Source organism: Vombatus ursinus, unplaced genomic scaffold (assembly GCF_900497805.2).
Source record: "Vombatus ursinus unplaced genomic scaffold, bare-nosed wombat genome assembly UNPS02014863.1, whole genome shotgun sequence".
NCBI classification, from domain to species: domain Eukaryota; kingdom Metazoa; phylum Chordata; class Mammalia; order Diprotodontia; family Vombatidae; genus Vombatus; species Vombatus ursinus.
The window spans coordinates 1240607-1312695 of NW_020954641.1; the positions used below are offsets into that span (position 1 = coordinate 1240607).

General features: G+C 37.1%; 1 protein-coding gene across 1 annotated transcript; it reads left to right on the top strand.

The window, feature by feature from the left end:
* Positions 1-22154: 22154 nt before the first annotated feature.
* Positions 22155-57688, top strand: LOC114027574 (serine protease inhibitor Kazal-type 12-like). Its single transcript, XM_027841675.1, has 5 exons — positions 22155-22204; positions 35965-35990; positions 53741-53766; positions 56637-56764; positions 57584-57688. Exons 1-5 carry the CDS (start codon positions 22155-22157, stop codon positions 57627-57629), a joined length of 276 nt encoding a protein of 91 aa, XP_027697476.1. The 3' UTR covers positions 57630-57688.
* Positions 57689-72089: the final 14401 nt, after the last annotated feature.

Genomic DNA, 72089 nt, shown 5'->3' on the forward strand with positions numbered 1-72089 from the left:
AAGTAATTTAAATTTCCTAAGCCTTGGCTTCTTCATTTCATTTTATGGGAATAATAAGACCTACAGTACCCAGATCAAAGGATTGTTGTGAGGGAAGTACTTTATAGTACTACATGGTACTATATAATGCACTATTATAATTAACAACAATAATAAATTCCATAAATACCTTAATATTATGGGCTGTGCAAAGCTTTACATTCCTAAAGAAATTAGGATGGGTAAATATTAATCTTTCCAAGAAAAAAAAACTACATATTTTAATTTTAGGTGCTTTAAATAAGTCCCTTCTTCCCTCTTTATCTCCCTCCCTCCTTTTATTTTTTCTTTCCTTCTTTCCTTGCTTCCTTCCTTTTTCCTTCCTTCCTTTTTCTTTCTTTCTTTCTCTTTCTTTCTTTCTTTCTTTCTTTCTTTCTTTCTTTCTTTCTTTCTTTCTTTCTTTCTTCCTTCCTTTCTTTCTTTCTTTCTTTCTTTCTTTTTCTTTCTTTTGTCATTTATCTAGTCATTCATTTATTCATATATTAATTTATTTTTTTATTTTTGGATCTCTTTCCTAAGGTGATCAGTGGATTCTTTCAATGCCTATTTTGCCCTCTGGTTCCAGGGATGTCAGGGCAATTTTCCTTGATAATTTCTCAAAAGATGCTATCTAGGTCCTCCCTTGGTTATGACTTTCAGGTAGTCCATTGATTCTGATATTGTTTCTCCTGGATCTATTTTCCAGTTTAATTGTTTTTCCCATGAGGCATTTTACATTTTCTTCCATTTTTTTCATTCTTTTGAATTTGTTTGATTGAATCATGATGTCTTATAGAGTCATTAGCTTCCACTTGCCCAATTATGACTTTTAAGGTGTTGTTTTGCTCAATTAGCTTTTGAACTTTCTTTTTCATTTGGCCAATTGTACACTTTAAGGAGTTGTTTTCTTCAGTGGATTTTGTATCTTTTTCCATTTCTTTCCATGGTCAATTCTACTTTTTAAGCAGTTTTCCAAGCTGTTAAGTCTTTTTTTTTTCATAATTCTCTTGTATCACTCTTATTTATTCACCTCATTTTTCTTCTACCTCTCTCATATGATTTTAAGCTCCTTTTTGAACTCTTCCATGAGTTCTTTCTGAGCTTGAGACAACTTCCCATTTTTCTTTGGGGTTTTGCCCATAGGTATTTTGACATTGTTGTCCTTTTCTGAGTTTCTATCTTGTTCTTCCCTATCATCTTAATAACTTTCTGTGGTCAGATTCTTTTTTTGTTGTTTTCCGCTCATCCCTTCCCCCTTTTTTGGCCTTCTTCCTTTCTTTTAAGTTTGAACTCTGCTCCCAGGTAGGAAAGGACACTGTCTCGGGCTTCTTGTGCTAGTGGCTGCAAGCCCTGGCTATTTACCCAGTGTTGTACTGATGTTGCCCTGAGACCCATGAGGGACCCTTGTATCAGGTGCTGTGCTGAGGGGATGGGGTGGGGGTTGGCTGGTGCTACTGGAGGCCATAGGCATCTGGCAGCTCACTTGGTACTGAGCTGGGGTCCTAGTGGAGGTGTCTGACATGTGCTGAGGCCTGGTGGGTTTTTTCTCTGTTCCCCAGGGCTACACTGAAGCACATGGAGGTCTGGGCCCTGGAGAATGCTTACTGTGCCAGAGCATGTGGAGGTCTAGTTGCCATAGGATGCCCACCTGGGGCTGCACTGAAGCACAAGGTGGTTCTTAGATCTGGAGTCTGTTGGTTCCCCTGGCTATCCTAAGGCACATGGTGGTGAGGGGGTAAAGTCATGGTGTTGGCGTTTGCCTGCTCTACCACACTAGAGCTCAGGATCTTTCAGTGGTTTGCTGAGGTGGGACTTATTGCTGGCTTTCCAGGATGCTTCCTGTCCTGGAATTGCCACCCCTCCCCCATCTGAATGAGATGGACTCTTCTTGCCAATCCTCCAAGCCTCCTGGACTAAAAGACCACTCCATCCCATCTTTCTTTTGGCTCTGCTGTTGAAGGATTTGTTCTGGGACATTATTTTATGGTGTTTGGAGGTGAATATGGGAGAACAACAGTGATTTACTGCTTACTCTGCCTCCTGGAAGTGTCCCATATATTATTTTATTTTTGCAAATATCTATTATTTCTTCATCCCCCTTCCCCTGCCCCATTGAATAATTAAAAAAATAGAAAAATCTCACAAAAATATGCATAGATTTATAAATTGTCAATGTCCAAAAATATGTGTGTTATTCTGGATTTTAAGATCATGAATCCTCTCTCAGGAGGAAAGTAGCATGCTTCATGTTCAGCCTTCTACCCTCTTAACATTGCACTGATCAGAGTTCTAAAGTCAGTCAAAATTATTTTTTCTTTATAATGTTGTCATTTAAATTGTTCTAGTTCTACTCACTTCATGCTTCATCAGTTCATTAAGCCTTTTTCAGTTCCCTCTGAAAACATCCCTTTTGTCCTTTCATATGGTGCGATAATAATCCATTCTATTCATTTAACATAGTTTATCTATTCCCCAATAGATAGATACCCCCTTTTATGAAAAAGTTATTACAAAAATATCTGCCCTAAATGTTTGTTTTTTATAATTATGGGTGTTTTTTCTCTTTCTTTTATCCCTTTGAGTTATAGATTTAGTAGTGGTATAGCTGGTCAAGTAGTATGAACAGTTTGGTGACTTTTTTGGACAGTTCCAAATTGCTTTAACTTTAGGTTCTAGATAGATACATAGATAGAATATTTATTAAGCACTTACTAGATGTCAAGAATTGCTATAAGCAATAAGGGCATAAATACTAGCAAACAAGGCAGTCCTTGCACTCAAGGAGCTTCCATTGTAATGGAGGACAACAATACATAAAGGAAGTCTAAAAGGGGGTGGGGCAAGAGTGGTGAGTTATACATGTGGTGGCACACTGTGGTTGTTCTTGTTGTTTGTCCTTCATTCTCAAAGAGGACCATGGCATATAGTGGAGATCACCAAAAAAATGACATGGAAGCCTGGTTCCAGGAAAACACTCTTCTGTCAAAGCTCAGTGTTACAGGGGTTGGACTCCAAAGTTCCAGGAGGGATATTAGGATCATGGTCAGAGTGTAGGCAGCATGATGTAGTAATGACAATTATTAAAAAGGCAAGAATATATTGGGAGAGAGGATTCTGGCAAGGTGGCATAGTAGGTCAGAAAATTCCAAGCTCTCCAGATTTCCCCCACAAATGAGATAATAATAGCACCTCAGGGCAAACATAGACCACTAAAAATAAACAGGAGTAGGAGCAGAACAGTGGTCTTCCTGGGACAATTGGAGAAGATCTGAAGAAAAATCCCAGGATAAGGTTTGGTCCTGTGAAGAGTAAACACCTTCAGGCTAGGTCTGCTTAAATAAGTGACAAGCCCAGGGTTTAGCTGGGTTGGGAGGCTGCCTCAGCCCCAACTACAGGAACTTTTACCCCCAGGACAATGAGGGGAGTTGGACATCTGAGCTCAGGAAGATCAAGGGAACCTCTGCTGGCAAAAAAACACCAGACCCAGCTGTGCTGGAGGAGATGCAGGGGGGTGAGTAAAAACCAGCACACGGCTGGTGAGTGCAGAGGCATTGGAGTGGGGATGCTGCTAGCTGTGGGCACTTACAGGAAGCTGGAGGTCTTGGTTTTCATTCCAGGCCAGAGGGGAGAACTGAAGGAGGATCTGAGGCCAGAGGTACCATCCCCCATATCCCAGGTTTAGAGGTGATTACAAGAAGTAAGCTGCTACCAAAAAAATGAAGAGGTAAAAGAAAAAGATTCCAACCACAGAGAGGTGCAATGGGAATAGAGAAGACTGGAGTTCATCTTCAGAGGATGATGTTGAAGCAAGGGAACCCTCTTCTACCCCAAAGAGTAATATCAAATGGTCACCTGCCCAAAAATAATCCATAGAACTTAAAACAGACTTTGAAAAACAAAAGAGAGAGATTAAGGAAAAACTAAAAAAAATAAGAACAATCCAAGAAAAACAAGAAGATTATGAAAATAAAGTCAACCAATTAGGAAAGGACATCCAGAATCTTAAGGAAGAAAGTGACTCTTTGAAAATCAGAACTGGGCAAGGGAAAGCTAGTGAAGTTATCAGAGATAAAGAAATAATAAAACAAAATATAAAGAATGAAAAAATAGAAGAGATGTGAAATATCTCATAAGAAAAAAAAATGATCTAGAGAACAGATTAAGAAGAAAAAAAATAAGATAAAAACCTGAAAGTAATGATAAAAAAAAGAATCTTGATACAATAATAAAGAGATAATTAAAGAAAATTGTCCTGAAGCATTAGAACAAGAGGGGAAAGTAAAAATAGAAAAAAAATCCAATGATCACCACCTGAAAGAGATACAATAAGGAAAACCCATAGGAATATCATACTCAAATTCTGAAACCCCTAGCTCAAGGATAAAATATTATGAGCAACTAGTAAAAAAAAACAATTTAAATATGACAGAACCACAATTAGAATCACACAAGTCCTAGCAGCAGCAACACTAAAGGACCCCAAGTCTTGTAACACTATATATTGAAGACCAAAAAAACTGGGGTTCTAGGTGAAAAAGTCATACCCAGCAAGGCTAAGCATAATCCTGAATGAAAAACAAATGGACATTTAATGAATTGTCTGACTTTCAGGATTTTGTTTAAAAAAATCTGAACTTAATAGAAGATTTGACATACAAGATCCAAGAGATATATAAGGTGCATACTGAAAACTAATTACAAGGGACTCAGTAAGGACAGACTCTTTACCTTATGAGCAAATGTAAAATGTTTGTCTAAGATTGTTATTAGTAATTTGGTAGTTCATAAGGAAGATTGGGACAGACCTGAGTATTATATAATTTTAAAAAGTAAAACCATTTAGGAATAGCTAAAAAGAGCAATTATCTTATACAGAGCAGGTGTGAGAGGAAGAACCAATACAGAGGAATTAGATGGGGAAAGAGGACTGGTAGTTCTGTAAACCTACTTTCATTGAGAATGGGTTCAAAAGGGAACAATAGATATATATATCTAGAAGAATATAAATGTTGTTTAAATTCAGAAAGAAATAAAACGCTAAGGAGACAGAGAGAGGGGAGAAAATAAGGCAGGGATCTTTAGAGGAGAGGGTGAGGGAATAGGTTAAAGGGTGATATAGAAGGGTATTTAGATTAATGGGAATGGGACAATAAAGGAGGGGTCTTTGGAGGGGGTTAGGTTAAGTAACAGGAGGGCAAGGTAGTGAGTAGAAGTAAAGTAGCAGAGTCAGGAGGGATAGGAAATAAGAGATATGCACAAACATAAAATAAAGACTAGGAGTAGAAATTGTCAGGGGAAAAAGAGCAGGGGTGGTAATCAGGATCTTGGACAAAGTTAATGGTAAAATAGATTCAATCAAAAGAGAAAAATAGAGGAACTACGCTATGTGTCAACCATATTTATCGACGTTGTTTTGGACTGTTTAAAACAACTAGACCATATATGGTGGGAATATTGCTGTGGTGTAGGAAACAATGAGTTAGTGGACTTGGAAAAATATAGAAAGACTTGGACTTACGAAGAAATAGGTTATCTACCCTCAGAGAAACAGAGGATAAATAAGTACAGTACAGTCTTACGTAGATGCGTGTCTGTATATATCTATAGATGACTATGATTCTCAATATCTAAGTATATGTATGCGTAAGTGTATGTATGTACAGGTTTCTATATATATGTATATGTGTGTTTATGTATATATGTATATCTTTGTGTGTATATGTCTATATGTGTATGTATATATGTATGTGTATGTATAAGTGCATATGTGTATGTATATCTATCTATATGTGCATATATGTAGATATATCTGTATCTATATATCTATGTTTAATTGTAGCCTTTGGTGGGGGTAAGGGGAAAAAGAACAAAGTAAAAAGTGCACAGCAGAGAACAAAATAAAATTAACAAGGAAGCAAAGAAAACATGGGCAACTCTCAACACAATGCATAATACTTATTATGTAGGCTTTCTTGAAATGGAAATTTATTGCTGTATATTTTTTAGTTCTCTCTCATGTTCGGCTGTGTACATAACAATGCATTTTTTCTTTTTTTGTATTATTTTAGTTTTATTATTTAAATTTGTTTATTTTTTCTTATTTTGTATTTAAGTTTAAAATGAAAAATTTACAAATAAGAAAACAAATATTTTGGGCTGAACATCGGGAAATCTTGGTTTTATTTCTACTCAGCAACTATCTTTCTCTATGACCTTGGAAAAATTACTGTTTCCCCTGGGCCTCAGTGTCTCTTTCTGTAAAATTAAAGTTTGCATTATATGTTCCATAATGTCCTTCCCAGTAGTAATCAAGGCCAACCTCACAAACATGGTGATTATTTCTGAATTCAAGAGCTATTGTATAGTGTCGTTTTAAATGGGCTCACCAAGGAGAATCATGGAGGTAAGTTAGTCATATACTAGCTCCTTAGCAATTTGGAGTCATTCAATACAGGGAAAAGATTACTTTCTTCTACCTCACCCTCACCACATCGCTATATGACAGCAATGTACAAAATTTAATGCTCATCATGATGACTCAGTGTTACTGATAAGAAGATTAGATTATGGTCAGTAGCCTCTATTTACTAAGGCAAAAGAAGATCTAATACAGCTGAGAAAGATTCCCTCCCAAATGGCTTAGACATAAAAACTGGCACATAAAAGGGTAGGCTTTATTTTCATTGAAAAAATACTGACTTTGTGACAGGGCCATCCTCTGGGAATGCTGTGGCACTTCTTTCTCTTATAATATGCTAAGTGAACTGCAATGAATTTTGAGACCCCAAGGTATTCTGCACCAGAAAATTTAACCCTTACTGTGACTTGGATGGCCAGAACTATGCAAGTGTGCCTTCTGGTAAAACACTGGAAAGAATTGATCTCTGTCTCCCTATATGTAAAGTGGGAGGTTGGACTAGATCACTCAAAGGTTCCTTTAAGTCTCACATTCTGTGTTTTGTGTTCCAAGGTTCCTCCCAGCTTTGACATCCCATGTTCCAGGTTCTAGGGTCTCATCCAGTTAAAAAAACCTAAGTTTTCCGTGAAGTTTGTTCAAGGGCTCCTATAAGGCCAGCCTTATTATAATGCTGCCATCTAGTGTACAAAACATAGGTTACAGATGCCAAAAACTGGCCACAGAAACTCATGCTACTGGAGAATGTTAGATCTAGAAGGAACCTCAAAAAGTATCTGTTTCTGTGTTCTTATTTTACAAACGAGGAAAATGAGAGCATAGGAAAAATAAGTGACTGACTCAAGATCATAGAGCTAACAAGTTGAAAAGTCCAGAATTCACACCAGGTGTCCTAAGTCAACTGTTCTTTCTAAAATGTCATATGTCTTACTCATGTCAAACAAGAAATTATTTGGATAATTTAAGCCCAAGTATTCATTTCAGGGAAACTTCTTTAAAATATTAAAACAATCAAAGTAAAGGTTTCATTGAACTTAATTATAAAGATACTTGACTAATTCCATAGGTTTCTTTGGCATAAGCTCGGTCAACAAGTAGAGAACTTTAGACTTGGGTATTGCTAGATTCAGATGGTCAGACCACATGGGTAATGGTTATATCACAACCTACCCTGTTGCTGTGACTGAGGGGTAAATGCTTATGGTCTTATACAGAAGAACCCTGGATTGGGACTTGGGAGACCTGGGTTCTCCTAGGTCTGTGTCTGACTCTTACATATTGTGTGATCTTGGTCCAATTCCTTCATCTCTTGGGACATCTCAGTTCTTATCTATGAAATCAGCTGGTTTAACTAGATGAACTCTGAGGTCACTTCCAGCTCTACCCTTATCTGATTGTCACATCTATATGTGTTTCTCTTTCACAGGGAAAGTGGTGGAAAGGTAACATTAAAACATCAGAGAAAATGCCGAAACTTGATTAGTGTTGTATGTGGATCACCCTCCAGTCTCTACTCCTCCATTTTCCTTGTCCCTTTCCTTATTCCGCTTCTACATATACTTTTCTTGAAGGGATTACATAACAGATACACATCTACTGATCATAGACCTACGGAAGGGGCCCAATCTAATCCAATATACATCTATGTCCTCTGACATGCTGTCTGTGAAAAAAAAATTCCACAGAAGCCAAAGTCTTGTTTTATTTTCAGTATGACTTCAATACATAGAGGGGAATGCAATATAGCAAAAAGAGTCCTGAGACGGACATCAGATGACATGGGTTCCATCTCAGCTCTGCCACTAACCAGCTAGCTATAGGATCTGGTGCAAATTGGTTTCTCTGTTTCAACCACATTTTCTTTATCAGTACTATTTAATATCAGTATGATTAAAGAGATGATTTGTGAGTCCTTAGAAAGGAAAGTAGTCATCATTCCAAATCAATGTGAGTTCATCAACAGTAAGTTATTCCAGACTAACCCCATTTCCTTTCTTAACAGGGTTACTGCATTATAAATCAGGGAATGTGATAAACAAAAAATTCATTTCTCTAGGACATTAGACAAAGTCTCTAGTGATGTCTTTGTTGACAGATGGAGCCGCATAGGCTGCATGACAGAACAGAGAGAACAACTAAGAACTAGTCGAAGAAATGAGCCAAAAGATTAGATTAAATCTAATTTAAAATAAATTAATAAAAATCAATTGCAAACATACAGAGCAAGTTCATAGCAGAGGTGGGAGATTATGGGTGTGGAACATCAAAAATACAGACTTGGTAGACATGTTAATTAGTTTTGCTAAACTGATCCCTCCATCCTCCTTCATTTTCTTTTTAAACATTTTTTTAATGAGAGACGGATCTCTGGGTAGGGAAGAGTAAGTGATATACTTAAAAACAAAAGTGATATTGAAAAGTTATCAATAAAAACTTTTTAAAATGGCATAAGATAAATGAAAATAGACAACTATTAATGGGGGAAGTGTTAATGAACTGCAAAATGAGTCTGAGTTAATCTGGCAGCCAAAAAAAGTTCATTTAGAATTATGCTATATTAAGATAGGCGTAGCAAACAATCAATAAGCATTAATTAACCACTCAGACTGTGCTACGTGATGGAGATTAAAAAAGATGAAATACTCCCTGCCCTCTATGAAGGGAGACAATTTATATACATACAAGTATATTAACATATAGAAATATATATATGTACATATGTATGTGTGTACACACACATTCATATATATATATACATACATATACATATATATACACATATAATTTGGTGGACTGGATTAGGAGAAGTCACTTATAGGGAGTAATGCTTCAGCCAAAATTCAAGGGAATAAAGAGATTCTAACAGACAGAGGTGTGGATGAGATGCTTTCAAAGCATGGGACACAACATGCCCAGAGGCATTGAAATGGTAGATAGAATGTTTTCTGTGTGTAACAGTCAATTTGGTTATACCAAAGAGTATGTGACGGGGAATAAATATATAATAAGGCTAGAAAGATATGTTGAAGCCAAGTTATTAAGGTTTTTAAATGGGAAACTGAGTGATAGTGTACAGAATATGAAAGATGATAGTATTGTTTTCCTGGCCAGAACAAATTTACCTTATTGTATTGAACTCTGGGCATCTCATTTTAGGAAGGACATTAATAAACATGTCTAAACTGGGCGTGGTAGTACATTTCTGTAATCACTGATACTAGGTAGGTTGAGGCAAATGGATTGCTTGAGCTCAGGAGTTTTTAGTTGCAGTAGCCTAAAGTCAATTGGATGTCCATACTAATTTCAGCACTGATATGGTGAACCTTTGGGGATGGAAATCCACCAGACTTATTCAGGATTGAGAAGCCAACCCAGGTTGAAGATATGGAGCAGATGAAAGCTTTGTACCTATTGGTAGCAGAATTGTGCTGTGAGAGGCTGCTGCACTTCTAGCTAAGTGGAGATAGAGACACTGAGGCTATCAATCAAACAATCAATAAGCAAATATATAGATAAATATATGTATGCTTCCTGTTTTTCTCTGAAACTGCCATCACCTTGATGAAGGCTGTTATCACTCCACACCTAGACTATTGAAATAGCTTTTTGGTTGGTCTCCTTGTTCCAAATTTCTCTCTACTCCAGTCCATCCTTCGCTGTCAAAGTGATCTTCCTAAAGTGTGGATCTGATGATGTCACCTCCCTAACTCAATAACTTCAGTGGTTCCCTATTGCCTCCACAATAAAATACAAATTCCTCTATTTGGCATTTAAAGACTTTCATAACCTTCTCCTCCTCCTTTCTAATCTTCTTACACATTACACTCCCACTTCTACCACCTACTCTTTGATTCAGTGACTCTGGCCTTATTATTCCCAAAACAAGGAATCCATCTCCAGATTCTATCTTCACTGGAATACTCTCCCTTCTCATCTGCATCTCCTGGTTTTCTTCAAGTCTCAGATAAAATCTGACCTCAAATAGGAAGTCTTTCCCAATGTTCTTTCATTCTAACGCCTTCCTTCTATTATTTATTTTCAATTTATCATATACCTAGCTTATTTGTACATAGCATGTTTTACAGAGTAGGGACTATCTATCTTTTGACTTCCTTTTGTATCCCCAGTGCTTAGCATAATGCTTGACATATAGAAGCTACTTAATGTTTATTGATTGACTGACTGATGTCCCCTACCATCCAGTCCCACTCTCTAACTTCATCTATATAATAAATCAGGAAGGCACCTAGACATAGTCTGATGTTTGTTCTAGTGGCCTCCTTAGTGATGTTTCTACAACTCCATTGAAATAAGAACTATTGTCCCTCTCTCACCATACTTGGGAGGATTGAAACCCTTACAAAGGGTAAATTACTTTAGCTCTGAGTGTTCCCCATCATTCTACAATTCTTTAAGATGAATTGTGGATCTGCACTGGTAGGGGAACTTGACACACCGATGAAATTACAGTTGCAGACTTTGTCCACACCCTTCCAAAATGCAATAACTAGAGGACACAATAGGATATTATAACAACATGATAAATACTCCATCACCAGTTTGGCTATATGGTGACAAGGTTTCAACCGTAAAGATGAAATTAGTCTGCCACGTGAAAAATGATCACTCTACATTGGTGGAGTGAGGGCCCACATAAAGGAAATCCTGGTATCTTGAAGTATCAAAGCATAAGGAAGGTACAGATAGTTATGTAAAGATATGAGAATGTAATATTTCATAAAGTTATTAGATTAGATTCTAATTACATTAGAATGTAAATGACTTGAGGGTAGGATTCTATCACTTTTATCCTTGTATTTCCAGCATTTACCATAGTGCCTGGCACAAAATACACTCTTAATCAATGTCCTTTACTTTATCCAATCATTATTTCTGACTTATTGGTTGAAGTAATATTTGAGTTGGATCTCAAAAGTAGAATTTCAAAAGGTAGGGACAGAGAAGAGGAGGGGAGACAGTATCCTGAACAAAAGAAAAGGATTAAATTTGTTTTAATCCTCTTGGGAGGGCAGAACTAGGAACTGGGGGTGACTTGAAGGGAGGAAGATGTTGGCTCACTGTAAGGTAAATCATAGGATCCTAGAAGCAGAGTTGGAAGAGGCCTAGGAGGACACTTAGTGCAACCCCCTCACTTGTCATATAAGGAAACTGAAGCCCAAAGAAGTTAAGTGTCTTGTCCAATGACATAAAACTAGTAAGCATCATAGAGCAGGGGTGGCTGGGGAAGAGAGAGGGAACCATGAGAGTTGGTTAAAGCTTCCTTGCCAATCAGTATCAGGATGAGGATCATGAGTGGTCATTGAACATCCAGCCTTTGTGGGAGAGAAGTCTGGAGGACAAAAGAAAGGAAGAAAGAAGGAAAGGAGAAAGAAAGGAAGGAGGAGAGAGAGAGAGAAAGGAAGAAAATTGGAATGTAGAACCGACTATCCCCAATAAATAGTTCTCCATGATAGAAGGTCTTCAAGTAGACACTAGATGACCATTTGGGATGGCCTAGATGCCTTCTGAAGTCCTTTTAACTCTGATATTCTGTGATTCTGTTACAAACATTGAGTCTCTGAGAGAAGCTGGAAATTTTGCTTGGCAGATTGATGAGGAGGCAAAAAAGGAAAAAAAAAGTACTGCCTTTTACTTGGGGGGAGGGGAAGAACAGTGAATATGTCTTATAGGTCCACAAATTTAACATTTGAAGAAACTCTGAAGAATATGTAGTATACAGGCTTTTCATTTTATTGGAAACTTAATGGTCCTAGACTTGTCTAAGGGCAAAGAACCAATTTAGACAGACCTGAACTATGTTCTACTAATTCCAAATTCAGTATTCCATCTACTACACCATCTCTTGGATGACATTTTTTCATATGACTTCTTATACATAAGTCATCACTTCATTGATGAGGCAACATAACATAGTGGATAAAGCAGAAAGAAGTGAATTCAATCCTCCTTCAGGCACTTTCTAGTTGTGTTACCCTGGGCAAATCACTTATTTGTACTTCAAAGTCCTCATCTCAAAAAATGAGTAAAATAAATGTCTCTTTTCTCACAGGGTTTTTTATGACATTCAGATGAGATTATGTGTATGAGATGCTTTGCACATCAAACCCTTAAAATGCTATATAAATATGTTATGATTATCAATATGCTACAGCCTATTTACAGCTGTCATGCTTCTCCATTGTCCTTTGGGAGATTAGGAAAGACTTTATGTAGAAGGCAATGTGGAATTAAATACTTTTTAGTTGTTATATCTGTTATTTAAAATTTATTTTATTTTCTATTCAGGGAACAAAACAAGCATTTCCATAACACAATACAATAAAAAAGATGATTGCACATGAAACTGCATGACTACTATGCACAACTTGCTATTCCCTCTAAATATACAACCAAGTTATCATGTAAATTTCTTTTTTTCTCTCTTTTTCTTCCCTCCCATCCCACCCTGGATATATATGTGTGTATATATACATGTATATATATATGTATATATACATATACACACATATACATACAAGTATATATACACATGTATATATGCATATGTATGTATGTATATGTATATATAACTATTCTATACATACTTCTATTTATCAGTTCTTCCTCTGGTTGCAGATAGTGTCTCTCTTCTATGACCTTTATTTTTAATTTGTGTATGTATAATAGTCAAAATTAGTCACTCAAAGTCATTCTTAAAACAATATTGCTGTTACTGTATACAGTGTTCTCTTGGTTCTATTCATTTTGCTCTTCATCATTCCATGAAAATCTTTCCATGCCTTTCTAAGATCAATGAGCTCATCATTTCTTATAACCCAGTAGTATTCCATCACAACCGTACACTACAAATTGTTCAGCCATTCTCCAATTGATGGGGATCCTTGTAATTTCCAGTTCTTTGTCACCACAAACAGAGATGCCATAAACATCTCATTCACATTCAAAGTTATGATTACTATTTGTGAATTTCCCTCCGTCTTATTTATAGTATTTTCTTTCTCAACCTCTGTTTTCACCCTATACCTGTTACTTCATCTTCTTCCCCACCATCTCACCTTTCCACTTCATTCACACCTCCAAGAGTCCCTCATCCTCTCCCCACCACCCAATCTCAATCTACACACCCCCTCCAAAAGTCCCTCCTATCCTTTCCCCCACCCTCCTAGATCCCAATCCACACACTCCTCTAAAATTTCTGACCCACCCTGTTCCTCTCATCTTGGTTGAAGAGGAAATCATGTACACATCTGGATGGGTGTAGAAATCTTTTGAACATGAGAATAGGGTTCCAACATTATCAGCTCTCCACCACCACTTGCTTCCTCTGAATTAGTTCTTCCTTTCACACTTCATTTTTATAATGTAATTGTTCCCTTTTACCTTTTCCTACCCAATTTTGTTTTTTAGAATCATCCTGTCATACACAGCTCAGCCTCAACTTTTCTTTCAGCCTACCTTAGCAATGCTGACAGTTTTAAGAATACTGACAATACTGATAACACACACACACACACACATACACACACACACATATAATAAGTAAACAATCTGACCTTAAAGAGTGCCATATAATTAATCTTTAATGTTTTCTTTATATTTCTTCTGTACCTTTTATATAGAATTTTTCCAATGAGTTCTGGTCTTTTTACAAATACCTGATTTTTTCAGTTCATCAAATGCCCATCTTTTTTCATTCAGTATTATACTCAACTTTGCTGAGTAAGTTATTCTTGGGCACAACCCTAGCTCTTTTACTCTTAGAAATATAATGTTCCAAGACCTACAGTCTTTTAGTTTAGATTCTGCAAAGTCTCCTGACCATATTTCTACATTATTTAATTTTTTTATGGCTTGCATATTTTCTCCTTAAAATGGAAATTTTTGAACTTGGCTATGACATTCCCGAAAGTTTTCCTCCTGGGATTTCTTTCAGGTGGTGAATGGTAGATTTTTTTCTGTTTCTACTTTAACCTATTGTTCTAAAACTTCAAGGCAATTTTTCTTAATGTATTGTTATATTGTATCCAGGTTCTTTTTTTTGATCATAACTTTTAGGTAGTCTGACAACTCATATTGTTTCTCCTATATCTTCTCTCAAGATCAGTTGTTTTTCTAATGAAATGTTTCAGATTTTTTTTTCCCCTAGCTTTACTATTTCTTGCTGTCTTATAACATCATTCTGTTCCTCTTGCCCAATTCTAGTTTTCAAGGAACTATTTTCTTCCTTAAGATTTTGGACCTTGGCTCAGATTCTTAAGATTTGGCTAGCTTGTATTAGCAATGGAAATGATCAGATTCCTTAAGAGTCTGGCCAACATGGCAGATTCTTTAAATCTCATCACCCCACCCCACTCCCACGATCGATGTTCTAATAAACCTAGTCTTTGACTGAAAGAAGGCTTGGGTCAAATTCATTCAGGCAGGACCCACATGTGGTGATTTTGGGGTCCCAGCACGCTTAAACCTCTAAACCTCAACATTTTGGTGGCCTGTACAGGGAAGCTACCTAACCCCAAGCTCTTCTCCACTCAAGACCGGAAGATATGTGAACCTCCCCCCATATCTTTCTTGCCCTACAGTTGGGGTCACTCTCCAAGCACCTAGGAACGCTTGGAGGTGCTTTTTCTGGCAGACTGTCTCACACTTGGCCTGATGCTTTCACACTCTCAGTCCACTGGTTTGGTTCAAGGCCATGGGTCTGGGTACACCTTCCCCAGCATAGAGGACAAGGACAGATGCCCTTTCCGGAGGAGTATGCCCAATTCTGTCAGTTCTTTCAGCACTAGGGAATTGGGAAAACTGCAGGTGCTTTTTGGTTCCCTGTGGCTTACTTATTCCCTTCCCTTTATACTCCTGGATCCTCCTTCATGGAAGCTACATGGAAAAGTTAGGACAGTTCAAAACATCTTAGCAGATTCTAAAGGTTTTGTGATCAATCATTAAGGAGTTTTGAAACATCTCCTTACAACCCTGGTCACTCCCTTCTCCCACTCCCTTCTCTTGAGTCAAGAGGGTATCTGTGTTAGTCCCTCTCATAGGAGAAGAGAGTTTCACCCTTCCCCTCTCACCTTCAAATTTGCCCTCCCCCACCTGGCAAAACGAAGGAGTTGGGAGGGGCAGGTGCTACAGCATTCCCCTCCCCCAACCCAGGCAATGGCCTTGGGCCCTGGGGCAACCTTTGCCTGGAAGCGTCACTTAGGTTCAGTACATCCTGCTCACCCGTCTACCCCCACTTCAACCCTCAGCACCAATGGGGAGAGAGGGAAGGGGGATGGATCAAGGTAAAGAAGCTAGCCAGCCTCCAAACTTGGGTAAGCATGCTGTTTTAAAGTTGTAGTTTTAACTATTAATGATGAAATGTTGATTCTCTGTGTAAATTAATTTGTAAATGCATGTAACAAAACTGAAGTCACCTGATTGGTAATGAGTTTGTTTTAAGTTTCAAATTGATGAGCTTTTTATGTCAGTTATGTCAAGCAACTTTTCATAATGTGATTACTGCTAAAATAATTTGGCTATTGTTGCTTATTGTTTTAATGTGTAAACTTGCCAAAAAGCTTGTTTGGGTTTTGTCTTGCTGAGAATTTGCAAGTATATAGAAATAATCTCTAATGATTGTCTTTTTACACCAAGACAAATTTAAATTTGAGATGTAAATCCTGAAAAAGTTTATCCTAAGCTGTGATTAGTGAAACTTGCTGTTTGAGATAAAAGCTCATGGGATTTTATTTTGAGTTGTCTGATGGATCATAATAATCGATAGATAATCAATAATCCACCATCTGAGCGAAATGCCACAAGCTACTCAGAGACAATGTGATACTGGTGGGAAGTCAGCATCAGGAAAAGTTGAGAGGACAATTTTAGCTTCAGTCTGAGGTGGGATCCTCCTGGCTTATTTTCACCATTATGTTCCTTTGAAAAGGAATGTTACCCACATGCCTATGCCTGAGTCTGGCTATGAGGTGGATTTGATACTACATGGTTGGAAAACCATGGTTGGAAAAATTATCTGAATTCAAGCAGAGCTAAGGATGTTTTATCCTGAAATATTTGGGCCCTAAATTTTGTCCCTGCTTTATCCTTTTGTAGTAAATTTCTATAGTCAGAGCAAATAGACAGCAAAAGATATAAGCACAATGCAAGTGTGTGAGATCTTGCTGTTTTGACCCAAATGTGCAGTCATTCAATAACCACAAACAACAGAAGTTTGGTTGGAGAGGAAAATTTCAGTGATAATTGAAGTGAAAGTCAGTCTCTTGAAAAATTCATCTGTGTAATTATTGAACCCAGGGGTGGAAAACTTCTACATGCAAAAGTGTTATTTAAACTTCTGAAAAAGTAACAAGATCAGATAATTCTGCAGGTCAAATGTAAATGATTTTATTGGGACTCTTACACTTTTACTTCTCCTTATATCGGGCCCTGCAGTCTTTTCTGTCAGATTTGTGTCTTCCAGACTATAGGCCATTCACCTACAGTTGGTAGCAAAAAACAGGCACCAATCAATGTCCCCCATTGTCCCCTGGATGCAGCCTGTGCTCAGTTCCAGTCAACCTCTTTTTTGGAACCCATTTGAGTCAGGGACAGCTCTATGCCCCTTGCCAGCAGGAAGCAGTTTCAGAAGCCAAGACCTTCATGCTTTACCCCAGAAGAATTTGGGTCACATTTGTCCGAGGAGGGAAGGATAGGGATGGGATCTGTACTCTGAAAAGGAAAAGACCATGCTCTTTGGATCTGGACCTCAAAAATGAAAAGCCCTGTTTACATGGCCAAATATCTGGCATTCACTTGCACTATAATACTATCAAATGGCCTTTCATTATTGCCTATGCCAAATCTCCCAATTCTGTTACCCTTAACCTGGCTTAGCCCTCCATTGTCTTACCTACCTATGGCCCCCCTGACCACTTCCTACCCTTAATCCTATCTAGGCTCCATTCTCCCTTGGCCACATGGTCCAGGTCCCTGGTATTCTGTTACCTCAGAGTCACCCCAGCTTACTGACCACTCCCATCCAGATCCTCCTTAGACCCCTCCTCCAGTCACCCCAGACTACTTGTCCACTCCTAGATCCCTCCCACAGTCTTTCTGTATATAAGATCCATCTGGCCTCCATTAATGTGCTCAGATTCTTAAGATCTGGCCCGCTTGTATTAGTGATACAAACGCTTAGATTCCTTAAGAGTCTGGCCAATATGGCAGATTCTTTAAATCTCACCCACCCCCAATCAATGTTCTAATAAACCTTGTCTTTGGCTGAAAAAAAAAGATGTTGGACCTCTTTTTCCAATTGCTTACCTTTCTTTTAATAATTTTCTTAGACTGCTTTTATTTTTTTTCCTAATTTTTCCTCAGGCTCTCTTACTCGATTTTTAAATTCCCTTTTAAGTTCTTCCAAGAACTATTTTGGGTTTGTGATTATTTGACATTACTCTTTGGAGTAGTGTGGATTTTTTTTAACCTCACTATCTTCCTCTAAATATGAAACCAGATCTTCTTTTACACCAAAGTAACTATCTATGATCAGGTTCTTTTTATTTTATTTATTCATTTTTCTTCTGTTTCATTTTATTTTTAGCAGCTTATTATTAATCAAGTTTTAATCCCAAGTTGTAGGTAATGTTGCCCTAGGTCCTCCTTATTGTTATTTTCTTAATTCTGTCTTGGGGCTCAACCTCAGGTACTCCTCTCTTGCCCTAAGCCACAGTTAAGGTCTCAAGCAATGCTGTCCTGAAAACGTTCTTGCTCCCTATGGTACTGCACTCTCCAGGAATGTTCTTACTCCTCCTTGCCCACAGTCATAGCCTGGGATCTGGTCAGCACCACTAGGAAACAGATGGGGATTAGGTGGGAGGGTCGAGGAGGAGGGTATGGGGTATCCTTCAGTCTTCCTCCATTCAGCTGTCTGCTGTTCCTTAGTTGAAAGTCTGTGAAATGAAAAGTTCTTGAGGCTGTGAGGTAAAATTTCCTGAGGTGAAATTTAAGGTAAAATTTCTTGAGCCCTAATCTGCTTACTGATACTCCAGGGCCCACTATTTGTTGATTCAGTGAAGTTGATCTGGAGTGTCTACACTTCACTCAGGCTAAACTTCAGTCCTGGAAGTCATCTCTTTTTTGAGGTCCTCCCAAGTCACCTTAGGAGGATGGCTACTTTACCCCCTTATTTTGGCTGTTCTATGTTCATTTTGTGGTAACTTTCTCTCTGTTTGTGGAGGAAATCTTGAGAGCCTGGAAATTTCTAACCTATTCTGCCATCTTTCCAGAATCCATTCCCAAAATTAAATCATAAAGGAAACAAAGGATTCCAAGAGACAGAAGTGAAGAGGAAGTACATTCTAGGTGGTGAAAGGTGTGTGAGGTGTTTAGGTGTGGGAAATGAACAGTCAGTGCAAAGATAGATGGAGTATCATGTGTACAAAATAATAAGTAGGCCATATTTCTGGATTGTCAAGTGAATCTAATGTATAATGCATACACTACTTCCAGAGACATGATTCACTTAGAACAAAGACTGAATGCTAGATTATCCAAAGGACCCCTACAAGACTGTCAACTCCATGAGACCAGATACTGTGTTTTATTGTTGAATGGATTAATTAATGGATAAAAGATGAATGGTTGGATGTGGTCTTCCCTCCTCAAATTTTCCTAGAGCACTCTGCTTGTCTTTCATTTGTCTCATAATATTTGACCTTGAACTAAACTTTTATGTGTACAATCCATATACTATCTTCCCTAGTAGACCATGAGCTCCTTGAGGGCAAAGATTCTTCTCTATGTTTCCATTCCCAAAGCCTAGCACAATGTTTTATTTAATGTTTGATGACTGAATATTTGCATTGATGTGATCCCTCCCTCCACCAATGCAGATTGCATTCCATCCTTATTTTTTTCCTGTGAGATTCCTGTCTATGCCTTTCTCTATATTTTCTAAAGAGAATCCCCTTGACATGCTGAGGGTTTTTTTTTTTTCTGGTACATTTAGCATCTTGGAGAAAGTAGTGCAATGCCGAAGCTGTTGTCTTTTGTTCATTCTAAATAACTTGCCCACCTCCCTTTCTGAATAATAGAAACCATGGATGATGTCTTTTATTACATCATCTTATATATAAATCAAGGTTGAGAATATGCTGAAGCCTACTTACAACCACTAAACATTTTTTACATTGGCTTTGGGGATCCCTGCAATTTTTATTCCTCTGAAATTGTGGTACTGTAAAATTTGTAGATATTAGGGAAGCTAGGTGGCACAGTGGATAGAGTGTCAGGCCTAGAGTCAGGAACTTATGTTCCTGAGTTCCAATCTGGCCTCACTTACTAGCTGTATGACCCTGGGCAAGTCACTTAACCCTAATTGCCTCAGTTTCTTTATCTGTAAAATGAACTGGAAAAAGAAATGGCAAGCCACTCCTGTAGCTTTGCTAAGAAAAGCCCACTTAACTTCTCAGTTGTCTTGGCAACTCTCCAAGGTAACAAATTGCAGAGTAGGCCTTTATATGCATTAATAGAGCTGGCTACCTCACCTGGAGTTTCCTGTATCAAGGAAATCTTAAACCCGAACTAAAACCAAAATAAAAAAATACTCTACTCAGGGCAGAGCCAAGATGGCGGAGGGAAAGCAGTGACTTGCTAGAGCTCTCCCCCAAACCCCTCCAAATACCCACAAAAAATGGCTCTAAACAAATTCTAAAGCAGCAGAACCCACAAAAAAACAGAGTAAAACAAATTTCCAGCCCAAGACAACCTGGATGGCTGATCTGAAAGGTATATCGTGCCAGGCTGGGAGAGGAGCACAGTTCGGTGTGGTTGCACAGGCTGCAGTGACCCTGGAGCAGGCCTCAGAGGACTGAATCGCCGGCAGCTGTGGCAATTTACAGACTTCTCAACTCACAGACGCCAAACACAACTTAGAAGGTCAGTGGGAAAAGTGTGACTGTGGTGAGAGAGGAGCTAGATCTCAGCCGCCCCAAGGGCAGCAGCTGGCTTCTGAGCTTCCGGCCCACAGACTAAGGGGGAATCGAGTGGCTGATGGGGGGAGGGGATTGCAAGGATCTCTTTGCCAGGGCTGAGGCAAGAATCTCTTGCTTTACCTGTGCTTGGATCTGGGTCACAGTTCTGAGGGGCGGTCCTGGGGTGAGGAGGAGTGCTGGCGTGGTGGAGCTTGTTGCCGCAGTGGAGAGAAAACACCTCACCCCTTATCATAGCACCTTGGAAGAACTGACGCTTTTCAGATCCCTAGAAGTACCTCTGAAAACAGCTGTACAAACCCCCGAAGCTTGGGACAGTACATTCTCCACATTGGAAACAGACTCTTGCCTTAACAAAGAGTTTAAAACTCAAGTAATTGGTTGGGATCATGAGCAAGCAGCACAAAAAAAGTCAGACTATATTATCTTACTTTGGTGACAAAGAAGATCAAAACATACAACCAGAAGAAGAAAACAAAGTCAAAGCTCCTACATCCAAAACTTCCAAGAAAAATATGAATCAGTCCCAGGCCTTGGAAGAGCTCAAAAGGGATTTTGAGAAGCAAGTAAGAGAAATAGAGGAAAAACTGGGAAGAGAAATGAGAGCAATGCAAGACAATCATGAAAAGCAAGTTAACAGCTTGCTAAAGGAGACCCAAAAAAATACTGAAGAAAATAACACCTTAAAAAATTAGCCTAACCCAAATGGCAAAAGAGGTCCAAAAAGCCAATGAAGAAAAGAATGCCCTAAAGAGCAAAATTGGACAAATGGAAAAGGATGTCCAAAAGATTGGAAGAAAATACTTCCTTAAAAATTAGAATAGAGCAATTGGAAGCTAGTGACTTTATGAGAAATCAAGACACTGTAAAACAAATTCAAAAGAATGAAAAATTAGAAAACAATGTGAAATATCTCATTGGAAAAAGAACTGACCTGGAAAATAGATCCAGGAGAGAGAATTTAAAAATTATTGGACTATCTGAAAGCCATGATCAAAAAAAGAGCCTAGACATCATCTTTCAAGAAATTATCCAGGAAAACTGCCCTGATGTTTTAGAACCAGAGGGCAAAATAGAAATTGAAAGAATCCACCGATCTCCTCCTGAAAGAGATCCCCAAAGGAAACTATGAATATTGTAGCCAAATTCCAGAGTTCCCAGGTCAAGGAGAAAATATTGCAAGCAGCCAGAAAGAAATAATTCAAATATTGTGGAAACACAAATAGGATAACACAAGATTTAGCTGCTTCTACATTAAGGGACCACAGGGCATGGAATATAATATTCCAGAGAGCAAAGGAGATAGGATTACAACCAAGAATCACCTACCCAGCAAAACTGAGTATAATTCTTCAGGGGAAAAAATGGTCATTCAGTGAAATAGAGGACTTTCAAGCATTCTTGATGAAAAGACCAGAGCTGAATAGAAAATTTGACTTTCCAATACAAGACTCAAGTGGAAAATGAAGGGATCTCTGACCTCATTTGAGGACTGCTTCTAACAATATAGACATTCATGCCTGTTCCTCTCGTATGAATCTCATCACATGTGTTACTACATACGTTCATCCACCTAGGTTTTTCCTGTGTTATAGCTTAAAATCTCTTGAGTGAATTTGTCTCTTATCTAGGAGTCCTTAACAATGTTCGGATGGTTGATTCAATCAGTACGATGTCATCTGCCAACAGGAGCATCTTGAGCATCTCAATATCCATAGGGGAATTGTCCCATGGACTCTGTGTTGGAACCTCAGCCCAATGACAATGCTCAAAACTTTCAGTGAGCACACATCTTCCTGTTTGATGCCTTATATGATACTAGTAATCAGAGACTCAATGGACAAAGCTATCTTGATTGCTCTATCTTTTAACGTATCATGTATGATTTGGACATTTGCTTATGTGTTTTGTTTTGTTTTATTTTTAGTAAACAAATACTATACCTCAAAAAAAAATACTCTACTCCCTAGTGGCTTTCTATGAAGAGTCAGGCATGACTGAAAAATGGCTGAAAAGGAAAACAGTGATATAAAATAGATAGAATTGGTGTCATGGAGCTATTGAAAGAGCTGAGTGAGTTCCTAAGTGTTATCTAGATGGTTCGATTCTTCCAATTCTGGGTCTAGGCTATTATCCATCCACAATTACAGTAAATTCTATGTTTACTGATAGACTAATTCAATAAATTGTCTATCCTATGTGTGTGTTGTGATTAGGGCATTATGCATTCCGCATTCACTTTGTTTTTCTTGTATGGATTATTAGGCTGATCAAATGTGAGTGAGTCCAAATCTCCAAGAGAAGTCTCGATCTAATCAGTACAATGTCATCCACAAACAAGGATATCTAGACAATATTTCTATGGAGGAAGGCTTTCTCCTTCATTTGAAAGATGCATCCTACATTGAATCAGCGATTGTTTTTGTTGAGCCTATGTCTCCATTGTTAATCAGAAGATCACAAAATAAAATTATCATTTAAGTTATATCAATTTAGGAATCTTCTAAGATACTATTAACTTATGCATAGAGACACTTTATTGGACATCAGTCATTAAGGCTACATTTTGATCTCCTGAGTAAAATGTCAATACTGATGTTAAGAGTGCTAAAAATAACAACATTTTCAACCCATCTACAAGCATTCACTTAAATGCTGCACTCTAAAAGTGAGATGCTTATTTAATGAGCCATGAATTTACTTACTACAAGAGAGACTAGACTATATATCCAAGAACATTCTATAAACCAAACCATAAGACATAAAATTTTTTTCAGTTAAATTGAGTGATAGCTCACTAATTTTCCTCCAAATGGTGAATAAAGTAGTTGACTGAATCAGCTTCATCATCTACCCAAGGGCAATAAGAAACATCAGTTCATGGGATATGTGGTCAGTTCATTTTGCAATAATCATGGGTAAAACCAGTGTAGGCAACAGAGTCATTTACAAAATATTATGGAGGAAGGTGACAGAAGACTAAGGACTATATTGCTTCTTAAAAGAGTAAAAAGCAGTAATGAGGAAAACAAACATACAGAGGTTTGATGAAAGACCCAATTAAGCATCATCATCCTATAAGCATTTATAGAAGATTGAAAGGATAAAAATTAGATGTGAAGTGGAGCGTATCTACTATCATCTGTAGAGCGACCTTTTTATCTTATTGATAACACTATACCCACCACATTTGAACTGAAACACTTCAGTGCCCAGGATGCTATATGAGGACTTAGAAATGTTATTCATGAAAATGAAGTTGAGTGGTATGAATGGACTTATCCAAATATATGCTGAGGTACTCTGAGCTGGAAGTGACACAATTACAAAGTTACTCAGGGACTGATATTCAAGAGATTTTAAAGAGGGTAAGATTCTAAAAGAATGGCAAGGATCACAAAAAATAAAATTATCCAAGAACAGCATGTCCAAGAAGACATCAACAGCTATCACTTCATATGCCTACTTTCTCATCTCTATAAAAATCTTTATTTCAATGTTCTTTATGGAATCATTTGGTATTCTTGGTCTAGAAAACACAAGATATCTCTGTGCTAATTGTCAATTATTCTTTGCATTTAAGTATTGGTCTTTAATAAGTGTTTGTTGAATTTTGGTATGATGTCTAGAAGCCTCTTACATTATCTATAGTTTTTTGAGTTGACCACTTCCCAGGATGTATGTTGTAAAACAATGTTTTATAGCATCTTTGTTGCTACAGCTTGATCTCTTCTGACTCCCTGCATTATTCAGCCAGGTCCTGTCTAAGCTTTGAAAATCAGGGTGTCTTCAAGATCTCCTAAACATACTGATTATAATAATAATGATCATATTTATTACATATTATTAGGTAATATTACTAATTAGCATTTCTGTAATGTTTTAAAGTTAGCAAAGTGCTTTAGGCATGTTATCTCATTTTATCCTCACTGCAACCCTGAAAGGTAGGTGCTTTTATCATCTTCATTTTAAGAAAAGGGACCTGAGTCAGACAGTGGTTAAGTGACTTGCTCAGGGTCATATAGCTAGTAAGTATCTAAGGTAGGATTGGAACTCAGAATCTTCCTTATCCCAGGTCCAGTGTTTTATCTATTGGCCACAAAATCTTTTTTCAAGCACCTTTAAGGTACAAGATGAGAAGCAACATAGTTTAGTGGGTCTCACCTCTAATAAATCCTGGGAAAATCACTTAACTTTTCAGTTACCTTGGCAACTGTCCAAGGTAACAAATTGCAGAGCAGGCCTTTTATATGCATTAACAGAGCTGGCTACCTCACCTGGAGTTTCCTATACCAAGGAAATCTTAAACCTGAACTAAAAACAAAATAAAAAAAAATACTCCACTCCATAGTGACTTTCTATGAAGTTCTTGGTCTTTCACTTCATTCTTTTTACCATTTTTATCAATGCATAGCAAATAAAAGCATAAATGGTAGCTTACCAAATTTGAGAATGATAGAAAGCTGGGAGAGAATAACTGATCTTTAGAACAATAAGAAATGGGATATCAAAAATGGTATGAAATTCATCATGAAGTTGTGAGAGACATTGAAGAGATCCATATTTAAAATGCTTTGACCAATCCCTGGCTGAATGTCTGTTTCCACATCTGTAAAATGAGAGAGGTAGACTAGATGGCTCGTAAGGCCGCAGCCAGTTTTCATTTTTTTAAAACATTAATCAACATTGTATGAGTCCAGCTAGATGTTCAATCAGTGGCAATCACATTATAAAACCAAGGTTAGTTTACACCTGGGCTTGCCATTAGGGCTCAATGTGGGGTTGGAGTCAGGGCAGAGTTCCATTTGTGTCAAGGTGCATTTGATGGCAGGGTTCTACTTTGCTGTCTTATGTCCAGGGTCAATTTGTGATTTAAATTCAAGTTGTTACTGTCATTACAGATCTTCTCCTGGCTAGCTAGAGAGAATAATCTGTGACTCAATTTAGAGAAATCATAGAATTACAAAATTACAAAATCTTAGCTAGACGAAATCTCTAGGCCCATTCTTACCTATGTAAAAGTCCCCTGTATAACATCCCTGACAATTGGTCACTTACCTTCATTTGAATATCTCAAGTGACAGGGTGCTCACCACCTACAAATTCAGCTAATTCCATTTTTTGTTAGTTTTAATTGTTAGCACTTATTCATTTAACCAGTTCCAAATTCACTTTACTGTATTATCATCTAGTCCTCATCTTTTCAGTTTCTCCATAAGGATAGTATAGGACCCTTTACTGATTTTCTGTCATATGATATCTCCAATATTATCCTAGTTAACCAATCTAGTAACTATGTAAATGGTCAGATATGACCCCTCCCATTCCACTTAAAGCAATCAGAGATTCTCTGCTTGACTCAGTTAATCCTATTATTATGCCAAGGTATGACCCTCTTGTCATCTACCTCCTGACTGGAGTCCCAGCTCCTCTGTTTACAGGTTACCCCCAAAAGAGCCACCATCTGGAAGCTGCCTCTCCTTTGTGGTGACTCCTCCATCCTGTCACCTATTAGCTTTTCCAACTTAGCAAGCAATTAGATGACTGGAACCCGTGTTAAATAATTCTCAGTAAGAAGCAGGCACCAGAAGAGTGAGTGCTGGGAGGGTAACTATTCTTTAAGAAACACTATGATCATTGCATCACCTCACAATGAGCTCAGCCTTCTCTGAGATTCTCTAATTCTGAAAATCCACATGACATCTTCTAACTGTTGGTTGTATGCTATAATGCTTCAGAAATGACATCTAGTCTTTCTAACTAAATTATACTCTCTTGAAAGAAGACTATGCTTTCTCGTCCTCTGTATTTTTCATGGGCCTAGCCCAGTCCTGGGAACATAGTGCTTAATAAATGCCTATATGTAAGTATCTAGGAGCCACCATCGGTAAAAGTAATGAAACCAGGAAAACTTGAGGTCAAATCCTGACTCAGATACTCACTAACTCTGTGACCCTAGGCAAATCACTAACCTCCACCTGCCTCAGTTTCTTCATCTCTAAAATGGAGATAAGAATAGAACCTGTCTTTCAGGGTTCTGGTGAGAAAAAATGAGAAAACATAGGTATAGCACACTGCAAATCTTAAAGCATTACATAAAGCACTATTCTTGTTATTGCCTATGAATATTCCTTGACTTGCAAGAGAAAAGAAAACTATGAGATTGTGCTATTGGGCAAAGAATACTAGGTTTATAGTCAGAGGATCTGGGCCTCAATCTCTGCCCTGTCCCTTCCTCTTTGTGTGACCCTTCCCCTCTCTCAGCCCATTTCCATAACTTTAAAATAAAAAAGATTAGACTGTGTCTAAGATCTCTAAATTCCATCATTTTAAAAGGTCACCAGCTCATGGGGTATAGTACATGGACTAGAATCAGATAGGATGAAAAGAAATAGATGATAGAAAATTCCTATCTACACAAGAGACCACACTGATGAGATTTGTTGTTGTTGTTCAGTCACTTCAGTTGTGTCTGACTCTTCATCACCGCATTTTAAGTTTTCTTGGCAAAGATACTGGAGTAATTTGCCGTTTACTTCTTTAGTTTATTTTATAGATGTGGAAGCTGAGGCAACCAGGGTTAAATGACTTGCCCAGGCTCACTCGGCTAGTAAGTTTCTAAGGCTGAATTTAAATACAGGTCCTCCTGACTCCGGGGCTGCCTCTCCAAGCATTGCACCTCCTAACTGCACTACTGATGATAATTGAATGATAAGATTTTCAAATATAGCTAGCATTCCATAATGTAACATAGTGGTGTCAAACTCAAATAGAAACAGGGTCCACCAGACCACACATAAGGATCCCTATGGGACCCATATTGGCTTAGGAAAACATGCATTAATATTATGTATTTTGTTGTTGTTCGTTTTTTTTTTATCGTATCTGACTCTGCATTACCCCATTTTGGGGTTTTCTAGGCAAAGATACTGGAGTGGTTTGCCATTTTCCTCTCCAACTTATTTTACAAATGAGGAAACTGAGACACACAGGGTTAAGTGACTTGATCAAGGTCACACAGCTAGTACTGTCTGAGGCCAGATTTGAATTCATAAAGATAACTTCGTGGTTCCAAGGCCAATGATCTATCTACTGTGTCATCTAGCTTCCATAACATATTTCTTACTGTATTCTTCTGTTTTTGTTAAGTATTTCCTAATTCTATTTTAATCTACTTCTTACCTCATTCAGGAGTGTTGTAGGCCCCGTGTTTGACAGCTCTGATGTCAAGAGTTCTGGTTAGGCCATTAGAAGACCTGATTTCTTATCCCAGTTGTGATACTTACTTTCTATAACACTTCTCAACTTTAGTTTCTATACCTTCCTAGCTGTTAGGTAATGGACCCAGCCATGATATCAACTTTTGGAGGAGGAAACTTTCTCTACTAATGTAAGTCCATACTTTTTCTACAGTGTATAATCTTAGACGAATGCTTACCACCTTGAGTAGTAAAGGATCTTGCCCAGGGTCTTGTAGGCAGGATGTTTGAGTTGGAAACTGAGCCCAAATTTTCCTGGCTCTGAAATTGGTTCTATATCTATTATTCTAAGCTTCTTCTTATATTACCATTATAGCTATGACAATCTCTATCTTGCCTTGCTCACAAAATTGTTGAAAGAGTGACCTAAATAAACAATTATTAACTACCTACTGTGTATGGATTACTATGATAGGCACTGGGAAAAAAAAGCAATGTTTATGTAAGCCCTAGGCCTTATTCAAATAGAATTACAGTCTAGCAGGCTATGACACCATAAAGAAAGATAACTCTAACACACAGTAATGCATGATAAGTTGCATTGGAAAGGGGAAGGCAAACATCTATGTAAAATCTGAGGAATATAGATCATTATTGATGTGATCATTAGGAAAGCTTAACAGAGGAATTCCCATTGAAATCAAAGGAAGATTACAGAGTTGGTAGTGGAAAAAGCACTGGATTTGGAGTTAGAATATTTGATTTCAAGTAACTGCTCTTCCACTTACATCTTGAATTATTTTGGGTGATTCCCATTCCCTCCATAGCCTTCATTTCCTTCTACGTGTAATAAAGAGGTTGTCACTTCTAGTTCTAAGATTCTGTGCTCTACATTCTACTCCTGAAATTCTGTGTTTTGGGGGTTGCAGTGGCAAAGGGGTAAAAAATGGTTAAAAGATGGTGTGAGAAAAGTAGATCTGAACAAGAACTGGAATAAGTCCAAAGAATCAAAGTCTTAAAAAAGTACCTGGAAGAATATCTGTGAAAATTGTTCTTTCATTCACTTATCAAACCTTGTGGTCCTCCATATTGGTAGGGAACAACTATGTTACTGGTTATCTAGAAAAGAAATGAGAAAGATTTTGATTGTGAGTACCTTGAGAACAAGGACTATCTTTTGCCTTTATTATCCCTAGCACTCAGCATAATACTGGGTATGTTGTAGGTACTTAATAAATGCTTTTTGATTGACTGGAGAAGGAGACATAAAGAGAAATTGGATTCCAGAGGAAGGAAAACGAATTGCAAAATGGACTATACTGTACTAACCTAAAAGCTTATACATTTGTGATAGAATTATATAGACAAAGATCTTTTGAGAGTGGGGCAGAGGGACCGCATAGAAAGGAGCAGATAGAATGATGTATTTTGACTTGTGTCCCACATTTTACAGTCATATAGTAACAAAATTAGGGGACACAATCTACATCCATCATAGAACAGCAGGACATGAGCAGTCAATGGGAAATTCACAGAATCATAGATTTATAGCTGGAAAGGATTTCAAAGGCCATTCATCCACCCTCCCCTCCCCCTCATTTTGCAGATAAGGGAACTGATTAAATTCACTGACTAGCCCAAGGTGTCACAAGTTGCAAATGTCAAAGGCTTATGTCAGGTTGTGAATTTATATTATTTCCTGTTCCCATGACAAGGCCAACTCATGTGAGACATTAAAGTTTCTTTCATTAATCTTTGGAAGTCTCAATCTCTACAATGCCTTTGATCTAGTCTTCAAGGGGATATAGTAAAGAGAGACCATGACTGAAACATAGGCACAAAAGCTGAGGCTGTATTTTGACATTCAATGTCCTGAGGTCCCTTCTAACTCTTTTTTTCATTAATTTATTTTGATTTATCAATAATCACTTCCATATGCTTTTGAGTTTAAATTTTTTCTCCCCCTTCCTCCCCACCACCCTCCCCAAGACATCACACAATCTGATATAGGCTATATATTTACATTCATATTAAACATATTTTCACATTAGTGATGTTGTAAGTAGAAATTAAAACCAATAGGAGGAACCATCAGAAAGAGGAAACAAAACTCAACAGAAGAGAAAAAAAATAACAATTCAGCTTCCATAGTTCTTTCTTTGGGTGTGGATAACATTTTCCATCACAAGGTCTCTGGAGATGTCTTAGATCCTTGCATTACTGGGAAGTGTTAAGTTTATCAATATTAGTCATCACACAACGTGGCTGTTATTGTGTACTACATTCTCTTGGTTCTGCTCACTTCACTCAGCATCAGACCATACAAGTCTTTCCAGGTTTTCTGAAGTCAGCCTGTTCATCATTTCATATAGCACAATAGTATTCCATCACATTCATATACCACATCTTGCTCAGCCATTCCCCAATTGATGGGCATCCTCTCAATTGCCAATTCTTTAACACCACAATAAGAGCTGCTATGAATATTTTTGTACATGTAGGTCCTTTTCCCATTTGTGTGATCTCTTTGGGATATAGCCCTAGAAGTGCTATTGCTGGGTCAAAGGGTATGCACATTTTTATAGCCCTTTGGGCATAGTTCTAAATTGCTCTCCAAAATAGTTGGATCATTCCACAACTCCACCAACAATGCATTAGTGTTCCAATTTTCCCACATCTTCTCCAACATTTATCATTTTCCTGTTTTGTCATGTTGGCCATTCTGATAGGTGTGATGTGGTACCTCAGAGTTGTTTGGATTTGCATTTCTCTAATCAATAGTGATTTAGAGCATTTTTTCACATGACTATAGGTGGCTTTAATTTCTTCATCTGAGAACTATCTGTTCATATCCTTTGGCCACTTATCAATTGGGGAATGTCTTGTATTCTTATAAATTTGACTTAATTCTCTATATATTTTAGAAATGAGGCCCTTATCAGAGAGACTGGTTGTAAAAATTCTTTCCCAATTTTCTACTTTCCTTCTCATCTTAGTTTCATTGGCTTTGTTTGTGCAAAAACTTTTCAATTTAATGTAATCAAAATTATCTATTTTGCTTTTCGTAATGTTCTCTATCTCCTGTTTGGTTATGAATTCTTCTGTTCCCCATAGATCTGACAGGTAAACTATTCCTTGCTCTCTCAGTTTACTTATAGTATCAGCCTTTATATCTAAATCATGTACCCATTTTGACTTCATTTTGGTATATGGTGTGAGATTTTGGTCTATGCCTAGTTTCTGCCATACTCTTTTCCAGTTTTCCCAGCAGCTTTTTTCAAAGAGTGGGTTCTTATCCCAGAAGCTGGGGTCTTTGGGTTTATCAGATAGTATATTACTATAGTCATTGACTACTGTGTCTTGCATACTTAACTTATTCCACTGATCCACCACTCTATTTCTTGGCTAGTACCAAGCAGTTTTGATGATTGCTGCTTTATAATACAATTTAAGATCTGGAATGGCTAGGCCACCTTCTCCTGCATTTCTTTTCATTAGTTCTCTTGACATTCTGGACCTTTTGTTCTTCCAAATGAATCTTGTTATTATTTTTTCTAACTCTATAAAATAATTTTTTTGGTAGTTTGATTATGGCACTGAATAAGTAAATTAGTTTAGGTAGAATTGTCATTTTTATTATATTAGCTCGGCCTACCCATGAGCAACTGATGTTTTTCTAATTATTTAAATCTGACTTTATTTGTGGGAAAAGTGTTTTGTAATTGTGTTCATAGAGTTACTGGGTTTGTTTCGGGAGGTAGACTCCTAAATATTTTATAATGTCTTCAGTAAGTTTAAATGGAATTTCTCTTTCTATCTCTTGCTTTTGGGCTTTTTTGGTAATATATAGAAATGCCAATGATTTATGTGGGTTTATTTTATAGCCTGCAACTTTGCTAAAGTTGTTTATTATTTCAAGTAGTTTTGTACTTGATTATCTGGGATTCTCTAAGTATAACATCATGTCATCTGCAAAGAGTGATAGCTTTGTTTTTTCTTTGCCTATTCTAATGCCTTCAATGTCTTTTTCTTCTCTTATTGCTAAATCTAATGTTTTCAGTACAATGTTGAATAGCGGTGGTGATAATGGACATCCTTGTTTCACCCCCGATCTTATTGGAAATGCTTCTAGCTTGTCCCCATTACATATTATGCTTGCTGAAGGTTTTAGATAGATGCTATTTATTATTTTAAGGAAGACTCCATTTATACTTATGCTGTCTAGTGTTTTTAATAGGAATGGGTGTTGTATTTTGTCAAAAGCTTTTTCTGCACCTATTGAGATGATCATGTGGTTTCTATTAGTTTTGGTGTTGATATGATGGATTATGCTGATAGTTTTCCTTATATTGAACCAGCCCTGCATTCCTGGTGTAAATCTTACCTGGTCATAGTGTATTATTCTTGTGACAAGTTGCTGTAATCTATTTGATAATATTTTGTTTAAAATTTTTGCATCTATATTCATTAGAGAAATTGCTCTGTAATTTTCTTTCTCTGTTTTGACTCTTCCTGATTTAGGCATCAGCACCATATTTGTATCATAAAAAGAATTTGGTAAGACTTTACCTATTTTACCAAATAGTCTATATAGTATTGGGATTAATTATTCTTTAAATGTTTGATAGAATTCACATGTAAATCCATCTGGCCCTGGATATTTTTTCCTAGGGAGTTCATCAATGACTTGTTCAATTTCTTTTTCTGAGATGGGGTTATTTAAGTATTTTACTTCCTCTTCTGTTAATCTGGGCAATTTATATTTTTGTAAATATATATCCATTTCACTAAGATTGTCAAATTTGTTGGCATGTAGTTGGGCAAAATAATTCCTAATTGTTGTTTTAACTTCCTCTTCCTTGGTGGTAGTTTTACCCTTTTCATTCTTGATACTAGTAATTTGATTTTCTTCTTTCTTTTTTAAATTAAATTAACCAGAGGTTTATCTATCTTATTGGTTTTTTCATAAAACTAGCTCTTAGTTTTATTTATTAGTTCAATAGTTTTTTAATTTCAATTTTATTAATTTTTCTTTTGGTTTTCCATATTTCTAATTTAGTGTTTAATTGAGAATTTTTAATTTGTTCTTTTTCCAGTTTTTTTAGTTGTATGCCCAATTCATTGATCTCCTCTTCTTCTATTTTATTTATGTAAGCATTTAGAGATATAAAACTTCCCCTAAGAACTGCTTTTGCTGCATCCCATAAGTTTTGGTATATTGTCTCATTATTGTCATTCTCTTGAATGAAATTATTGATTGTTTCTATGATTTGTTGTTTGACCCAATCATTTTTTAGGATTCAATTATTTAGTTTCCAATTATTTTTTAGTCTATCTTTCCATGGCCCTTTATTACATATAATTTTTATTGCATCATGATCTGAAAAAGATGCATTTACTATTTCTGCCTTTCTGCATTGGATTGTGAGGTTTTTATGTCCTAGTACATGGTCAATTTTTGTGTATGTGCCATGTACCACCAAGAAAAAAATATATTCCTTTCTATCCTCATTCAGTTTTCTCCACAAGTCTATCATACCCAACTTTTCTAATGTTGTATTCATATCCTTAACTTCTTTCTTGTTTATTTTGTGGTTAGATTTATCTAGTTCAGAGAGGGGGAGGTTGAGGTCCCCCACTAGCATAGTTTTGCTCTCTATTTCTTCCTGTAACTCCCTGAACTTCTCCCCTAAGAATTTGGATGCTATACCATTTGGTGCATATATATTTAGTAATGATATTACTTCATTGTCTATGGTACCTTTTAGCAGGATATAGTTTCCTTCCTTATCTCTTTTGGTAAGATCTATTTTTGCTTTTGCTTTGTCTGAGACCAGGATTGCTACCCCTGCTTTTTTTTAATTCAGCTGAAGCATATTTTGCTCCAGCCTTTTACCTTTACCCTGTATGTGTCACTCTTTTTCAGATGTGTTTCCTGTAAACAACATATTGTAGGATTATGGTTTTTAATCCAATCTGCTATACACTTCCATTTTATGGGAGAGTTCATCCCATTCAAATTTACAGTTATGATTACTATCTGTGTCTTTTTCTCCATCCTTCCCCCACCCCTGTTTATGCTTTTCTTTCTCCTTTCTCCTTTCCCTCCCTCACTAGTGTTTTGCTTTTGACCAGTGCCTCCTTTGGTCCCACCTCCCTTCTATTATCCCTTTCCATTTTCTTCCCCTTTACCCTTACTGCTTCTTCCCTCCCTTCTATCCCCCCTCCCTTTTCTTTCCCCTTTCCCCTCCTACCACTTACAGTGCAAGTTAGATTTCTATACCTAACTGATTATGTTATTCCTTTCTTGAGCCAAATCTGATGAGAGTAAGGTTCAAACAATGCTCATCCCCCTCCCTTCTTTACCTCTGCTCCAATAGGTTTTTGTGTCTTTTCTTGTGATGTAATTTACCCTTGTCTGCCTCCTCCTTTCTCAGTACATTTTCTTAGCTCAGACTAATCCACTTACTTGGATCCATTTAACCCACTTGATTAAATTTTTTTTTATCATTACATCAAAGTCAACTTATATCCACCCCCTTTAACATAATGTAATAACAATACAGTTCTCAAGAGTTGCAAGTGTCATCTTCCCTTGTAGGAACGTAAACAGTTTGCCTTAAGTAACAACATATTGTATCTTTCTGTCTCATTTACCTTTTTATGTCTCTCTTGAATCTTGTACTTGAAGATCAACTTTTTTGTTGAGCTCTGGTCTTTTTATCAGGAACATTTGGAAATCCCCTACTTCATTGAATATCCATCTTCTTCCCTGAAAAATCATGCTCATTTTCACTGGGTAGTTAATCGTTGGCTGCATTCCAAGCTCCTTTGCCTTATGGAATATCATGTTCCATGCCCTACAGTCTTTTAGTGTAGAGGCTGCAAGGTCCTGTGTAATCCTGACTGTGGTTCCATGATATTTAAATTGCTTCTTTCTGGCTGCTTGCAGTAATTTCTCTTTAATCTGGTAATTTTGGAATTTAGCTATTATATTCCTTGGCATTTTCAATTTGGGATCTCTTTCAGACAGGGAGTGGTAGATTCTTTCTATAGTTATTTTACCTTCAGGTTCTAGGACTTCAGGGCAGTTTTCCTTTATGATTTCCTGAAGGATATTGTCCAGGCTCTTTTTTTCATCATGACTTTCAGGAAGCCCTGTACTTCTTAAATTGTCTCTCCTGGATCGATTTTCCAGGTCAGCTGTTTTACCCATGAGGTATTTTATGTTTTCATCTATTTTTTCATTTTTTTGTTTCTGTTTGACTGATTCTTGCTCTCTCATAGAGTCATTAGTTTCCATTTGTTCAATTCTAATTTTTGTTGTTGTTGTTGTTTTTTTCTTTTTTTTTTGTGAGGCAATTGGGGTTAAGTGACTTGCCCAGAGTCACACAGCTAGTAGTGTCAAGTGTTTGGTCTGAGGACAGATTTGAACTCAGGTCCCCCTGACTTCAGGGCTGGTGCTCTATCCACTGCGCCACCTAGCTGCCCCCAATTCTAATTTTTAACATATTGTTTTTTTCTGTTAGATTTTGTACTTTCTTCTCCAATTGGTCGATTGTATTTTTAAGGGATTTATTTTCTTCATTGTACTTTTTTTCCAATTGGCCAACTGTACTTTTAAAGGACTCCTCTATCTCTCTCATTTGACTTTTAAAATCCTTCTTGAGTTCTTCTAAGAAGGCTTTTTGGGCTTCAGACCAGATCATATTCCCGTTTGCTGTTGCAGATGTGGGTTTGATGACAGTGTTGTCCTCTTCAGAATATCTGTCTTTATCTTCACTTTCTCATAATATGAATCTATCGTACATTTCTTTTTACTCATGGTGTTTCTTTATTCCCTGGCCTTTAAAGAGATTACACTCTCCTGCTGGGGAGCAGAGGGCACTGACCCAAGCTTCTTGTGTTGGGAGACTAGGTCTTGGTCACTGGCTTTGTGTGCTGGGGCCTCTTATGTTGGCAATTGGAGGCTGTAGGGTTCTGGCAGCTTACCTGGTGTTGGGCTGGAATCAGCAAAGTTGGGACTTTCAGGTAAATCTAGGTTGCCTGCTTTTCCTTTCCTTTAGCTTTGTTTAGCTCCTTTTAGATAAGTGCTGCCGGGTATTTATCTGCCTGGGGCCCCTTGCAGTGCTGCCTCCCTTATTTCTGTTGAGGCACTGGGAGACTTCTTTGCTGTAGAATGCCAAGGCACCTGGTGGTTTTCTGAGCTGGTTTCCACCAGTTACCCCACCTTCACTGAGGCACTCAGAGGTACAACTGTTGATGTTTGCCTGCTTGACCACCTGGGCTTTGGGATCTCCTCCTGGTTGGCAGTTGGAGGCTGTAGGGTTCTGACAGCTTACCTGGAGTTGGGCTGGAATCAACAAGGTTGGAACTTTTTGGCACTTCTAGGTTGCTTTCTTCAGCTCCTTTCAGACGAATGCTGCCGGGTGCTTATCTGCCTGGGGCCCTTTGTAGTGCTGCTTCCCTTATGTTTGCTCAGGCACTGGGAGACCCGTTTGCTGGGCTACTGCTCTGCTGCTCCCCGTCTTTCTTCTGGTTCAGCTGTTCCAGGGTTTTTTCTGGGGTGATATTTTCTGGGTTTTCAGAGGTGGATAGGGGAGGGTAAGAGCGACTACCTTTTTACTCTGCCATCTTGGCTCCTGGAAGCAGAAGTCCCCTTCTAACTATTAAGCATTATTTTTATTCTACTACTTTTAGGCATCTTCAATGACATTGTATGGATATTTTATTCCCAAATCCCTTCTGGCTCTAATGTTCCATTTTATGTTATAATATTACATATTTTAATATTATTTGCACAGAGGTTCCTTCAAGATCTGGAATCTGTTAATTCTGTGATTCTAAAGTCCCTTCCAACTCAGTCCTTCTATGAGACAAAGAGTATTGATATGCTTTTGGAAACTGTAAAATGTCATTCAGATATATTAGGAGGCAATTTTATTTGGAGGCAAATGGAAGGCAAAGGGGAAGACTGTCCTCAAGTATTTAAGTATTAAAGTATTTAATGTAAAATATTACATTAAAGTATTAATGTAGACCGGAGGAAGCAGACAGATGCTTCATGGTCCCAGAGGACAGCCATGGGACCAGGTTGTAGAGAGTAGGTTTTAGCTCTCTATAAGGAAAACATTATTAAGTATTGGAACTATCTCCAGCTAGAATGGCTTGCCTGGGAGATGATAAATTTCCCCATCCCAGAGATATTCACACTAAGCTGAATAGTCAATTACTGGGGTTATGGTGAGGCAGTGTGGGGCAGTGAAAAGAGTGTTGAGCTCCTAAAGGATCTTGGTTCAAATTCCAGACACTTGGTAGATAGTTGATCTTGGACAAGCCATTTTATTTCTGTGGGTCTCAGTTTCCTCATCTGTAAAATGAAGAGGTTGAAACAGATGACATCTAAATTCTCTTTTATCTCTAAATCTCTGATCCTTTGTTTTAGAGGCAGTTCCTTTAGGTATGGATTAGATAAGATTTTTCCAAGGTCCTTTTCAACTTTGAGATTAATTTTCTCCCCTAGGTCTCAGTTTCTTCATCTGCAAAATGAAATTTATCAATTCTACAATCTTACTTCTCTGGGCAGATCAATTCACACAAAAGGCATGACTGCAATGTGTTCACACCTACCAGGATCAGGCCTCCTGATGTGTGGCATGTGTGGCATAACAAGCTCTCACTGCTTTGAAATCACCTTTACAGCTTTTGGCAGACTTGTCCTCACCAATAACTAATATGTTTCCAAAGCCTTAAGCAGCATCAGTCTCTTCGGGGCCTCATAATTATATGTCAACAGGTAAGGCCCAACCCAGATATCTATCCAATTGCTTGGAGTCTATTAAGTGACTGAAACCCAGCTGGTCTCATAGCATTTGTGACTTCATTACTGAGTCTTCTGACACTCCCCTCCCTTCCCCACCCTTCAAATATATTTCCCCCTTTGATTCTCAGGCTAAAAGTTTGTGGATAGACATGTGCATGCTTGCCACAGTGTCCTAATTAATAGGGTCAATAATGGTCCTATGAGTAAGAGATGGGATGCCATAAAAACTCTCTGACTCGCTCAGTAAGAAAGGATTCATAAACATCATTTGATGGGAATATTGCAAAATGGCATGTTGAGTGAAGTTAAAAAAAAAACCCATATTTTTCACCTGTACTGTTGTGCTCCTCCTTTGTTTGGAAAATCCGAATACATTGCATTGGTCTGAGAATTGAAAGACCCGAGTTGAATTCTTGGCTTTGCTAATTTGCTGTGTGAATCTGGACAAATTCCTAATTTTCTGTGGCTCTTAGTTTTCTCTGTTCTAAAACGATAGTGTTGAACCATGCCTCAGCTGCTTTCTCACTCTTTTTATTTGAAAGTTCCTCCTGGAAACTCCATTTTGAGGAAGTATCCTAGTGCAGACATTCCTCATTCCTCTCCTGGCTCCACTCCTAAATCTTGAGACTTCATGATCATATCCCTATGGATATATCTCCTATCCCCATGCCCCCACATATAGACTTTTAAAATTCCCTTTTATGTGATATCTTTTCTCACGAAAATGTAAACTTCTTACGGGCAAGAATTGTCCTTTTTTGGGGCTTATATTTGGGGTTTAATAAAGTGCCTAGCACATAGTAAATGCTTAAGGAACTGTTGTTGTCCCTTGAACTTGAAAATCTCTAAAGTCCCTTTCAATTGCAAAAGCTATCAATTCTTATGATCTTGATATTTTACAATTGTACTATAAAACAAAAAGCCCTGGATTAAGAGACAAAAATCCTGAGCTTGAATTCCCACTCTGCCACTAAGGTCCCTGAGCCATTGAGAACTGAAGAGGGATTAATCATGGAAAGTCTTGCAGAAGAGGTTGAGGATATCATGGATGGGATTGCTGATCTGGTAGGAATTGGAATGATGCCCCCGAGGGACCTTACAATATTCAGATTCTAAAGTTTTGTGATCAGTTGATTCATCTTTTTATACCTGAAAAATTAGAAGCAAAGCAACTTAACCAATGGCACTCAGTTAATAAGCAAATGTAGAAGAATCGGTATTCAATCAAACCTAAGGCTTCCACTGGCTCCGAATCCAGTACTCTTTATATTATGTTGCACAGCTATTCCAGTAATATTAATTTTTGTGGGATGCCATAAAAACTTACTGACTCACTCAGTAAGAAAGGATTCATAAGCATCATTTGATGGGAATATTGCAAAATGGCATGTTGAGTAAAGTTTAAAAAACCCACATTTTTTCACCTGTGCTGTTGTGCTCCTCCTTCGTTTGGATAATCTGAATACATTGCATTGGTCAGAGAACTGAAAGACTGGAGTTGAATTCTTGGCTTTGCTAATTTGCTGTGTGAATCTGTACAAATTCCTAATTTTCTGTGGACTTTTAGTGACTCTAGAGATCTTATATAGTATAACTCTTTTATTTTACTCTTCAGGAAGTTATGGCACATAGAGGAAAAAAAAAACTTTTGTCATATTGTAAAGAAAATCTTAGGTTTGTCTCTGAATATCCAACACTTACCACAGTACCTGGCAAATAGTAGTCACTTAAGTGTTTGTTGATTTTTTGATTACTGGATAGAACTGGGACTATAATGCAGGACTTCTAATTTCCAGGTTAATACTCTTTTTCTAAGATCATATTGTCTCTTGTTCCTGTTTTATTTGTAATATGATTTGGAGGTATTTCATGGGTGAATATAATTTCCTTGAGGGCAGGGACTGTTTCATTCTTGTTTTTGAATCCTTGGCACCTCACTGGGCTCTTAATAAATGTTGAATTGATTGCCCTAATTGTAATGCTAAATGCCTATGTATCATTGAACATCGTCATGTCCAAGGAATTAAAATGGCAGATGATCTAAAGTATACTGGAGAAGTCCAGGCTAAGTGTAAGCAGGCTTCAGTTTATTACCAATGACTTTCGTAGGGTAGAAAACATCATCCAAGAGAAGTATGATTGGAAAAGGTGGTGGGATGATGATGTGGCAAGAACTAAAGGTAACAAATGAACAGCCTAGTACTTGTATTTGCATCAACAAAAAGTATGTGCGTATGTGTGTGTGTGTGCATACATACGCATACATAAAGTAAGCCCTCTTTCGCCCATTCTTTCCCCAGTCCTGGCATTTATCAAGTGGCTCCTTTAAGGAGGACTGATGGGAGAACAGGAACAAGAATTACACAGGATGAGAAAACGTGGATGGTTTGTGATCATTCCTGTAGGAAGGAGTGTGTCCATTGATATAACAAATCTATTCAAGTTTTAGAGTACTAATGCACGGGTTGGAGACAGAATCATTCAAATGCTCCCTTGAATCTCAGATTCACCATATTATACATTCTCTGTACCCTCCTCCTCCTAATTCATTCATATATTCATTGAAGAAACATTTATTTTTATTGAGAGCTTGTCATGGGTAATGATACCTTCTAGGCAGGGACAAAAGCTTTGCTGGGACTAGGGACCACAAAGATCATCAGAATATGGTCCCTGACCTCATGGAGTTCAGTTCACAATCTAGCCAAGTGAGTAGAATATATAATACAAATGTACAATAACTATCTGCCAGAATAGAATATTCTATCCTAGCATAGTACCAGTGCTAACCACAAAGCCTTACATATAATCCCAGGTCTGACATTTATTACCCTTTTAACCCTGGAAGCTAATCTTACCTCACTAGGGCTCAGTTTCCTCTTCTATAAAATGAGGAACATCAGAATAGATATTCTCTATGGTTGCTTCAAGCTCTAAATCTATGATTCTTTGACACAGTAGATCAGACCTGCACAACTTGGCAGTAGGTAGGGGTCAAAATTAAAATAGGCTAAACTTCTTCAGGCCCCAGATAGGTTTTCAGCAGGTCATTTTCAAAGTAAAAGTATAATTAATAATTAAACTATTTTGTAAATAAACCATATTTTTTTTAAAAGGGAAATTTCAATCAATATCAATTAATTACTCTTATTACCTAAGATTTTTATTTATCATGAAATCATATTCATATTAAAAAAATTACTTTGCTAAGCAGTACAAGTTTTAATGCAATTTTTCAGGTTTTCTTACTGTTTACATTTAGTTAATGGGACATATTACACTTCTTGTCAGCCATCAGTTTATCATACTCTGGAATCATGTTTGAAATCTGTATTTTTAGAAATCTGAAAACTAACCTTAGTAGCCACCTCATTTTCTGAGTTTACTTTCTTGACAAACCATTGCTCCCCACTGGGATTTTTCAACTATTTGGATGCTTTTATTTGGTTTTCATTGGTGTCCAATTTGCTTAAGTCAGGAGGTTTTGATTCAAAATGGTGATGAAGATTGTATTCCTTTGGAACAACTATTACTTCTTGGCAAACAAGGCACAATATTTTGTCTCTCATGTAAGTAAACAACTATCTATTTGTCTACTCTGAATTAAATACTCGATGTACTGATTCTATCTTTGTTTTCTTTCTATCACTCATTAAAGTCATCCCATAAATTTTAATGCTGGAACCAAAAAATCTCCACAGAAGCTGCTCACATGCAAAGAAATATTGAACTGAGTGTCTGACTCTGGACAGAGTATCAGATACTCATGTAGCTTGGAGGGCAGCTATGTAGCTAGGGAGGAGAAGAAGACCTCACATTGCTGTCACTCATCACATAGAGGGCATCAGCTGTGTTGTTGTGTGGCTGCACTCACTTTGTCGCTGTTCAATACCAGTAATGAGTGAAAACACAGTGAAAAGATACAACTATCGCTCCTCTCAGACTAGAGATGGACTGACCATGGCTGGTTGCCACGAGTCATGTGACAAACAGGAAAGAGTGGTAGCCCACCCGACAAGTTACATGATGGGAACAATAGTGACTATTAGAAGGTGGGTTAAGTGGGGCATGGACATCTTTACTTTCTTTTCTCATGGGCTGCCCAAAATCTTTTGGCAGGCCGCAAGTGGCCCATGGACTGTATGTTGTGTAGGCCTGCAGTAGGTATTTAAGAAATGTTTGTTGGGTTTAATTACACAGAACTGAATTGAATAAAAGGATAAAAGACAAGAATTTCCATTAGAAAATTGTCAAGGCCCTGGAGTTCCCAAAGCCTTACTGAACTGGTGGTCAAGGTTCACAAATATCCATTCATTCATCTATTCAGCAACATGTGAATGTATATGCAGATATTGTATATATGTATATACATACATATATAAATGTTGTTGTTCAGCTGTTCAGTTGTGTCTGACTCTTTCTGACTCCATAGACTATGGCATACCAATACTGTCCATGGAGTTTTCTTGGCAAAGATACTGGAGTGATTTGCTATTTCCTTTCCTAACATATATAAATATTCAGCAACATATACATATATTTATGTATACATACATACATATGTGCATATACATACATATATACATATACACTTTTTTTTTCATCTCTAAACACCAGGGGGCAACCTCCTTCCACAAATTTATTTTCCTGGGAGAAGGACCTGGAGTGTAGACATTCCTTAACCCAATATCTTATTTTTTGATTTGGAATGAACCTTAATGATTTTAAAATTTATAAAAATAAAGGTGAACTGATTCATGCATATATGGTACAGTAGAGAATCAAAATGAAGTGTTCTGACTCTTTATCTAATGCTTTTTGTTGTAGCCCATAAACTATTCCCTGTTTTGTCAAATAGTTTAGAAATTAAAAGCCATTTCAGAAGAAAGACTATGAAGTAGTAAGGAGATATGATATTTTCCCAGAAGAGAGGGATAGGGTTTCTATAATGCTTTTGGAGTTTTTAGGCAGTAACTCCCCAATCCTCAGAGCTGTTTTTTCCTCAATATCATACACCATAGGAATCAGTGACATTTAAGCACATGGCTACAGACTTCGCCTGAAAAGTATTGGGATACCTCAACTCTTCTTAGAAAAAGTAATACAGTGATGTGACAATAATAACAGCTAATATTTATGTAGTAATTTGGGGCCATGTATTTATATATGTAGTAATAGACTTTGGGCTCACTCTCTCAACCCCTCACTAGTACTGGTAAGGCAGGTCCCTACATCTTGGCCAGCTTGGCTATCCCACCCCTCAGAGGTCTAAAAGTAGATCTTATGGGGTTGTGAGATGGTTTCTCTCTTACTATTACTTCCAAACACCCATAGAATTATTTGTCCAGTTATTATGTTCTTAATATCATTTAACCAGCAATGAGTGCCTCCCTTTTATTTTGACCAGTTACTTTCTTCTCAATATCCATAATCAATCAACATCAATTCATTTTACCAAAGGTATATTTACTGAGAAGGTATGATAAGAACCAAATTAGATACACCTCTGAGTTCAAAAGCCCACTCTCTTCCACCACCTCAGTCCCAAGGGAAAGTGGATTTAAATTTAAAGAGATTGCTATAAATAGTCAATTAAGTTCACTTCTAAGTGAGGCATGGCCAATGAACAAATCAGTCCCTTGCTTGGAGGATATAGGTGCTGGTTGGTCCATTATTGGGCCAGATCAAGCAAGTTACACCTCAGAACTTGCTTTTCACCAGGCTCAGTTGCTATAACTGCTGTTCCATTCTCTCATAGACTCTAGGTGCCTGGCCTTCTAGTGGTTCTTCTGAACTTTCAAAGCTCACAAGGTCATGAAATGATCATTTCCATCTCTGATGTTTATCTAAGATTAGGGTACAAACAAAAAAAAAACATAAGCAGTAGAAAAAACAGCAGTACTAGTCTATGTTCACTTTCACATGGCTACTGGGTGAGGAAATGGTCTCTCAACCTGGAGGCATACAACATTTATCCCTCCTCATTTAAAATCTGCCAGGGAGAGAGTTCTCTTATTCATTTGAATCCTTTGCATATACATTCTGTTATTACCCAAAAGCCATTTAAAAGGTGTTTCCCCACTGCACACTAATCAAAGAGGAAATAGAGAATGCACTTGCACATGATCTGAAGCAGGATGATAAAAGGCAGATCCTTCATCATATGTTTCCAGAAACAGCCTCACTAAGCTTTCACAAGGATTGATAGTAGGCAGAGCATGATATAAATTCCATAAGGACTGTCAGTTTTTTGGCCAATTCATGTTATCATGTAGGTTGTCTCATTTGATTCTCATAACAACCCCAGGAGACAGATGATTTTATTTTCTCTGTTTTGCAGATGAAGAAACAGGTTAACAAAGGTAAAATGAATTGTCCAGGGTCACACATCTAGAAAGTCTCTGAGGCAGTATTCAAACTCAAGTGTTCCTAGTTCCAAGTCCAGCATTCTATCCATTCTGTCACTTTGTGGTAAAATTGTAGTAACTTGGTCTGTCTGGCCTGTCATCTCCCACTTGAATGATGGGGAAGTCTCTTACATTCAAGAAGAAGTCCCAAGATAATATACATATCATATATATATATATATGCATACATAGATGCATATGCATATATATTCATCTATGTATGTATATACATACATACATACATACATATACACACAGATAGATAGATAGTACTTAGCACAGTGCCTGACACATATAGATGCCATACAAATGCTAGCTATTATTATTACTATTAATTCCATGTTGTTTCCCTTCATGTACAATGCATTTCAGTCAAATTATCCTATTGCTCTTAGAAATTTGCATTTCATCTCTTCTCATCATATCTTTCACAAGTTTCTCCCATACTAGAAATAAACTCCCTTCTCATCTCTGCCTCGTAGAATCCCTATCATCCTTTCATAAGAAAGGTGCCCAATAAGTTATAACATGAGCTGAACCTTTCCTGAAAACTATTAATTTTTCTCCTTCTTGAATGCATAATGTTCCTACTTCTGTTTGCTATTTTATACCCTCAGTAGAATGGGAGCTCCTTGAAGGAAGAGGATTTTTCTTTAATCTTTTCTCATTCCCATTACCTAGAAAAGCACCTTACCTATGTGTTTTATAAATGCTTACTGAACTGAAATGAACTAAATCAAGTTCAATCCCTATGTAATCATCTAGACTTGAATACTTCTAGTGACAGAAAGCTCACTCTCTTCCAAGGCAGTCCTAATTGTTAGGAAGTTCTTTGTGTCACACTAAAATGTGGTTTTCCATAACTGTCCCCTCACTTTGCTATCATTATTCCTAGTATTGTGCCCTGGGGCCAATTAGAACACACCTAACCCCTGTTGCCCAAGACAGCTCATTGAACATTTAAAAATAACCATCATTCTTCTTCCAAGTCATTTTATTCTTTTTTCTTATTTAGTATTTTATTTTCCCCAGTTATGTGTAAAAACAATTTTAGCATTCATTTTTCAAAACTTTGAGTTCCAAATTTTCTCCCTTCCTCCCTCCCCCCACCCATTGAAAAGGCCAGCAATTCTATATAGGTTTTACATGTGTAGTCATGCAAAACATATCCATAGTAATCATATTATAAAAGAAAATGTAGACAAAATAAAACTCAAGAAAAATAAAGAAAGTGAAAAAAAGTGTGTTTCAATCTGTATTCAGACACCATTAGTTCTTTCTCTGAGGATGGATAGCATTTTTATCATGAGTCCTTCATAATTATTTTGGATCATTGTACTGCTGAGAACAGCTAAGTCATTCACAGATGATCATCTTAAAATATTATTGTTACTTTGTGCACAATACATTTTACTTTGCATCACCCCATGCAAGTTATTCCAGGTTTTTCTGAGAGCATCCTGCTCATCATTTATTATAGTGCAATAGTATTGTTTGCCAAGTAGTCAAGGCTCATTGTTAAGAAGCACTGAGGGAGAGAGAGAAGGATGGCATGAAGGATGTGAAGGAGAAAAGCCAATAAAGTTGAAAGGCAGGTTCTGAAAAGGGGTTTGATCTATTGGCCAGTTTAGGTCTTAGTTGGAGATGGGGTTGCATTCTAAAGGAGCCACATCCTGGATTGGAGGGGGCTATCAGGTTTAGATAGAAATCATCAGGCTCCTGGGAGGAGAAAGGAAACGTTTTACTGGGAAAAGATCCTTGTGACAAATTTCTCCAATAAAGGTTTGACATCTAAGATATATAAGGAGTTAATTCAGATATATTAAACTAAGACCCAATGAAACATTCCTCAAATGGTCAAAAAATATGGACAGTTAGCTCTCTAAGGAAGAAATTCAAACTATCAGTGGCCATATTGGAAAAAAAAATCCCTCTCCAAATCAGGTATAATTAGGCAAACGTTAATTAAAACAAGCCTGACATTCTACCTCATACCCTTCAGATTAGTAAAGGCTTAAAAAAAAGGAAAATGACAAATGTTAAAGAGGCTGTAAGAAAATAGGCATACTAAAGCACTGCTGATGAATCTGGGAATTGTGTCAGCCATTCTGCAAAGTGCTACACTGTGTACATCCTTTGATGGAGCAATAACACTATCATGCCTACCTCTAAAAGAAATCAAAGAGTAACGAAAAGGGCACATATGCACACAGATAGTTACAGCAGCTCTTTTTGTCTATTGAGTTAATCAGTCAAATTACCACATTCTACTTACAGTAAATTAGAGGATAGATTACCTTGATACCTTTATCAAATGAGAATATATCTTGATTAATTATTAAATATGAACAAGGCCTGGATAATCTCTTGTATGGGTAACTGGAAATCTGTTCAGATTGGATGAAGTACTTCATTTTGCCCTATGGAGCTTGTATCAAATCAATGAGATGGTTTAGCATGAAGGATTCAAGTGTCTAGTGGCAGAAAGGAGAAAGAGCTGCCACTGAGAAGGAACCATTTATGGGATTGGGGAGAGGAGTTGATCTTGGGCCTCAGTCTCATTCTCCCCTTTTTGTCCAAAAAAAAAAGACTTTGTGAACTTCGTAGTACCAGCATACCTAGGACTGGGTAGCACTTGTATCAGGAGTGGAGGCTATACTGGACATGATGAGGAAAACCATATTCAGGGCTCTACAAGGAGCCACACAGAGAACCTACATCTACCAAAGGAGAAATTCATGGGTTTCTTCCCAAAGGAGATCAAGGAACTGCCAGCCACCAAGGACTTTAAGATACCCATTTGCCAAAGTTTGTCTAAACTTCAAATCACTTTTTTTCCTGGAATTTGTGTCTTCTGATAGAAGAGTATGCCACAGACTTTGGAGGGATATTTTATATCAACTATTCTTTCCCTACCATTTTAGTAAATACCCCCTTTATAAAAGCTAATTAAGTCTGGCTGACTAAGTCATATCAACTAAAAATCATGGAGGGAATAACACCAGTGGGGTTAATGAAATAGTATTATAAAAGCCATCTCCCAATTCTTCAGGGAATCCTGAGAGGAGAAATAGGAACTGTCCTCTGGATTTTGAAAAAAAAATGTGTATGTTATAATATTAAAGAACTGGACATTAGTGGGTTCTCATCAATTGGGGATTGATTGAACAAATTATGGTGTATGTATGTAATAAAATATTATCATCCTGTAAAAATGATGAAAGGGAAAACATTTGTAAACTGATGAATAGTGAATTGATCAGAACCCAGATAGAAATTTATATAATAAGAACAACAGTGAAAAGAAAAGCAATTTTGAAAGACTTAAGAACTGGGTTCAATATGATGAATAATCATGATTCCAGACAACTGATAATGAAACCTGCTACCAGGCTTTTCACAGGGAGGTAATGAACTCAAGGTTCAGAATAAGATACTTAATTTCAGATGTATATGCTATGGGAATTTGTTTTGGTTGACTATGTATATTTGGTACAAGAGTCTGGTTTTTTTTGTTTATTTGTTTCAAATTGTGTGTGTGGAGAGGGAAGTTAGTGAAAAGGTTATCAAAAGAAAAAGAAAAAAAAGAGAGCCATTGAAACATTTTAATGCCCAGAAGAGAACAGGATAAAGGCCAGAAGAAAACATAGACAAGCAAGACAGCTTTTGACAGTTATAACTTGAATTTGTTATGAATTTAAAAGGAAAAGTGAGTTGTACATAATTGAGAGCCATGGTTTCATATATAGCAGGGTTTGGTTTTTTTTGCTCTATTTTGTATATGGAAATTCTCATTGTATTTGTTTGTTAAAATCAGAAGAAAAATTAATGAAATTTTAACCAAAAAGACACCACAGAGGGAATTTGAATAAGTCTTGCCAGCAACTTCTGATCATGTGACCAACATGATGGTGAGCTAGACATTTTCTTCAATGCTCATGAACTTGGAAAATTTCTCATAATTATGAGAAAATTACATGTACAAAATAAAGTAATTGTAGCTCTCTCCATAGGGCAAGATGTTAAGTCAAACAAGGTAACAATCAGATGAATTAACAGGAGAGCTTTAGGAAAGTGGAACCTCACTCTTCTGAGTCAGCAATGCCTGCAACAGTGCTCAGACAGAAAATCAAAGAACAGAAAGAACTGAGGCAGTCATGCAATCTCCAATATGGGAGGAAGCTGAGAGGTCTAGTACTCAGGGATGAAGGGAGGATGGTCAGTAAGACATCTAAACAAATCCAAACATCTCTAAGTAAATATTTCAACAGAAAAGAAATTGGACCAACAGAGATGAGAGAGAAGATTCTGTGATTTACCAAGATAGCATGAAATCATAGCAGTTTCTGAATTGTTCCAGAGAGAAATAAGAATTGTAAAAGCAAAATTTATGGCCTACATGGCAGAAATCATTGATACTATTTAAATAATAACAACAAAAACCTTGAATATACAGTGGCAAATCTCTCCAAAGAAGCAAAAGAGAGAGCAACTGATTGGGAATGAAAATATATAAAAGTGAAGGACAAATTTGAAGAGATGCAAAAATCAATAATGCTAAAAGTGCACATGAACTGTATAAAAGCAAAACATTGGTCAAATTAAGTATCATAGATCTCCCAGTAGAACATGACAAGTCCAAACACTGAAACAACATAATGCAAAAGATTATACAAAAAGACTGACCAGAACTTCTAAATGCAGAAAACAAAGTACCAATTAAAATAGTCCATAAATAACCTCTAGGGGTTGGGAAGAACACTGTAATGCAAACTCCAAGACATATGGTAGTTAAATCGAACAATTTCATTGATGAACAATAGATTTCACAAGCAACCAGGAGAAAAAAATCTTTAAATACGAAGGAAAGGAAATTCAAATAATGCAATGCTATTATCTAGCTCTCAGAAACTACAGAAGGGAAAAGAATGATATATTCCCCAAACCCAAAATAATATATCCTCCCCTGGAACACCACCTTATTTTGGCAGAGTGGTTCGTGTAGCTCAATCAAACTATGAACTATGCCATGCAGGGTTAGTGGAAAGTTTTGACAGAATTCTGGTGATTCACTAGAGAAGCAAATGGAAAACTACTCCAGTATCTTTGTCAAGAAAACCCCATGGACAGTACTAAAATGATAAAAGAGATGATATCGGAAGATAAGCCCCTCAGGTTGGAATGTGTCCAATACACTAGTGGGGAAGAGTCGAGGATAGTTATAAACAACTCCAGTACTAATTAAGTAGTTGGGCCAAAGCCATAAGGAAGCTCAGCTGTGGATGTGTCTGGTGGTGAAAGGAAAGTTTGATGCTGCAAAGGTTAATACAGACTTCGAGAGATAGTGGAGGATAGAAGGACTTGGCATGCTAAGGTCCACAAGGTCACAAAGAGTCAGACATGACTGAACAACAACAATAAAAGCAAAAAGCTCAAGATGCAGCCCAAGGTGACATATCCTGCAAGGTTGAACTTAATCGTTAGTGAAGGATATGCACGTGTAATAAAAAGAGGCATTTGAAGCTTTCAAAAAAAAACACGAGAAGACATTTGCAAACGTCTCAGACAGTAGAAACACAAGAAAAGTAAATACAGCAAACAAGGAAAACACAAATAAAATAAGTTACTTCAGAAAAAAAGGATAGAACTAGAAGGAGAAATAACAATAACTAGCTTTTATATAGCACTTTACATGCTATGTATATGTATATACATATGTAGCACTACATATATATAAAATATTTTGCTAATATTTTCTCATTTTATCTTCATAATAACACTGAGAGGTAAGTTCTATTATCCCCACTTTATAGGTGAGGAAACTGAGGCACAAAGAATTTAAGAGATTTGCTCATAGTCATATAATTAATAAGTAAAGCTGGGTTTGAACTCAGGACTTACTGAGTCCAGGTCCAGTACTCCATGCTGTGCCACCTAGCTGCCTCTAGGGGATTAAAAAAAACAACAACAAACAAAAACAACAAGAACAACACAACAGAGGAACCATTAAGAGATTTATTTCTAAAAATACACAAAGATGAATGTGAAAGTGGAAATTAAATAGAAATGATGGGGGAAGAATAGGCCTAGATTAAACCACTTTACCCACCCTCTACAAGTGAGTTAATGTATTTTATTTTAATTTTTTTGTGAGACTAAATTGCAGAATGAAAGGAAGCATGAAAGATGAGAGGGAAGCGACTATATTGAGGGGACTTGTGTGACATATCCTAATCAAGTCAATGTTAAACAATGAAGGGAAATAACTCATGTAATCTCTTGGGAAGACAAGGAGCTATAGGAGAATGTTCCAAGTGGTAAAGAGAGGAATTAAAACAGGAAGAAAGAAAGAGGACTGTCTTTATACAGTGGTGGAATGGATTCTACTGAAGAACCCTCTCTTGGGGGAGAAATGTATTCTATGATGGGAGATACAGATTTTACAGTGGTTGTGATCTGCAAGGATTTGGTTCTAAGGAAGAGAATAACATCTTTGGGAAAGTGCTGTATTTCCATGAACAGCATTTTGCATCAGGAGATAGAGAATTAGAGCTCCTGGGGATAACTAGCATCCAGAAGGGTGGAAGAACATGGACCCATTTAAAAAAAAGATCCCATCACCAATGGGAAATCAAATGATCATAGGGAGATCAGGGAGGTAGAAATTATCTCCATAATGAGGGACTTGGGAAAATTTCTATCACAAGGCAATATTTCTGGCCTTTCCATCTCCTATAAGAATTGATACCTCTAAGAGTGAGGTACAAAAGACAAAAGGAGAGGGGGCAACATCTACAGGACAATAAAATAGAAATTATTTAGAAGAGGGAACTCTTCTTAGAAACTTTAATTGCATAAGGAATGCAGAAACTAAAACAAAAAGAATCTGTAAGTATAAGTGCCATGAATCAAAGAATAAAAGTTTAGAATAGATAGGAAGGGAAGAGAATTAATGAAGAGAAAAGAGAAAGAAATCTTTTTTAGTGACTCTTGGTGGGTGGAATCATACACTGACTGAGATTGCCATCCTACAAGGGAGTGAATCAGATGCTGAGGGAATAAGGGAGGCAGGCAAATCAAAACTCTGGGGAGTCAGATTCTAGTAAGGCCAAGGGAATTATCATACACTAGTTTGAAGGAAGGAAGGTTGAGGAGAAAAGGAAAGGAAGGAAATTGTCAGGCACTGTGCTACATGCTTTACAAATATTATCTCATCTGATCCTCACAATGATCCTGAGAGGTAGATGCTGTTATTTATCCCCATTTTACAGTTGAGACAACTGAGGCAGACAGTAACTTGCCCAAGGTCACACATCTAGTAAGTGTCTGTGGTCAGATTTGAGTTCATGTTTTCCTGACTCCAGGCCAAGTCTTATATCCACTGTGCTACCTAGGTGGATGGGATAAGACTGGGGGTTGGGAATGAGAGGAGATCTAGCTATAGGGAGGGAGGCCTAGTCTTTAAATGAGAGTAAAAAGGAATTAGAGGACGAGGGGGGATCATTTACCTCAGAGGGGAAAGGGAAATTTGAAAATCCTTGTATTCTTTTAACTTATTGTGGCCAAAGAAAGAGCTGGATGGCCCCACAATAAGAGAGTTCCCTGAACTCCCTGGATCAAATTCCCTAAAAGTGCACAGTTCAGGGAAATGGATTGGGTGTGCCCTTCATTAAGCACAGTTAGACATTCAGCTCAGGGTGTGTGATATGGAAACTGATGTTTGGAGATGTATTTGAATGGAGCTATCAGTGTTATGAGTGTACCTGCCTGCACAGAACATCCCTGGAGCAAGCATCTTTTAGTTGCTGGTGCCTCTCTTTGCGAGGACTGCAAAAGCAGATTTCATCACTAGGGTGGAGGATCTGGCTGCCTGCCCTGTGGATGAGCATGTGGCTGGGTATCCATGGATCCCCTTATAAATGCCACTTGGGGGCCTCAGTCAGGCAATACATCACTGAACTCTCAACAGACCAGTCACCCCACATTGCCATGACTTCTTCACGTAGCTCAATGTTTCTGCTCTGCTTGACCTGTGCCTTCTTAATTGTGGGTGAGTGTAAGATCTTTTTTTTCCCTCAAGTCTACTAGCAGTGGGCTTATGGACCTTATGGGCCAACCAGGCTTGGAGCAGATAAGGGCTAAGTGGTAAAGTAGATAGAGTGCTGTGCCTGGAGTCAGGAAGTTGTTGTTCTGTCGTTTCTTTCATGACTAGCTCTTTGTGACCCCATCTGGGATTTTCTTGGCAAAGACACTGGGGTGGTTTGCCATTTCCTTCTCTGGCTCATTTTTACAGATGAGGAAACTGAGGCAAACACTATTAAGTGAGTTGCTTAAGGTCACACAGCTAGTAATTGTCTGAGGATAGATTTGAACTCAGGTCTTCCTGACTCTAGGCCCAGCACTCTGTCCACTGTGCCACCTAGCTGCCCTAATGAGTACTGAGTCCATATACCCAGGGCTTTGCATACTGCCTCAGAAAGTAAGCTTTCTTCTGGGAAAATATAACCTATTTGTTCAGCAAGTGGGAGTCTCTTGTCATCATATAAAGAGACCTCCAAAATGGTATGACTGGCGATCAGGGATGAGAATAATGCTTTGGGTCAAGGATGTATTAGATACTACCTGAGGGTCCTTTTAGATCTGTGATATGAGGGGCTCTGTACATCTCACCAATCTTGTGATTCTTTTGCTCTATGAGACCATACTACAGGAATGCCTATAGATCTGTTGCTTCCATGACCATATGACATAACAATATATCCATTATTGCCACTTAGCTACATAAGAAAAATAAAGACAGATACACAGTTTTATATGAAAAACCTCCCTTTACAAAAGCTTAGAATATCTGGAGTATTTTTTAAACACAGTACTAATGAAGGTACTGTGTAAAAGAGAGAGCATTTCACTGGGAGTCCAAAGAGGCAGGAAGGCAGCATGGTATGATGTGAAAACACTGTATTCTTGAGTCAGAGGACCTGGGTTCAAAGCCCACCTCTGCCATTTATTTTCATTTGCCCAAATCACTTGGTCTCCTCTGGTCCCAGTTTCTTTATTTGTAAAATGAGAGGATTGGGCTAGATAATCCCTTTCAATTTGAGGTCTATTCTAGTCTTGTTATGGCATAAACTTACTATATGACTTCGAACAAGTCACTTCTCCATTCAGGGCCTCAGTTTTCATTATCTATGAATTGAGGAAAATAATGCTTGTATTACTTACCAAAGCAGGGTTGTTGGGAGGGTTAAGGACATATGGCACTTTATAGCCATGTGTAAATGACTTGTTATTTATTGACAGTGGCCTTATTTATCGATTTTACTGACTCTTCCAAGAGCCAACTATTGGAATAATTTCCATCAATCTATATTGTAAAAATTATTCTTTACTCCATGGCTGATTTTGCCCTCATTTGCTCTAAGGGTTTATTTTCTTGAGATGTAATGGGCAGCTAGGTGGTACAGTGGATAGATTACTGGGCCTGGAGTCAAGCAGACTCACCTTCCTAAATTTCAATATGGTCTCAGACACTCACTAGCTGTGTGACTGTGGGCAAGTCACTTAACCTTGTGAGCTGCAGAAGGTAATGGCAAACCACTCCAGGATCTTTGCCAAGAAAATCCCAAAACTCACAAAAGATTCAAACACAAATGAAATAACTGACCAACAAGTAAGAAGAGTACAAGCATAAGGTCCAGTCACAGCTCTATTCAAGTGAATTTGATCAAGCCCAAGTCTGAACTCTCTGGATTTCACTTTGACCATCTCTAAAACAAGTAGATTGGATGGGTCTATAGGAACTCTTCTGGCTCACACATTCTGCATTCTGTGATTCTTCCAAACCGTAGTGAGTGTCTCATGAATATCTGATGTCTTCTTAATTCCAGATGCTGTAAGTCAAGGCGGCTATCAGGTACGTACTACTCTCTCTATTAGAGGCTCCATTCCTCTCAAGGCAGAAGTTAAATGACCAATCATCTATTGATCCTGCAATTGGTTTGTCACTCAGATGACCCAAGCCATACAAATGTATGAACTCATTGATGCTGGGTGACACAAAGAAGCATGAGGCCAGGTCTGTCCTATAGAAATTATAGTCTTATAGGAGAATAAGAGAGGGACGCATAGACCTACCAACAAGGGAGAGTAGGAAAGTGAATTTAGAAGAAGAATATATTGTGAGGAAGTAGTCCCTTCTGACTGGAGAATACCAGGGAAGGCTTACTAGAAGAGGTGACATTTCAGTCAGTTACACTGGGAAAAGAACATACTGATTGGACTATTCCGTTTTATAAACTTTTTTTTTTTTGGCAATTGGGGTTAAGTGACTTGCTCAGGGTCACACAGCTAGTAAGTGTCAAGTGTTTGGTCTGAGGCCAGATTTGAACTCGGCTCCTTCTAGCTTCAGGGCCAGTGCTCTAGCCACTCCTCCACCTAGCTGCCCCCTCTGTTTTATATACTAAGGTCTCCTCTAGCTTTAAGATCTCTCCCAACTTGAACACTCTCTGATTTAGGTTCTAAGTCCCTCCTAGCTTTAACATTCAATGATCTAAGATGCCCTTCAGAACTAACATGTGATAGTCCAGGTTCTAAAGATCTTTCTAGCTTTGATGGTCTGTTTTGTAAGACTTCATCCTGCTTTTTCATAAGCCACAACATATCAGTGCATAAACTCTTCCAATGCTACTGTAGGTATAAGAATAATAAAAAAAATATTGTTCTTGCCACAGATACTTTGTGTCTCTTTTTCTGGAAATCATTCTTTCATGGAACTCTACTGAAACCTTATACTATATTATTTAGTGTTTTAAAATTTTTAAATAATATTTCTCCAATTACATGTAAAGACAATTTTTAGCATTCATTTAAAAATCTTTTTTGAGTTCCAAATTTTCTCCCTTCTCTTCTTGGATGGTAAGGAATTTGATATAGGTTATACATGTATAATCATGCAAAACAAATTTTCGTATTAGTCATGTTGTAAAAAAAGACAGACTAAAAAGAAAAAGAAAACAAGCAAAAGTAAAGTGGAAAATAGTATGCTTCAATCTGCAATCAGACTCCATCATTTCTTTCTCTGAATGTGGATAGCATTTAGTCTTCTTCAAAGTGACTATAATCTATGCCAATGTGAGAAAGTCTTAAATTTGAAATAAAAGTGTTTCACCTATTGTTGAAAGGAATTGTCCTTCAGATAAACTTAAATTTGTCTCCTTGTAGTATCCACCCATAGCACCTATTCTGCCCTCTGGGCCTAGTTGAACAAGTCTAACTTCCCTTCCCATTGACAGTTTTAACATATAGGAAGTTGATGACCAAGCCCCCACACTAGTTCAGTCCTATCTGCTCTTCTCAGGACTGAGCTGTGATAACCTCCCCTTTTGTCTATTGCTCTTAGATATAAAACATTGCTGTGAAAAGACAAATTCGTGCTGAGTGATCTCTACTTGGCTAGCAGTGCAATAGCTATTCCAAATCTCCTTTTCCCTCAGACTCACAGTTCTACACACAACAGAACTCACTCACTTCCTTACAACCTTCCTGACTCTCTTTTTCCTTTCTACCTCTCACCCTTTCACCTGGGCTATGAATTGTGTTTTAAAAAGAGATATGGACTAAAATTCAGAAGACCTGAACTCACTTCAGTGCTCTGCTATTTATTGCTTGTATGATCCAGAGCCAAATACTTCATTTCTCTGGACTTTTTTGCTTCTCTTTCTGCAGAATGAGAGTTTTGGCCTAGCTCATCTCCTAAGGTCCCATCCTGGTGAGCTCCACTGATCCATTGTCCTCTCTCTTCTTCTTTGATCTTGATGCTACAATTATTGTCTTTTTTTCTTCCATTATCTCTGTGGGTCAGCAAAAATCTGTAATTCTGCATGTGGTTCTATGTGTCACATTTTAGGAGGAAAACAGAGCTGGGACACAACTAGAGTAGGGAAACCAGAAATGGTGAGGAGTCTAGAAACTGCATCATTTGAGGATCAGTTGAAGGGACTTGTCTGTGTTTAGCCTGAAGAATTGAAGACTTAGGGAAGGCAGAGGAAGGGCCTAATTGTTGTCTTTAGACATTTTCAGTACTCTCATAAGGAAAAGGAGTTGGACTTTTTTCTGTTTGATCCCAAAGAGTAGAGCTAAGAGCAACAGTAACTGTGTAAGGGGAGAAAGGAAGGGAAATTTCAGAAAGGCAGATTTTTAACAATAAGAATTTTCCAAAAGTGGGATGGGCTGCCTCAGAGAATAATGAGTTCTTTCTCCTTGGAGGTCAGAAGCTGAACGAGCTCTTATTGAGGGTACTCCTACTCAGCACTGGTTAGACTAGATGACTTCCAGAGTCTCTTCTAGCCCTAAGAGTTTATGATTCTATGAAACTTTCCCAGTAAAGTCTAAGATCTACAAACATTCCCTAAATGCTAATTATAACTAATCACACTGCAAATTTATTGAGTCTACATAATGAATTGTCCCTTATGGCGGTTTGAGGGTAAATGGACTTCTGGAGTTAGGCAAGCAGAGGGTAAACCAGGTCTCCATCTATTGGCATCTGTTGTGGGGAGCCAGCAATGGGGTAGTGGAAAGAGCCCTGAGTTTTTAATTAGATACCTAACTTCAAATCCTGGTTTCTCCTAACTACTTCTGTGGTCTTGGGTAATTTTTCTGTTGATCTGTTTCCTCATCTGTAAACAGAATGGTTAAAGACCAAATTACTCCTAAAATGTCTCTGGTTCTAAATCCTAGAATCTTCTTGGGTACAGAACTGAAAATATTGTATTGCTATTGCAGGCTCAGTGCAAAAAATTCAAGCCACCAGCCCCAGGAGAAAACACTCAATGTCCCAATATTCAAAAACCAGTGTGTGGCACAGATGGCCAGACCTACAAGAATCTCTGTGAATTCTGCAAGGTAGCTATGTGAGTACAAGGATATATCATTTTTGAATCCCAGGGGTTGTGGAACAGAAAGGAGGAGGGAGAGAGAATGGTAGGGGAAACCTGTTTCTTTGGAACTCCACAAATTTGGTTTTTATTTTAAAAAAATCTGTCATATTTTAATAATTGTTTATCCAATCTCTATTCAAATTCCTCCAGTTACTAAAGATTCCTTGTCTATGGAAACAACTCATTCCAATGTGGAGTACCACACACCCACCCATGGCAAATACAGAAGGTCTCTGCTTTCCCTTGGCCTCTCTGTAGAGCCCATCTGGGTCACACAGGGTTTAAACAGGGTCTAAGCTTTCTTTGTCATAGCTTTCAATTCACTTCCACTTTGCAGGTGAATTATTAAAGAAGACATACTGTTGTGAGAATGTAGGTGGAAGTCATCACAGTAAGAACTCTCATACCTCTAGTGTTTTGTATAGTCCAAAACACTTTCCCTACCACTATCTCATGAAGTAGAGAGTATGAAAATTTCCATCCTCATTTTAAAGGTGAGGAATCTCAAGTTCAAATAGGGAGGAGTGAGTGTTCCTAGGATATGTGGCTAGTAAGTGGCAGGGCCAGGATTCTAAACCAAGTCTTATGAGTCCATGCCTAATCCTCTTCCCACTAGAGCATGCTGCCTACTAAGGAAGGCTGTAGGGTGGGAGTCACAAGGAGAAATAGTAACAGAGGGAAGAAGACTAGGGAACTTGGGGCCTATTGATATTCAAAGGTAATCTGTGAAAGCTCCGTTAACATATGATGGAGATGGGCTTTGTATCTAAGAAATCTTTCTGTTTCTTCTAGGGAACAGAATGGACAGATTGGCTACAAGCATGATGGAAAATGCTAAACCTCCAAGTGGTTCAGTGCCTACAATTTCCCTCACTAACTCACCTTCAATAAAAATAACTTGGCAAATATTTGAGGGTCAGTTTGTTTATTTCTTTGGTTTATTGTTTTGTTGTTGATGAGTCTGAGGGATATCTCAAACAAGACCCTACTGAAGAGACAAGGGGGAAATCATGGCAAATACAGCACTTTGGGTTTTGTATTTACTTATTATTGAATTATAGGATTTATAGATGGAAGTGACCTTACAGATCATCTGATCCATCTCACTGATGGGAAAGGCTTTCGCTGAGTCTTCTGGCTCCTAGAAAACCAGGATACTTTTTTATTGTAAAAAAAAAAGATTAATTAGTATATGATTTCTATCAGTCAATTAACCAACAATTTATTAAGCACCCACTATGTGCCAGGTACCAAGTAGGGGCCCAAGCATACACACACACAAAAATGAAACTATCCTCACTAAATGTAGCTTAGATTTGAATAAGGGAGACAACAAGGAAATATCTCTCCATACCTGTAGAATCAATGTAAAAAGATGAAATACAAAGTAGCTACATAAAAGTAGTTTGAGGAGGACAGTAGGAGGAGGGGGTTGGTGCAGCAAAGGCGTTAACTGAGTCTTTTTTTTTAAATATTCACTTTGAACTTAAATACAAAAACGACAAAAAAGGGAGAACATTTCCATGTACACAGCACAATGTAAAAAGAGCATTCTATATAAAACCATGGATTTCCATTTCACACTGCTTACTTTAAAAAAAAAACAGACTATGTAATAAATATTACACATCATTTTCAAAGCTACTCACTCTGCTTTTCTGTGCTTCCAAATTTTCTTTTGTTCTCTGCTGTGCACTTTTTATTTTTATTCTTCCTCTCCCCCACCCCACCCTAGAGAAGGCAAGTATTAGACACAGATATGTGTGCATAATATATGTATGTATAAATATTATGTGTATATATATATATATATGTATGTAAAACTTCTAATTATCAGTTCTTTATCTGGAGATGGATAACATCTTCCTTCAAAGTTCCTTTGTAGTTGATTTGAGTATTTGTAGTACTCAAAATGATTTAGTTATTCAAAACTGTTCTTAGGACAATATAGCTGTTAGTGTGTACAGTGTTCTCTTGGTTCTATTCATTTCACTCTTCCTTATTTCATGCAAGTCTTTCCATGTTTTTCTAAAATCAACCAGTTCATCATTTCTTATAGCCCAATAGTATTCCACCACAATTATATACCACAACTTGTTTAGCTATTCCCCAATTGACAGGCATCCCCTCAATTTCCAGTTCTTTGCCATCACAAAGAGAGCTGCTATAAATATTTTAAAACCTATGAATACTTTTCCTTTTTCCCTAATCACCTTGGGAAACACTTGGGAAACAAGAGTTGTATTGCTAGGTTAAAGGGTATATACAGTTTTATAATTCTTTGGGCATAATTCCAGATTGCACTCCAAAATGGTTGAATCAGTTCACAGTACTACCAATGGTGAATTAATGTCCCAATTTTTTCACATCCCCACTAACATTTGTTGCTTTCCCTTTCTATCATTTAAATCAATCTGATAGGGAGATGATATTTCAAAGTTGTGTTAATTTGTATTTTTCTAATCAATAGTGATTTAGAGAATTTTTTTCATATATCTATTTAGCTGAGTCTTGAAGGAAGTCAGGGATTCTATGAGGCAAGTGAGTGGGGATTATATTCCAGGTATGAGGGACAGTCAATGCAGAGGCAGTGAGATGAAAATCGAAATATTGTCCCTGAGGGACACAGGGAAGGCCAAATTCACTGGACTGTAGAATATTGGAGGGACAGTAATGTATGATAAGTGTGGAAAGATTAGTTAGAGCAAGGCTGTGAAGGAATTTAAAACCAAACAGAAGAATTTACATTTGATTCTAGAACCAAGAGTAAACCATAGTTTATTGAGTAAGGGAGTGAAACGGTCAGATTTGTCATTGAAGTAAGATCACTGTGGCAACAGCATGGAGGATGAGACTAGTATGTAAATATTTCTGAGGACAGTACCTAGTATTCAATAGACACAGGTTTATAACATGAGTTACTAAATGCAATAAGTTTATATTCATATATTGTTTTGAGGTTTCAGACTACTTTGTCCTTATTACCTCATTTGAGTCTCACAACATCCTTATTAGATAAGTAATATTTAGCAGTATTCTTCCCATTTTATAGATGAGCTCAGAGGAGTTAAATAAATTAGACAAAACCACACAGCTGATTAATGGCAGAGACTAAGTCCTAAATAGTGTGAGGCAAATTGCTATAGGAATGCAAGGAAAGGAGAGAGTAAGGAGGCTGAAATAATAAATGGGGGCTTCATGTAGCATCTGACATGTGAGAGATGGGTAGACTTGGGATTAGAAGTTATTAATCCCTCTGAGGATACTTGGAAACTGATTGGGTATGTGGGGAGGAGAGACTTAGGCTGTGAATAATTTTTTTTAATTTAAAAAAATAAATATTTTTAATTGAAGAAATAAAACAAGTATTTCCATTGTGTCTAATGAATGCATTTTGATATAGTAGAAAAAACATGGGACTTTGAATCTAAGAGGTCTGGGCTTTAATCCTAGTTCTGGCACATTAATTATATATCCATAAGCAAATTATATAACTTCATTGTGCCTTAGTTTCTTCATCTGTAATATGTGGATAACTTATATCAACTACTTCATAGTACTGTTATGATAAACCATAAAGCATCATGTAAATTCCCACTGATAGAGTCTCAAGCTTATGCCATACAAGAACTTGTTAAACAGGGATTGTTAATTTGTATGTGTATGTGTGTGCACCATGTATTTCTTTGGCAATCTGGTGAAGTCTCTGGACATCTTCTTTAAATAATATATATTTAAAATAATTATAGGAAAGACTACATTTTAGTTAAAGGTTAGAGAAAATAAAGATGTATTTTTTCCTATCTAGGTTCATGGACCTTCTGAAATCTAGCCACAGAACACATGATGGTCCATGGACCCCAGGTTAAAAACCCCTATGCTAAAATAATGAAAGATGTCTAGCATGGGGAAGACTGGAGGAAGGATAGCTATCTAATTACTTAAATTGTTGGTACATGTACACTGAATTCAATTTGTTCTCATTGGCTTCAGATGGCAAAATGAGGATATAGAAGTTGTAAAGTGCCAAATTCAACAACAGAAAAAAATTCTTAAATTTCTTATTGTTCAGCTATGTCTGACTCTTCATGACACCATTTTGGGTTTGCTGAACAAAGATGCTGTAGTGGTTTGCTATGTTCTTCTCCAGCCCATTTTACATATGAGGAAACTGAGGCAAACACAGTTAAGTGACTTGCTCAGGGTCACATAGAGAGTAAGTGCCTGAGGCCAGATTTGAACTCAAGAAGATGAGTCTTCCTGACCCCAGAGCAGACACTCTATCCACTGTACCAACTAACTGACATCTTAAAAATCAAAGCTGTTTAAAAGTGGAATGAACAGACTCTGGAAATGGGGAGTTTCCTCTCACTGGAGATCTTTGAGTAAACCACTTGACAGGTATGTGGTAGTTAGATTCAAGTTTGATTAGATGGCCTCCCTAGTCCTTTCTCACCCTGAGATTTTTTTTTAAGTTGAGCTGTAAGGAACTCTGAAACACAGAATACAGAAAGTCAGAGTCCTTAAAACAGAAAACCTAGAATGTCAGACTTGGAAGCATCCACACAACTATCAAATTTATTATATGGAGAAAGTAAGATCAAGAAAGGAGCAGGTCATGTAGTCAGAGCTAGGCCTGAAGCCTAGATCATTGAGTTCCAAATCTAAGGTTCTTTCCCTAGGCAGGGAAGCAGTGTGATATAAAGCAGTGGCTCTGAAATACGAGAACCTGTGTTCATACTTCATACCCCACTTTTCATACCTATGTAGTGGAGAACTGGCTAATCAGGAGCCAGTCCTGAGAATATAAGGATGTTTCATGAGCCTACTTCTGGGCAGGTGAAATGAAGGGCTTTGCTTTCTTCTTCAGAGCATGTATGGGTAAGCCATGATGATTTTCTAACAACTTGGGGACTTTTGAATGGCTACTGTGTAAAGTTTTATTGCATCAGCCCGATGACTTAACAACTCAATCTCATTATTTTTTGTTAGTGTTGGTTGAAACACAAAATACTCTAAGCCTCTGGTTGGGAAGGGAGGTAGAGCTGGTGCTAAAGGCCTGTTCTTTCCACTTAGGGCCGTATATGACCTTGAAAACATCGTACCTTCATTCTTCATCTTTATGTGTTTATTTTCTCCTGCTCTTAGGTGAAGGAATATTGAAGATTGACTATGAAGTTCAGAAATTCTAGATACCAGAGGTCCAGGACCTGGAGGTCATATCAGTCTGCTAATAACTGAACATAGTGAAGTCCCAGGAAACCTGAGGCCTGACCTCCTTAGGAGATTGTACTGCAGAAAGGAAACAACTCATTCAGAGGCTATTCTAAATTGGGAAGTGAACCAGGGGGAGAGGATGATTTATGACAACTTCTTTAAGGGGGAACCGCATTTTTGCAATAATGTTGGTATAATACAAATTGTTCTGATTCTTCTCGCTTGTATTGCCATCAGATTAATCTTCATTCTGTTGTGTTAACACTCTGTGTTAATCCATACAAATCTTAAGTACTCTGATCAATTCAATGACCAGTCATGATTTCCACGGTACTCACGGTAAATGAATTTCACCCACCTCTTGACAGAGAGGTGACAGATTCAATATGCAGAATGAGACACATTTTGTTATGCATTTCCTTGGAAGGAAAGCTATGGAAAATCTGGAAGGCATGCTGAAAAGCAGAGACATCATGTTGCTGACAAAGGTCTATATAGTCAAAGCTATGGTTTTTCTAGTAGCAATGTATGGTTGTGAGAGTTGGACTATAAGGAAAATAGATTGCCAGAGAACAGATGTTTTCAAACTCTGGTGCTGGCGAAGACTTTTGAGAGTCCCTTGGACAGCAAAGAGATCAAATCAGTCGATAATTGAAGAAATTCATTCAGGATATACATTAGAAGGTCAAATACTGAAGCTGAAGTTTAAATACTTTGGCCACGTAATGGTAAGACAAGATTTGGTGGAAAAGACCCTGATTTTGGGAATGATTGAAAGCGATAGGAAAGGTGGATGGCAGAGGATGAAGTGGGATAGATAGTGTCGTAGAAGCAACAAACACAAACTTGGACAGACTTTGAGAGATAGTGGAAGATGGAAGGGCCTGGCCTGCTATGGTCCACGGGGTGATGAAGGGTTGGACACAACTGAATAACTGGACAACAAATGCAGAAATTTGTTTTGTTTAACTATGCATATTGGAGGGCAGATGTAGGGTTGAGTGGGTAGAGTGCCTGACTCACAATCAGGAAGACTTGAATTTGAATCCTGCCAAATTCCTAATGGCATTACTTCCTAATTTGAGTGACTTTGCACAAGTCACTTAACCGCTTTCAGCCTCAGTTTCCTCATCTGTGAAATGGGCATTTCATTTTTTTAAAGGTGGAAAGAAGTGTGGAGGAAAAAATGCTTCGCTAATTTTTAAAAAAAGTAATTTTTTTAAAGTGTGAATACATTGTCCCCAGACACTGAGCTGGGAGAGGAAGGAGAATGCTAATGGTTTTCAGGGAAATATTTTCTTCTTCTTAATAAATATCATTTTTGTAAAAGCTAGTTAAGATTAATTGGTTAGATGATATATCATTTTTAATGCTATGAGAGATATATTAATTATAATTGGTGATTTGGAAATAACACAACAGAATGAAGGTTAATCTGATGGCAATACAAAAAAACAACAACAAAATCCCCTTGAACTACCCCAAGAATACTAGATTGGGAGATGTAACTAGCCCTCTGGAAACCCAATCTGCCAGTACACATGTAGGTGAGGAGATTAAGGCCAGAGTAGAAAACTGCTACATGTGAGCAAGTCACTTCAACTCCTTGGACCTCTGTTTCTTTATCTGTAAAATGAGAGAAGTGGACTCAGATCCCTTACATTGCTAAAGCAACAATAATAAATCAGGATAAGAAAGTCAATCTGGGACAAAGTAAGGAATAGTCATAGCATATAGAGTCATGTAATTGTTACCCTGCCTATAATCCATGAACTACAGGCCTATAAAGCTTTTAATGAGACTTTATATAACCAATTGGCAAATTACTCTCAGACATGATAAGCAACATAATAACCTCATAAAGATGCATTATGTCTCATAAGGCAGTAATAATTACATTTCAAAAGGCACAGACCAAGCTCAAACATTCAGGTGACAGACTAGGCTCGGTTATATAGGAGTTAAACTCATTTAATTTCAAGTTCTATTATAGCTGACAGGAGACATTGTAAGCACCACCCTCTAAAATTGCTGACCTCTCCCCAGACATGTTTCTTGGGGTCTAGTCTATGAAAACGCTAAGCAAAATTCATTCATTCATTTATTCATTGACTTATCAAGAATTTATTAAACACTTGCTGAGTGCAAGGAGGGCCTATGTTGAGGTCTGGGGATAAAAAAAAATGAAATGTTTATTGTCCTCAAGGAGCTTGTATTGGTGGAGTCAACATGGAAACTATGTGGCTCAGTGGACAGAGTGCTGGACCTGGGGTCAGGAAGACCTGAGTTCAAAATCAGCCTTGGACACTTGCTAGCTATGTGACCTTGGACAAATCACTATTTGCCTCTATTTGCCTCAGTTTCTTCAACTGTGAAATTGGGATAATAGCACCTCCCTCTCTGGGTTGTTGTGAGTATCAAAGAAGGTAATATTTGTAAAAACCTTAGCACAGTGCCTGGTACAAGTAGATACTATATAAATAATTATTATTATCATTAATAATAATAAATATATGTGTATGTCTAGATAGATACAAATAATACAAAATAATTTTGTTGGAGTCACAAAGCACGGGGGAATCAAGAATGGCCTCCTTTAGAAGATGGCAAGTGGGCTGTATCTTAAAAGGAAAGTAGAGGGGGCAGCTAGGTGGCACAGTGGATAGAGCACTGGCCCTGGAATCAGGAGGACCTGAGTTCAAATTTGACCTCAGATACTTGACACTTACTAGCTGTGTGACCCTGGGCAAGTCACTTAACCCCATTGCCTAGCCAAAAAAGAAAAAAAAGGAAGGTAGAGACTCTAAAATATGGAGGTACTACAATCTAAGTTTAGGGGAGAGAGTGTGCAAAGGCATGGAGAACAGATCAGATGTCAGGTACAGGAGATATAAATAGGCCATTAGGGCTAGACTGTAGACTCCATGAGGGAAGTGATTTGAAATTCTTGGAAAGATAGATTGTCTCCAGAGTATGATAGGCTTTGAAGGTAAATCAGAGGACTTTGAATTGCCCAGAGGCAATAGGGAGCCCTCAAAGGGGAGTGACATGGGCAGGTTTGTCCCTTCAGAATGGCAGTTTGTTTAGCTGCATGGAAGGTATATTGAATAAGGTAGAGAATGAAGTTAGAGAGATCTGGGAAGGAATGGAAACTTAAGTTGAAAGCTTATGGGAAGTAGAAAGAAAACAAACAACATGGAACCCTCCCATGTAAGAACTGGAATATCTCTTAGAACTCATTTATTTTCAACTCCATCTGAAGGAGCTCACAGGCCCTTTCTCACAAGCTAATAGGATTTAGAATTGGATGTTAAAGAACATCTAATTAAACATGTCCATTTTAGAGATGGGTAACTAATATTCACAAAGATTAAATGACTTACCCAAAGTCAAACAGGTAAGAAGTAGCCCTGCACAGTTAATAATTATCATAGCTCATATTTATTATATAAAGTTTTTTTCTTACACATTATGATGGACACAGTGATAACAAATCAAATACTTGTCAAAAAGAATATATGAAAGGTTGTTTGGGGCTTGCTCAAATTGGTTCACAACAATTGTTAAATGTTCAGTGTGGGCATTTGCACCTCAGAAATCAGTGAACACCAGGAATCAGGGCTTGATTCATTATTTTGTTGATTGTCTAGGCTTAAGAAAGCAATGGAGAAAATGCTAAAAATGCAAATTGGCCATAAAACTACTCCCTGCATACTTTTTTTGAGAACTGGTTGTTAAAATTTACCAGCATAAGGCAGACTTCAGAAAAACCTGGAAAGACTTACATGAACAGATACAGAGTGAAGTGGGCAAAAGCAGGAGAACATTGTACATAGTAATAGCAACATTGTGCAATGACCAACTTTGATAGACTTAGCTCTTCTTAGCAAAGCAAGGATCTAAGACAATTCCAAGACTCATGATGGAAAATACTATCCACATCCAGAGAAAGAACTAGAATCTGAATGCAGATAGAAGCATACTATTGTTCTATTGTTTCTCTCTCGCTCTCTCTCTGTCTCTCCCCCACCCCCGCAGTGGTTTTTCCCTTTGTTCTAATTCTTCTTTACAACATAACTAATGTGAAAACATGTTTAATATAAATGTATATGTATAGCCTATATCAGATTGCACACTATCTTGGGGAGGGGGAAGAGAAGGGAGGAGGAGAAAATTTAGAACTCAAGATCTTATAGAAGTGAATGTTGAAAACTAAAAATAAATAAATAAATTTAAAATAAAAAAAAAACATTTGCCAGCTTAGCTTTGATGTAAAAGACTCCTAGAATCTCAGATTTAGGAGGCTAAATGGGCAATGACAACTCATATCTATATTTATATCTATATATATGTGTGTGTGCATGTACACACATATATGTATGTATGTATATGTGTATATGTGTATATATTTCATAACCACAATTTGACACAACTGAAAAATATAAACATTTCCAAATGTAAAGAGAAAAATATTATATGTGAAACTGTACATCTCCTTATATTGTTTGATTTTATTAAAGTAATGCTAAATTCAATACATTAGTTCCAAAGCTTTCCCACTTGTTTGTGCTTTCCTCTGAACCTCCTTTTGTTCTCCTCTATGAATTTTGAATGCTTAATTGATAATCTTTTCTTTCTTTTTTCTATTTTTGGGGGAGAAGATTGACATCACAACTCCTTATTCTCTTTTGCCAAATAAATAAGCTTTCTCTTGTAACAAATTAGCATAATCAAGCAAAAGAAATCCACGTTATTGCCATGTCCAAAAATTCATGCCTCATTCTGAGCCTTTATTCTATCCCTTCTTACTCAAGAGGTTTGAAGTATCATCCTTGGTACCCTGAAGCACCAGTTGGTCATTGTATTGATCAAGCTTTTTAAGTCTTTCAAAGCTGTTTCTCTTTACATTGTTGCAGTTGTATAAATTGTTTATCCTTGTTCTTTTTACTTTACTCTGCATCAGTTTGTAGACGTCTTCCAAGGTTTATCTGAATCCATCCTTTTCAATATTTCTCATGATTCAATAATATTCCATCATATTGATATACTATAATTTGTTCACCAACTCCTAATAATTGATAACTGCCTTTAACTTGATCCTTTGCTTCAATAAAAAGAGCTGTTATGAATACATCTACATACAGTGGAATTTTCCCTCTTTCTTTTATCCTTTTGTGGTATGTGGTAGTAATGGCATAATTGGGTCAAAGGATATGAAAAAGTTAGTGACTTTGGGGGTATTAAATTCCTTCCCAGAATAGCTGGATCAGATGACAATTCTACCATCAGTGAAATAGTGTGCTTGTCCTCCCAAATTCTCTTCAACAATTGTCATTTTTATTTTTTTTATCTGTGAAAATATCACAGATATGAGGGGAACTTCAGAGTAATTTTAATTTCTGTTATTTGTGGTTGAGAGCATTATCCATCACCCTCTCCTTCCCTCCACACGCCAGAGGAGGAGGAATACTTATAGGACTAACTAGTAGGCCTGGATGAAACTCAAACAATTTCCCTCTACCATTACCCCACACACATCTCATCTACCATTTTCTCATCTCTAATATTTCTCAACCCTACTGCACTCGTGTCCCATTACAACATCATCTACTTCCTTCTATTGTGCCCTCTGAAGTTCCTGTTCCATAACATAAATCCCTGACCCTGTTCTCTAGAACTATAAAAAACATCTCCAACACTCTGGTCCTAGATAGGGAGTCAGAATACTATTGGCTCTTTATCTTCATTATTCACTAACTTCACCTTCTTTGAAGTCTACTCAAACAAAATTTTCTACCCAGTCTAAACCATGATGGTTATTGTATTCTGCCTCCTTTCTCAAGGAATTCAGCAACTGCCTAACCATGTTTCTTGACTCCCAAATGCATTCCCTTATTCTAGGGGATGTCAATTTTCACATTAATGTTCCTTTCAACTTCCTAACCTCTCAGTTTTTCATCCTCTTAAGTCACAAGACCTATTTCTTTACTCTACCTAAGTCACACATGGACATAGTCACACAATGGATCTTACCAATAATAAGAAACATTCTACCTTTTTAATTGGAAGCTCCGGCATTCTTCTGGTCATAACCTTCTATGATTCCAGATCTCCATGTGCTTCAACCTTCCCTAAAATTTCTTCTCCTTTGCCAGCACCTCCAATCCTTCTGTCCTCTGCTCTTGAACTTTTTGTTATTGTCCTATCATCACTCATCTCTTAACAAACCTCTCACTTGTATTACTCACAACCATTGTAATTAGGTACCTTGGAAATGCATGTTATCCAAATTCACCTGTGCCTTTACCGAAGCAATGAAGTACTATTATTCTACTCACAAAATGATTCCCTGTCTTACTTTTTATATAAACTATTTTAACTTTATCTTTCCTCCTTAAGCCTTCCATATCCTATCTTCCTCCTTTTCCCTCCTTTCAATTCAGGATCCTATTTCTTACTTTCCTTAAAAAGATGAGGCCATTTGATGCAAGCTCTCTCTTCTCCCATTCCCTTCATCTGAAAACTCCTTGACATTGTGCCTCTCTGACAAAAAGGTATCTTTCTTTTCTTGCCAAGGCTCATTGCCTCTGCAATTGGATTTGATCCCATCCTTTCTTATCTTCTCCAGCAGATTGCAACCTTAATGATTCCTTCTCTGTATTAAATCTGAAATATCTCCCTATCTACTGGATGCCCAACTATTGTCTAAAAATATGTACAAATCTTCCCCATCCAAAAACAAAATTGAGTAAAACAAGCAATAGCAAAAACATTCACTAGATCCTACCACCTATTCAGCTGAAACTTCTCTCTTCCAAGTTTTGAGAGATCTTTTATTTTCTACTTTGAAATGTTTTATTGGTGTATTTTTTTACATCACCTTAGTTTCCTTTAATGTCTCCCCCTCCCAGAAAGCCCTCCCACATATAAAATCACATTTTAAGAAAAAAAAGAGTTAAAATCATCACAACTGATGCATACATCCAAAAAATGAAAATATATGCAACAGACAACACTCGTGGATCTACAACCAGTCCAAAGGGATAGTCTGGGGGTGTCTTCTCAAAGCTCTTCTTTCAAGTCCTGCTTGTTCTTCATAATTTCACAAGATTCATATTTTATTTTTATGGATCTTTTTGTTTACATTGTTGTAGTCATGTGTGTATTTACATATGTGTATAGTTATAAGAATCTATTTTTTCTATCTTTCTCTATCTACAAATATAGAAATTTCTATCTGTATTTCTTTTTCTTGGCTGTTTACTTCACTCTGCATCAGTTCACGTAGATTTTTCCATGCTACTTTCATCACATAGTTTATTTTTTACAACACAGTAATATTCCATTACATTCATATACCACAATTTATTTAGCCATTTACCCATTTGAAGGGAATCTACTATGTTTCTAATTCTTTGTTTTGCAAAAAGTATTGATATAAATTTTTTGGCATTTATGAGAACTTTCTTCTTATCAATATACTCCTTGGGGTATAAACCTAGTAATGGAAATTCTGGGTAAAAAGACATGAATATTTTAGTAATTTTATTTGAATAATTCAAAATTGTTTTCCAAAATAGTTGTATTGATTCAGAACTCCACCAGCAGTGCACCAGTGTACTTCTCTACCCACAACACCTCCAGCATTAAATATTATCATCTTTTGTCATCTCTGCCCATTTTCAGGGTGTGAGGTTCAACTTTGAGGTTGTTTTGATTCACATTTCTGTTATTATTAGTGGTTTGGGACATTATTTCATGTAGTTAATAGTTTACAATTCTTTTGTAAAAACTTCATATTCTTTGCTTATTTATCTATTGGAACATGATGATGTGTGTACATATATATGTATATATATGGTATATATATATATATATGCATATATATATACACATGCACACATATATGAAAATTGTCTATATAACTATATATCTTGGATACAAAACCATTACAAAGAGTTTTGATTAAAAACCAAAAGATCCCCTTCCCCATTGGTGTACTTCACTTCTTATCTTTAGGTGCATTAATTTTGTTTGTGCAGAAGCTTTTTAGTTTCATGTAATCAAAGTTATCTACTTTATCTTTTGTAATCACCTCTATCCTTTTTGTGGTTAAAGATATATCTCTTACCTGTAATTATAAGAAGAATATGGTCTGCTTCTATTCTAAATTTTTTATGGTATATTAAGGTCACTTATCCAGTTAGAACAAGGGTCAGCCAACTACAATTTACAGGCCAAATCTAACCTACCTCTTGTTTTTGTACAGTTTCAAGCTAAGAATAGTTTTAAAAGCCAGACTGGAAAATCTGACCCATGAATTAGAATGCGTTTAGGTATTGGTCTAAGATTAATTTCTGCCAGATTGCTTCCCAGGTTTTCCAAAAGTTTTTTTTTTAAATCAAATAGGGAGTTTTTTCCCAAGTAATTTATGTTTCTGATTTATTGAATATTAGGTTATTAAGTTCCATTGTTTCTAATTTTCCTTTATCTACTATGTTTCATTGATCTTCCCTTTTACTTTTAAATCAATACCAAATGATATTGATGGTTGCTGCTTTGCAATGTAGTTTAAGGCCTTATAGTGTCATTCTCCCTTTGTCCATACCTCTTTTTATCATTTTTATTGATAGTTCAGGTAATTTATTTTTCCAAACGAGCTTTAATTATTTTATCAACTTCTATAAAATATGCCTTTGATAATTTGATTGGTGCAGCATTAAAAGTATAAATTAACTTTGGTAGTATTATCAATTTTATTATATTGGCAGAGTCCAGTCATGATCACAGAATACTCCTACAACTATTTGAGTTGTGGTGGTGCTGGTTGTTTATATTTTTTTAAGAAGTTTTATATAATTGAATCTATACAAGTCTTTTAAGTGCTTTGATAGATAGATCTTCAGATACTTTGTCCACATTGTAGTTATTTGGAATGGGATTTCTCTTTCTATCATTGCTTCTTAGATTTTGTGCTTATATAAAAATGCTATTGATTGTTGAGGATTTATTTCATAGCTTGCAACATTGTTAAAACAATTGTTTCAATTAGTATCTTTGCTAATTCCCTAAGATTTTTTAACTCATCTGCAAGTAGGGATAGTTTTTATTTTTTTTCTTTCCTTATTTTTATGCCTTTAATTTCTTTCTTGTCTTATTGCTAACATTTCTAGAGCTTTATCAAAAAATAGGGAGAGAGTAGGCAACTTTGCTTTACTCCTATATTTACTGTGTAAGGGCATAGTCTATTCTCACTGCATAAGATGCTTGTTTTTGGTTTTAGAGCAATACTTTTTCTGTTGAAGAAAAAAAAAAAGGTCCACCAATGTCTATACCTTTTAGGGTTGTTAGCACAAATAAGTGTACTTCGTCAAAGACTTTTTCTCATCTATAGAGATAATTGGGTTTTTTTTAATATTTTGTTTTTAATATGGTTAATTGTGTTGGTTATTATTCTAATTTTAAGCCATCCTTGCTTTCCTAGTACAAATCCAACTTGGTCATGATAAATGACTTCTTGGATGAATTTTATAGTCTGTTTGGCAGTATTTTATTGAAAATTTTTGAACTAATTTCATTAATGATATTGGTCTATAGTTCTCCTTCACTTTTCCTTTCTTGCTTTAGGTATTAAGACTAAATTTGTTTCATAAAACAAATCTGGTCTGATATTTTCTTTCTCAATTTTTGAGACTAATTTGTGTAGTATGTGTATTAATTTTTCTTTAAAATTTCGATAGAATTCACCTGTGAATTTATCAAAACCAGGAGTTTCCCCTTTCTCCTTTGGTAGTTTCTTTGCTAAGAAATTTTATTTCCTTTTCTAAGATTGGGTTATTTAATATCTGTTTTACCTTCTCTTTGGATATTTTACATTTTTAAGGTAATCCTATTTCTTTTGTGTTCTCAATTTTGCTATCTTATAACTATATATCATAGGTTTGGATTATTTTTATTTCTTCTAATTTTGTTATGATTTTACCTTGTTTATTTGCTTTTTCATTGATTTTATTTTCCATCCTTCTTTTTAATCAAATTTGGTAAAGGTTAATCAATTTGATTGGTATTTTCACAGAACTAG

Coding starts and splice junctions, on each gene's coding strand:
- LOC114027574 (XM_027841675.1), top strand. CDS start 22,155: ATGGACTCTGTGTTGGAACCTCAGCCCAATGACAATGCTCAAAACTTT. Junction 35,991..53,740: donor GTTGGGCTGGAATCAACAAG/GTTGGAACTTTT, acceptor TCTTAATTCCAG/ATGCTGTAAGTCAAGGCGGC. Junction 53,767..56,636: donor TAAGTCAAGGCGGCTATCAG/GTACGTACTACT, acceptor TTGCTATTGCAG/GCTCAGTGCAAAAAATTCAA.